The sequence below is a fragment of the Puma concolor genome, chromosome C1, assembly GCF_028749965.1.
Source record: "Puma concolor isolate L17-30 chromosome C1, mPumCon1.1.hap2, whole genome shotgun sequence".
Taxonomy (NCBI): Eukaryota; Metazoa; Chordata; class Mammalia; order Carnivora; family Felidae; genus Puma; species Puma concolor.
The window spans coordinates 108,304,312-108,376,400 of record NC_141674.1 but is presented as its reverse complement, the minus strand read 5'-3'; the positions used below and the strand labels follow the sequence as shown (position 1 = coordinate 108,376,400).

The window sequence follows — 72,089 nt, the reverse complement described above, 5'->3', positions numbered from 1 at the left end:
ACTGCCTGCTATGGCAAAGCAGTGGATGGTCCAGTGGTGCCATGTCTGCCTCACGGTGCTTGCTGAGGAGTGTTGTGTTGTACTGGAGCTCTCTTCTAGAGTAGTTTTGAACTTTCTGGAAGGAGCTTTGCAAGGAGGAATCAGAGAACAAAATGACTTTGTTTTCTCTTTGTGCTTGGCTGCCACAATTAATGTGAATTTGTTGGTTATGGTAGTGGTAGGTATGGTAGGGGTGGGGACAGTGGGAGACTGGAATCTAGGAGCTTGTCCCTTCCCTAAGCATGTAACCTTAAGACCCTAAAACTGATGGGAAAATGTGTTTTGCAGAAAAGCCGCCCAATGCTGCAGCCCTGGAGGCAGCCCAGAACCTGATCCAGTGTGCAGTGGACAAGGGGTATTTAACTCCCAACTACCTGTTGGTGGGGCACAGTGACATTGTCAATACACTGTCTCCTGGGAAAGCTTTGTACAACATCATTAAGACTTGGCCTCATTTCAAACACTGAAGGAGCCCCTGCTCCTTCTGAGATTGCTTCTCCTACTGGGCTACTAGGTCTCCCCTGTCCTCACCCTCTATCCTGACTCAACACCTGGTGTTGTCCCCTCCATGTCAGCCCCATCCTGCCCCTCCTTTCTCAGGTTAGGATGATCCTCTCCTGCTAGCACCACCCGCCAGCAGCCCCAAACCCTAGAGCTGGGCATACCCAGCCTTTGAGTGAGCCCCACCTTCCTCACTCCTCATTTTCTCCTCCCCTGGGTGCCCAGCTCCTAAGCCAGGTGGGAAGATGGGCTGATCCTTGTTTGACTTCTCATTCCCTCTCTGGCTGCCCCTCTGCCCCATGTACCTTCCCCTGCCATCTACCCAGCAGCCCCCAAGCTTCACACAGGACCCAGGTCAAGGCCCAAAGCCCCTCTCTGCTCACACACCCACTTGTCCCCATGTGGATGCAGCCCTTATCTTAGGGCTCATTGCTTACAGGTGTGGTTGTTCTCTCCACTGGATTGTGAGGCTCTCCAGGTTTATTTGCCCCCATGTCCTTGATTCCTCAGCAGTGTCTGGAGTCTTGTGTGTGCTATAGATGTTTGTTGGAGAGGTGGATGAATAAACAAATGTGTGTGTCAAGTCCCTGCTTCCCTTTCCAATCTGTTCCACCAGCCCCTCTTTTTGGAGACACCTTCTGGGACTGTCCCCCATCCTGCCATTCTCTCTCTGTTGTTGCCCCTCCCAGTCTGAGGCTCAGAGCCAGCTCTTGTCGCTTATCTATAATGGTGCCACTAGGGTCCTGTGTCCTGTCCACCCCAAGTAGCCTGAGGGCAGACAGTAGTCCTCTAGGCCCAACTGGGCTGTGTCTACACAAGCCACCTGTGCCTGCAGCCTTCCCTTGCCCACCTGTGCCCGCTGGCCTTATGTCTACAGGGCTGTAGACTTCCCCATCTCCCCCAGAACTCATCAAGGCCTCTTCAAATCAACAACACTGCATGGTCTGGATTACTGTCTCCTCCATATTATTGACTTTTATTGGTCTCACCCACACAATCTGAGTAAAAGCAGAGCACTCAGCTGTCAAATGCCTTTTTAAAGGCAAATTCTGAGGCAGCCCATTCTGTTCAGTTGGCTCTTCTGAGTCCCTGGTATAGAAAATTTCTTCCCAACTCCCCTTAATCATGTGAAGCGGGGTTCATAGTACCCCTCACCACATCAGAGGATTGTTGTGAGGATTAAGTGAATTAAAATGTGTTGATGTCTAAGACCTCATGGTTGGCATATGATAATGTTTTCATTAAAGTTTGTGGAGCTATGGTTATTCTTGTTGCTATTGCTGTGACTTTGTCCCAGGCAATAACTTGTGTAGGGGTCAAGAGCAGGCTGTCCCAAAGTGTGCCTCTTGGGCATACCGATTATTTTAACTGAAAGTCACGTCAGGGGCACCTGGGTGGCTTAGTCCATTAAGTGGCGACTTCCATTCAGGTCATGATCTCGAGGTTTCTCTAGTTTCTCTAGCAGAGTCCTCTCTGCTGTCAGCAAGGAGCCTTCTTGGGATCCTGTTCCCCTGTTTCTCTGCCCCTCCCCCACTTGCATGCTCACTCGCGCACTCTCTTTCTCTCTCAAAAATAAATAAACATTTAATAAAGTCACTTCAGAGACAGCCTGTGCAAGAAGGACACTCAGACCCTCCTCCGCCCCCCTGAGGGAAGGAATACATCTCCCATGTGAAAGGTACCCTCCCTGTAGCAGGAGCGAAAGAGAGGAGGCTGTATAACAACGCTTGTTACTTTTTACTAATTTACCACCCCGGCCCAAAATCTGTTTAGAATCCCTTACGAATTGAAGCTCCCAGTGTTAAGTTTTCTTGATCCTGTCAATACCTCACAGACTTGTCTATTTGTCTGAAAAGTGTAAAAACTGCCTGCATGGTTATTTCTTTGGTCTTAATTTCATTCCTGGACCTCTGTGCACACTTAATAAAACTTTGGGTTTTTTCCTACTGTTAATCTGTGTCCTGTAAATTTAATTGTTAGTCCAGCAAAGACCTTGAGGGTAGAGAAGAACTTTCTCTTTCCTTCAGTATCTACTAGTCCTATTTGCAGCAGGAAGGATGTGCCTTTGCAGGCACCAGCTGAGGCAGCCCCCAGGAGTCTGGCACTCCCTAGGAGAGCAGGCTGGCCTGAAGCTTGGGGCGCACAGGCCTTGGCAGGTCTGACAGAGTCCATGGTGAAGGAGGGACACCTTTTTCACAGTGTCTGGCTGTCAGGTTGTGAGGGGCTCTAAAGGTCATCTTGACAGTTGTTTTCAACAACTGTAAGCTGGGGGGGGGGGAAAGCCAAATGAAGTTTTATTTGATTCCAGAATAAAATACTACTCTGGCTAATGCCCCACATTTTATTAAAAACTGAACCCAAAAGGGCCAGACGACCTGTTCAAGTTCATTCAGTGAGTTAAAGAAAAGAAGGAGCATGGCACCATTTCCTTCATACTTCTGGTCAAAATCATTTTATGGTCCCTCCTTTCTGACAGGGTAACGTAAAAAACTCAGCATGGCAACCAGGGCTTTCTACAATCTCACTCCAGGTTACCTTTTCCCATAGAATGAGCCCAAGTGGTCAAGGTATGGGCTCACTTCTTGGGCTTGCCCATCTTGGAGCCTTTGCCCATGCTGTCCCTGCCCTGCTCTTGACTACTGCAATTCCACCAGCTTTTAAGACACTTATCCAGGCTAGTTCTTCCAGAAGGCTTCTTGCTTCTTCAGACCAGAAGTCACATTTTCCTCCCCCAAGTGCCCATGAACTTTACCTGGGGCTTGTGGTTGCTCATCACTGCTCACCCCCTTCTCCCTCCCAACCCTGACTCTCCAGGCTGTGCCTCACCTGTCAGGGCTCAGGATCTCCAAGAGCACACTGAGGACACCTTTGTGTCTGAGCAAGAAGGGAAGGGCAGGAGCTACACCCGGGCAGGGCTGAGTGAACACAGGCAGCATTCCCAGTCTGGGAGGGCGGCTGCTTTTCCCTCAGCTGGGCCTGAGATATTTGTCAGACTGGAAAATCCCCATGTCTTCACACTGACTGAAACTACCCACTGTTGCAGCCCATTAGATTTCTCACAGGTTCCTTCCATCTTCATTCCAGGCCATTCATTGCTCCCACCTTCCAGTGCCCCATCCCCATCAGTGAGAGTTGGGGAAAAACATTCTTCACCACCAAAGTTCCCTTACTACTCTTGGAGGCTTCTGTGCCCTTCTCACTGTGGAGGGCACAGCCAGGGGTGGGGGTGGCCACTCCCCTGCCTAGCCCCCACCTGTGCTCCCTGGCTCTTCCTCTGTCTCTTTGGCTTCTTTCTTCCCCACTTTGACTGTGTTTTTCTCTCTCTTTTGTATCTGTCTTCCTCCCACCTGTGCCTGTCTCTTTTTCTTCTTCTCTCATGCTGCCTCCCCTTCTCTCCTCAGTGCTTCTCATTTTCTTTCTTTGTCTGCCCTTCTACTTCTGTGTCCGCCCTGCTTTTGCCCTTTTCTCTTTTGCTTTCTCCAGCATGCAGAATATGGCAGCATGAAAGCAACAGCCAAAAGGGGTCTGAGACTGTAGACCCCTGCCACTTCACCCCACCCTGCCCCAGGGCTGCCAGGTGGCTCTGGGGAATGCACACATTTTCCAGAGCTTAGAGCCACACAGAAGCAGAGGCGGGACAGGTGTTTCTGGCTCAGCAGGTTCTGCCTGGCAGGGCTGACTAAGGGCAAGGCCTTAATTAGAAATGCTGGCTGGGAGAGAAGGGAAGGTGTTATTATCTGGGAAGAGTGGTAGGTGGGGGTGGGAGGTCCTGTGAGGTGTGGCAGGGACTTCTGAGGGACTTTCTGCAGAGGCTAGAGTAAGAAGTGCCTCCCCATGGTAGGGAGCTGGTAGTTCCTTCCTCAAGGTGTCTGGGAGCCCTTTGGTACCCAAGAGTGATGCAGCTGTCTGTATGTGCGGCGAGCTGGGAAATTTCTTAACTCATCCTCCAGGCTCAGCTTGTTGAGTTCCTTCTGCTCAGAATCCATCTCTTGAGTCCCCCAAATTAGGATTCTCCTATTCGGTTCTTCTTTGGCACTCTGTTCATTGGCAATTATTTTTTACATAATTATAAATCTGTGTGTGTACCCATGTGCATATATGTTTGATATGGTCTGACTGACCCACTAAATTATGAGTTATGAGAGTGGGGACCATGTTTCCCCCATTCATGTCTGTATCTCTTCCTAGTGCATAGTAAGTGCTTGGTAAACATTTTAGACATGCAGAATTCCAAGGGGGAACAAGTGCTGTGATTGTTTAATGACTTGTCTTGGAGCAAGTGGCAAGTGTTTGGTCTGTCCTGGATGGGGTCCCTTCCACTGGCTCATCACACGGAGGGTGGGAGAGGGGGAAGGAGCCAGGGTGTGAAGATGGGGGGATCAGAAGGAAACTGACCTGGGGTCAAACCAGATCACAACAAAGCCACAGAGTGGACACCCACACATGGATAATTGAGATAGCTGAGTGCCTACTAGTATTCAGTGGTCTTTTCTTTATGCAGTTGGGCACATGATATACATGATTTCATTTAATCTTCAAGACAGCTCTGTAGGGCTCTTTGACAGCTGAGGAAACTGAGGCTGGGCTTGGAGAGATTATGTCACCTTCCTGTTTTTAATTTTTTTGATTTTTGATTTTTTTAATTTTATTTTTTAAATTTACATCCAAATTAGCATATAGTGCCACAATGATTTCAGGAGTAGATTCCTCAATGTCCCTTACCCACTTAGCCCATCCCCCCTCCCAGTAACCCTCTGTTTGTTCTCCATATTTAAGAGTCTCTTATGTTATCCCCCTCCCTGTTTTTATATTATTTTTGCTTCCCTTCCCTTATGTTCATCTGTTTTCTCTCTTAAAGTCCTCATATGAGTGAAGTCATATGATATTTGTCTTTGACTGACCAATTTCGCTTAGCATAATACCCTCTAGTTCCATCCATGAGTTGTAAATGGCAAGATTTTATTCCTTTTGATTCCCAAGTAATACTCTATTGTATATATATACCACATCTTCTTTATCCATTCATCCATCGATGGACATTTGGGCTCTTTCCATACTTTGGCTATTGTTGGTAGTGCTGCTATAAACATTTGGGTGCATGTGTCCCTTTGAAACAGCACACCTGTGTCCCATGGATAAATGCCTAGTAGTGCAATTGTTGGGTCATAGGGTAGTTCTATTTTTAGTTTTTTGAGGAACCTCCATACTGTTTTCCAGAGTGGCTGCACCAGCTTGCATTCCCACCAGCAATGCAAAAGAGATCTATGCCACCTTCGTAAAGTCACATAGCTAGTGCATGCCAGCACTGAGGTGAGTTTCTGTTCCCCAGGTTGTTCTCTAGGTTGCTCACATTCCTTTTACAATGGGTAGAAAAAATACCCAAGGATCCCTTACTCAAAGTTCACTGGACCAATTACTTCCCTTGATCCAACAATATTCTTTAATTTATAAGGTGATACCTGCAAAATCCTGTGTAAATGGTGTAGTTCTGAATCCATGTTGTAATAGTGACAGCATCGGCAAAGAAACAAACAAACAGACTCATATACAGAGAACAAACTGGTAGTTGCCAGAGGGGAGGTTGGTGGGGGGGATGGGTGAAATAGATAAAGGGGATTAAAAGGTACAAACTTCCTGTTATAAATAAATAAGTCACGGAGATGAGAATACAGCATAAGGAATATAGTCAGTAATATTGTAATAACATGTGGTGACAGATGTTGACTACACTTACTGTGGAGAGCACTGAGTAATGTACAGATTGTTGAATCACTGTCTTGTACACCCAAAACTCATATAGCATTGCATGTCAATTATACTTCTATAAAAATAATATTAGCAATGCATTCCAAGGCTGCCTTTTGGTTACACTGTCTGTCCCACTGGCCCAGTGGATCCTTCTATCACAACTGCCTCTAACCTACTTCTTGCCCTCACCAGGCCCATTTTTCAACCTAAGTGTGGGACTCCAGTTTGTCCTGATTTAGTGTTAAAGAAGTATTTCCTCATAGTTAAAATCTGTTGAAATCTTTTGGATTTTTATTTCATCATTGTCTATGAGTCATAGCTCCTTCTTCTTCAGCATTTTATTCAAATCCTTCATGGTCACCTCCCAGACATCCACAGGCGTTGGACAACCAGATCCAGGCACTCCTACATACATTGCCCCATTTGACCTCTGCAAAAAGGTGCAAGGAGGGCACTGTGCTCCCATTTCCCAGATGAATAACTGAGGAGATGTGGTCAAGGACCTAGATTAAGGTCCCTCTCCCTGCACCACCATTGCCTTGTATAGAAATCTACCTTGAGGATGCTAATCATCTGCTAGTCACAAATCTCTGCTATTTGTTGCAGAAACTACAAATATGATAGCAAGTGCTATTGATCATTTACTCCCTATAATTCTGCAAGTGCTAAAGGGAGACACAAATTGTGGCTAAAGTGTATGTGTGTGTGAGGTGTGCTGTGTGTGGTTTGTGGGGTGTGTGGGGGGTGGGTGTGTGGATGTGGATGTGTGTGATATGTGTGTGGTGCATATGTGTGTGTGGTGTCTGTGGTATATATGTGTGTGTGGTGTGTGTGTGTGTGGTATATATGTGTGTATGGTGTGTGTAGTGTATGTGTAGTGTGTGTATGTGTTGTGTATATGTGTGTGTGGTATGTGTGTGGTACATATGTGTGGTGTGTGTGTGGTGTGTATATGTGTGGTGTATATGTGTGTGTGTTGTATGTGTGGTGGTGTGTGTATGATATATATGTGTTGTGTGTGTTGTATCTGTGTGGTGTGTGGTATGTGTGTGTGGAGTATGTGTGGTGTATATGTGGGTGTGTGTGGGTATGTGTGGTGTGTGTGTGTGTGTGTTGTGTGACAATGCCATTTTTCATTCCTATCAATTAGTCCATTTCATTATGGAGCACCCATAGACATTTCACTTTATATCAGTATTCTTATGAACTCCAGATATGGAATTTTTATTCTTGTTTTTTACTAAATTTAACTCCATTCTTAACTATTCTCCCTTCTTCTCTCATGTCATGAGATTCATGTATGCATCTTCTGGTATGTATTAGGTGTACATCTTCTGGTCTGGTGGCCATGGATCTGGATGTGGCCCCTTAACTCTTCAAGTTGTCTTTGGGCATTCCAGCCTGTTACTGACGCAGGCACACAGGGAATAGTGTATGTATATATAGTGAGCCAGATATGACAGGTCCAAGGACTTTTCTGAGTGATGTGTTGCTTGTGGAGGGTGGATAGAGCTTCATGATCTGTAGACTTCTGGTGTTTGAGGAAATTAAAGGTACATGGCTACTTAAAATCAGAGAATCTTGGTTTGGATTCTAGCCCAGTGAAGCCAAGGATACTTGTTGAACTCTTTTGCTTTGTTATTCTGTCAAATTTAGGTAATGAAATTCTCTGGGTTGGTATTTAAAAGGGAAAAGAGGAAGAACTTGCAATGTTACAACTAAGCGGAAGTATAAAATACCACATAATCTCACGCTTGAGTAACCTAACTTATGGAAGTTTTCATCTGGAGATAGGAGGAGGGGGGATACACTAAGGAAGTGACATGAGTTGAGATAGGGTCCTACTGGTCATGGGCTGTGGTTCTCAGGGCCTTCTCTGTCTGGAATGTTCTCCCACACCCCCCTCCATTTTTTTTGCCTGGCCAATTTCTATACATTCTTTAGTTCCTGGTCTAAACATCATGTCTTCAGAGAGGAAATCTCCCCCTACCATCCTAACCACATACTCTTTCAGAACTTGCTACTTTCCAACACTGCTTGATTTGGAACTATATCTTTTTTTTTAATTTTTTTAATGTTTATTTATTTTTGAGAAAGAGTGAGTGAGTGAGTGCCAGTGGGGGAGGGGCAGATAGAGGGAAAGAGAGAGAGAGAGAGAGAGAAGGAGACACAGAATCCGAAGCAGGCTCCAGGCTCTTCTGAGCTGTCAGCAGAGAGCCCGACACAGGGCTCGAATCCACGAGCTGTGAGATCATGATCTGAGCCAAAGTTGGACGCTCAACCAACAGACCCACTCAGGCGCCCCAGGAACTGTATCTTTAATTCTGCGGTTTTCATTTCATAACTGTTTTTCTTACTAGACATTAGATTTATGAGGCCAGGGACCTCCCCAGTGTATCCCTAGCTCCTGAGATGGTATCAGGTACAGTAGCACATAATGGCAGCCCAACACATATTTGTGGAACCAATGAATATCCTTGGTCTCTTCTCTGCAGCAGTGGGGTTGAATTAGGTAACCCGGGTATTTTCCAGTTATAGGGGTCCCAGTGTGTGCTCTGATTCCCTTAGAGGTTAGGGTAGAAGGTGGGTGAAGAAACAAAGCAGAAGGGAGCTGGAATCCTGCCCCATAGTGACCAGGAGAGGGTGCAGGCGGGCTGGCTTCCTGGCCGGGCCTGTGGGGGGAGGGGGTGGGGAGTGCATGCAAGCCCTGGTGGGTGTGGAGTTGGAGCATCTGAGGCCAGCACATGGGTCCTGGCAGGCACAGGCACAGGGAGGAAGGGAGAATGGTAGGAGACGCGTGCAGACCTGTTGGGGCACTTGCTGCAAGGGCGTATCACGGTGTATCGCGTATCAGCATCTTGTGTGGCCACAAAACTTCTTGGCACATCAGATGACCAGTGGCAAGGTGGCCTGTCCTGAGATGGAGGTCACAGAGGAGCCCTGCCCGCCATCCTGATAGGTTCCCAGCACTGCCCTGGGGCAAATCTGCTTGCTTTAGTTGGCTTCTGCTTCCTGGGCCCTCACAAACAGCCCCACATTCCACTTCCTTCTCCAGGCTTCCCTCCCCACCCTCTTACTCTCACCTTCCTGCAACCTTGCAAATATTCCTGCAACCCCATTCCCAACGTTCTCTTCACATCAGTCTCTGGGGGGAGAGACTTCCGTTAAGGTCCAACTTCCGTTAAGGTCCAACTTCCGTTAAGGTCCAACTTTCTACACCTTCCCTTGATTTCCTGCTGCACTCCTTTGGGATCTGCCTTTTTAACTTATCATTTTACCTCCCAAATTTACATTTATAGCCAAAACATCTATTTTGAGCAAAAGTTCCAATTCTAAATCTGTGCTTTTTTCCATTTGGGTATCTAATGGCATCATAAACATTCATGCCTGAAACTGAGCTCCTGATAGAACTTCTAAAACAGCTCCTTCCAGTCTTCCCCAGCTCAGTAAAGGGAAATACCATGCTTCTAGTTGCTCAGGCCAAAGCTCTTGGGCAACCCCTTCCTTTCTCTCATTTTCTTCATCTGTCTGATTCTACCTTCAAAGTGCATTCAGCATTCAGCCACTTGTCAGCACCTCCTTTACTGCCACTCTGGTTCAGGTCACCACCATCTGTCACTTGAAATGATGCGCTGGTCTCCTAATTGATCTGCTAAATATGCTGTCCTCAGCCCTGGAACCTATTCTCAATACATAAGCCAGAGAGATCTATTGAAATCCAAGTCAGATCACAATTCTCCTCTACTCAGAACCCTCTGATGGTTTCCCATTTCGCTCAGAGTAAGAGCCCAAGTTCTTATAGGTCTCAAAGATCTTACACAAACTGGCTCCTTGTTTTGCTTCCAGCTACCTCTGCTACTACCTCTCCTCTCTTTCACTTCACTCCAGCCTTACTGGCCTCCTCCACCGCACACACACACACACACACAGACACGCATGCACACACACACACACACACACACACTCAGTGATGCTGTTTCATCCATTTGTAATATAGTTAGATTTAAAAATTACATTATGCATTCTATTTTGGAATTTTTCTTTCCTCCTAAATTTTTTTTTTTTTAATTGCATACACTTAGGATCATTCTTGCTAACATAAAGTTCAAAGGGTTTTGACAAAGCACAAGTGCAGTATCGCACAGAATAGTTTCACTTCTCTCCAAATCCTCTCTGGTTCACCTACTCAACCCTCTCCTCAGACCCTGAACCCCTGACAACCACTGATCTTTTTACTATCTCTATAGTTTTGCCTTTTTCAAAATGCCATGTAATTAGAATCATACAGTAGACAGCCCTTTCAGACTAGCTTTTTCCCCTTATCAGTATGCATTTAAGAGCCACCCAAGTCCATTTCTTTTTAACTGATGAGTAACTGACGTACCACAGGTGATGTAGCCACCTATCAAAGGGCATCTTGGTTGCTTTTGGTTTTTAGAGATTATGGATAAAACTGCTATAAGTTTTTGTCTGTACATAAGTTTTCAAATCAGTTGGATAGGTCCCTAGAAGCATGACTGCTAGTTAATATGTATTTAACTGTATTTAACTTTGTGAGATTATTATCTTCCAAAAGAGTTATACTATTTTGTGTTTCCAAAGCATTCAGCAATGAATGAAAGTGTCTGTTGCTCCTCATCCTCTCCAGCTCAGTTTTTTTTTTTTCAGATTCTAGGCATCCCAATAGATATGTAGTAGTATCTCATCACTGTTTTAGTTTGCAATTCCTTAATGATAGATGGTGATCCCTTTCTGAGCTCCAGATCCATTTGTGCAATGGACTGAGCAATGACCGTCCTAGCTCTTACGTGTCCAGCAGTGAATGTACCTCGTTTCCCCCAAAGCCTTTCCAAGGTGGAAAACTCCATGGCTCTCTTTCCTCCTCCTCTTCATCCACACCAAGTGTGGAAGGCAGTACTGATACTGGCTCAGGACTTATAGTTTGGAGCTGGACTGACACTGAAGCCACATCTAAGCCCCAAGGTTATTATGAGGACTGCACAAGATAATGCAGATGAAGTGCTTACAAGCAATTAGCTGTAGTCTTCTGGTTATGAGCTAAGAAATGTCTCCTGACTCTAATCTCTCCTTTCCTTTCCCATGCCTCAGTTAATTCCATCATTTCTCAGCCAAGTACTTCATTAGTCCCATTATTGCCTCTTCATTTTTCACAGTGCTTATGATGCAACCTTTCTTAAAACAAAGAAAGCAGTCAAACAAACAAACAAACAAACAAACAAACAAAAAAGCCTGATCTGTCAGGCTCTTGTTGGGGTCTTGTTACTCATAGTATGATATGAAAACTTCTTATCTTGGGATACCGGGCATTTCATTCTCTGCACTCAGACCTCCCTCCCTTCCTTCCTCATTCCCTTGATTCTCTCTTGTCTGAGCCAACACACCTCTTCCCTGAATATACCAGACCCATTCTCAGGTCTGCCTTTGAACATGTTGTTCCATCTCCTTGGGTGTTCCTTCCCTTGCTCCTCTGCCTGATAACCTGATGGCACTTAAAAACCCAGCACAAACATCACATCTTCTATTTATCCTTCCTCCATCCTCTAAGACAGAGATCCTTGATTTGAGACCCTGGAAACTCTTGCTTTTCATTCTGTGTTAGGATTTTGCCTTATTTCCTAATATCACCTGTGAAGTTGTGGGCTTTGAGGAGGGTGACATTCTGTATTATTTTGAGATGATCCTCCAGCCTATAAGGATCAATAAACATCTGTGGCATGATTCATAAACTAATGGTATTGTTATCTATTTGCTTTCCCACTAGAAGTTGAGTTCCAGAAGGGCTAGGACCTGTGTCCATCTACCTTTGTGTCTTCACGGTCGAACCCATTCCTGAATGTGGTAGTTGCTTAATAGCTTGTGTGAGTGAGCAGGAAAGTGAGAAAATGAGCTCATGAATAAGGGCAAAAGGATGCCCTCAGGTTACAGTTGCATGGATGATCCTAGAGTGTGAGGGGCTCAGGCTGAGTTAGATCCCAGCAAAAGATCTGGGAGTCTGCTGGAGGTTCCTTGAAGCAGAATTGCCTTAGTCTGTGGGAATGTCTTCCTGGTTTTTCCCTCCAAACCCTGTCCCCCATCCATTCCTCCTCTACCATGATGGGGTTTTGCTTGATCCTAAGGTGATGTTAAAATAGACAACAAAAATAATAGAAATAAAAATAAGCTTGGTGTCTTAGATTAATCTCTTGGAACCTCAGTTTCTTCATCTGCATCTATAAGATAGTTGCTGTGGGAAATTCATTCTGTTTACAACAGTGATGGAATGACAATCCTTTTAGTAGTATGAAAATGTTTGTTGGTCTTAATTGACACATTTTGTTTCTCTTAATATTTTGGTATTTTCTTTAAAATGCAAGTGGCTTCAGAAAGCTGATGACCAAGTGGGTCTCAATAAATGCCAATGAGGAGTCCAAGATGGCCCAGCTACTAAGGGAACAGGCAAACAGCCCATCTGACTTCAAAGCCAGTGTACTTTTTTCTAGTCTGATGTCCAATAGAGATACAGGGGTACTCTACCACTCTCTTGCGGAACCTATGACAAAGACCAACGAGCCCTTGTCAGAAAATACCACAAGGGTACTTGTAAAGTGTTGAATGTAGGAAAACACTTGCAGGTCTAGGAAGAAAACCTCCAAACTTTGGCTCCAAATGACATAGAGAGAAGATGCAGGGCTGCTGCTTACTAGTAGGAGGCAGGAGAGTCTGTGCTCACCAGTGTGGGAGGCAGGAAGCAGGAGCACTGAGTCAGGGACTCTCAAGTAGGTTGATATCATAAAGCAGTAACAATGACTTCCATCTTGATAGGGATTTATAGCTAAGAGTGCCATGGCAGTCATGTGAGATGGACTTTATTGACCCTATTTTATAGAGACGCAGATAGGTTGAGTGGTCTAAGGCCAAACAGGCTTACAAACCTTGTGTCCCCACATCCAATTATTTTACTGCACATCTTGGGCTGTTTCTGGCACATTGCACTGGTAGGTCAAACAATTTTAAACACACACACACACACACACACACACACGAATATTGTGAGACTTCCCAGCAACAGGGAAATCCCCAGCTTGAAATGCTTTCTTCAGGAGCAGATAGAGTAAATTTTTTCAAAAACAATGATTTATTTCATTATATTTTAGGGGTTTTTGGCTTAAATTTTTCAGTTTTTAAATTTATTTAAATTTTGCTTAGCACACAGTGCAGTATTGGTTTCAGGAGTAGAATTCAGTGATTCATCCCTAACATACAACACCCAGTGTTCATCACAAGTGCCCTCCTTAATACCCATCATCCATCTAGCCTATCTCCCACCTACATACCTCCATCAACCCTTAGTTTGTTTTCTATTGTTAGGAGTCTCTTGTGGTTTATTTCCTCCTCTTCTCTTTTTCCGCCTTCCCTTATGTTCATCTGTTTTGTTTCTTAAATTCCATACATGAGTGAAATCATATATTTGTCTTTCTATGATTCACTTATTTCACTTAATACATTCTAGCTCCATCCACATAGTTGCAAATGGCAAGATTTCATTCTTTTTGATGGCTGAGTAATATTCCATTATATATATATATATATATATATATATATATTCCATTATATGGTAAGTTTGAAAGAAACTGTCCAGGTGCTGCTGCTTCTTCTGGGTCTGGCTGCAGAATTTAGAGAAAGTTTTTGTTTATTCATTTATCAAATAAGTGCTAGTTATCTACTGAGTAGTCAAAAACTCTATGTCTTGGTCATCTTGGGCTAAATACCATAGACTGTGTGGCTTAAACAACAGGTAATTATTTTCTCATAGTTCTGGAGTCTGGCCATCCTGGATCAGGATGCCAGCAGCATTGGGTTCTACTGAGAGCCTCTTCCTGGTTTTCAGGCAGCTGCCTTCTTGCTGTGTCCTCACATAGCAAGGAGAAAGAGAACACATCTCTTCTTATAAGGGCACTAATCACATCATGAGGGTCCATTCTCATGACCTCATCTAAATCATTTGAATTTTCACTGAGATTTGGGTCTCCCAGATCACCTCACCCAGGGCTCTGGATCTGATTCTGGCCCTGAGCAGTGACCTTAGCTAAATGAGTTTAACTATTCTGGGCCTCAGTTTCTTCATTGATAAGATGGCATAATTTCCACTCTACTTCACAGGAGTAAAAAGTCAAATAGGATGCAGCCATGGAAGGTGCTTTGTAAATTGTCATTGTTGTTATTACATTGTTGTGTATCTGAAATGAGAGCTCTGGACACAGGGCAAGAGACCAAGAGAAGAGTAGCCAAAAAAGGTAAAAGCATTCCAAATGAATAGACACAGTGAAGAAAAGAAAATGACCAGAAGAGCTGAACCTGAGCTGTGTGAATGTATGTGTATATGTGTGTATATGTTCATCCTCTTTTATCCATAGTCAATGAAAATAGATTTTGCTTTCAGCAGAAAATGGAGGCAAAACAAATGGAGTCAGGGGCTGTGGCTTTAGAATTGATGTGTGGGGTAGAATTAGCACAATTCAGGAAAGACTTCTAAGTTAGCTTCTCCCATAAATTGAAAAACTCCAGTAGCCATGTTGCCTAAGAACCAAATTCTTGCAAAAGTTTTCCTAAAAGTCTTTAGTTCTGATTCCAACAGTCAAGGTAGTGAGAGAGCTCAGATGTTTTTTAAAGAGGAAACTCCCTGGTTCAAAAAATGAAGCTATTTTAACCAAATAACAGGAAGATTTCTAAATGAGAATTGTCATTGCCTTGAAAGATCAGAAGAATAAAATCTTCTGAATAATGACTGTACATATTCTTCTCCAATAACCTTTCACACCCTCTCAAAATAATACAGGATCCTCTTGGGCCCTCATGTCATTCAGTAAACAAGCATTAAATAGTATCAGGCATGGTCTCTATATTTCAACTCTTCAGTAATAAAGATATTGAGGATAGGTGACAGAACTAGATTTGGAACCCGTCTCCTCCAACCACAAATCTAGGACTCCTACCTTCTTTCTACTCATCCTGATAGAAGTTGTAGGGGCCAAGGGCAGGCTGTCCCAAGATGGGCCACTTAGGCATGACGACTATTTTGAGCTGAAGGCAATCAAGACCCTGTGGGCTCAAGAGAAACTTTTGCCCCCCCCTTTAAGAGGAGAATCTAAATTGAGGGTCTTTTCCAGAATAATGGGCATTACCAGAGGTAAGTTTTATCTGAGTGCCCCACCTGTATGGCAGGGCAAACATCTAATTATTAAATATCTTCTCTTCTTTTTGTTGTCCTGTGTATTACATTCCTTCCCTTTGAAGATAAAAGTTCCCACCCCCTACCCCCTTCTGCTTAGATTACATGTATACCTTAATTTGCTTGACTGTCTTTGGAATTTCCATGTCAGTATGGGATTCCCTGTACATATGCTACTAAATCTGATTTTCTTCTATGAATCTGCCTCATGTCAATTTGTTTTTTTAGTCCAGCTAGAGAGACTTTGAAGGGTGCAAGAATTCTTCCTCCCTGACAAAGTCATCTCATAATTTTTTGGTATTTTTAATTACTAAACCACAGGAAATATGCTTAGTCGTTCTGGGTGTGAATTTAGGCATGTTATTCTTTTAAGTCTCATATTCCCTGTAAATGGAGATAATAGCTGCATCCAATAAACTTCTTTATATCTGTCAGTATGTCAGATTATATACTCTGGATGACCCTTTGAATTGAGCCAACTAAAATGCTTGCAACAGTTAAAAGGAAAACTTATCAAAGTGTCGTCCTGAACTGGTACAAAACCAAGAAACCCGCAGAATATTAAAAATCAAGAGAAAGCAGGAAATGGGAGAAATTTGAGTGCCAAAGCTAGCTTTTGCCCTAAAGGTTTCTGCTCAACCACAGAGGTACTGAGCATCTGCTTTGACAATAGCATAAATGTATCAGGGTTCTCCAGAGAAAGATAACAAGTAGGTGAGAAAGGTGGGTGAGGGGAGAAGGAGGGATATTTATCTTAAGGAATTAGCTCATGTGATTGTCAGGGCTGGCAAGTGTGAAATCTATATGACAGAAAATTCAGGCAGGATTGCTGTATGACAATCTTAAGGCAGAATCCCATCTTTCCCAAGAAATTTCAGTTTTTGCTCCATTAACTCATTGAATGAGCTCTAGGGGCCTAGGGCAGCTTGCCCCAAGAAAGGCCACAATGGCATATTGATTATTTTGAGTTAAAGTTACCTAAGAAACAGCCAGTGCAGGAAGAACATTATGACCCTCCTTTGTCTCCAGAAAGCAGGAAATAGATCTCCCATGTGAAAAGTACCCTTTCTGTACCAGGAGGTAAAGAGACATCCTTATCATCAGAAATAGGTAATACAGGGCCAAGAAAGCTGTCTAAATAACCTTTGTACTTTTACTAATTTACTACCCCGGGCCCAAATCCTGTTTAGGATTTCTTACTATTTGAAGCTCCCAAATATAAGTTTTATTTGTACTGTCAATTCCTCAGAGATTTATGTCTTTTTGTCTAAAATGTATAAATGCTACATGAGTTGGTCATTTCTTTGGGTCTCAAGTTTATTGTTTGGTTTCCATATGCATGTAATTACACTTTGTGTGTGTTTTTTCTCTTGCTAGTTATTAAGGTAACTAATTTAATTCTTGGACTAGCTGGAAGAATCTTTAAGTATAAAGAAAAAATTTTCCTTCCCAAGAAGGCTTACCCACATTATGGAGGGTTATCTCTTGTTTTTAAAGTCAATTGATTATAGATAATGGCTATATCTACAAAATACCTTTCCAGCAACACATAGATGAGTGCTTTATGAAATGAGTATTATAGCATGGCCAAGTAAATACTTCAAACTAACCATCATAGATCCCAAAGGACTACTCCTTCAGTATAAAGGTAAATGAGAAATAAACCGATCCTGCAGAAGAGAACAAAATATTTTATTGAAAATTGGTAGTATCAAGAAAAAAAATCCTTTCAGAACTTGTAAGTACCAGCTAGAATTCACGTGAGTTTGTGATATGAATGCATGCTATAAATGTGATTGAAAAATTGAAAGCGATTACATGTTAGGAGTCCCCCCAGGGGATTGGAAGAACTGGTATACATTCTTTCCAGGGGAGCTGTGTCGCAGACTATGAGTCTAGAGTTCTCTCTTGTCCACCAAGAGAGCAGACACAGAATTGAATACGAGACAGGCTAATGTCTACTGGGGAGACAAGAGCCCTGAGTAAGGGTCCTTTCTCCAAACTTATTAGGATCTTGAAAGTTTACATACATGATAGAAGTGCAGAAAGAAACAATAAAATAGTAATCATTAACTCATATGTGAGAGATAGAGTCTGGAAGGCGAAGGCATGTGGTGTTAGAGGTTAGGGTCAAGAAAAAACAACATCTCAGGACCAAGCAGAAGGCCATTGCCTGCAGGTACTTCATCTGGTTGTCTGACTTTTCTAAGGACTAAGATAAATGGAGCATGCTACCCTGAAAACAATAAGTTACCCAAGATTCCATTACTACATGTATATCAGCTGTTCTCTGAAGCTTTCATCCTGTTAAGACAGCTTTCTGCTTCTAGCCATTCTGGGATGCTTTGGTCATGTGGAAGCAGTTTTTCACTCTATGCTTTGTTCTACTTAGTGACTAGCCTTGGGCACTTTCTCCCTGAGGTGGCTTTCCACCCTAAGCCTTGTTAACCCATTGGTGTAAGGGTAGAGAATTCTTTTTGTTTTATTTTAAAAAATGTTGTAACATTTATTTTTGACAGAGAGAGAGAGAGACAGAGCATGAGCGGGGGAGGGGCGGAGAGAGAGAGAGAGGGAGACACAGAATCTGAAGCAGACTCCAGGCTCCAGGTTCTGAGCTGTCAGTACAGAGCCTCATGCAGGGTTCGAACTCACAGACCGTGAGATCATGAACTTAGCCGAAGTTGGACGCTCAACCGACTGAACCACCCAGGCACCCCTACGGATAGAGAATTCTTAAACCTATTTCCCATAGAGCTGAGCTTCAGCCTCAGTCTCAAAATATTCCTACATATTAAAGCTCCTACTAAATTGAGCATGACACAGTCAAAAAAAATCACAAGACGTAGAAAGAGACAAGATACAATGAGTAAGAATTCTTACAAAAAGTAAGAATCAGCAGAAACTAGAGACAGAAGAATTAGCTCCATAAATGGATCATATATTAAAATTGTCAGACATGGAATAAGAAATGACAATGGTTATTTATATTAAAAATAGGTTTAAAAACTCTGAAAAATCAATAGGAAAAACTCTACAATTCAATAATAGAATGAGCAAAAGATAAGAATAGACAAATCACAAAAGAGGATACCTACATATCTAATAAATATATGAAAATACCCTTAACTTTATTTTTCATCAGAGAAATGTAAATTAAAACTATAGTGAAATATTGTACACAAGTTGCATTTACTGCTTTGAATTGTAGAGAACATACACTTTTATAGTAATAGAGGGTTTCCATAAAAACTTATGTCAAATGAAATAAGCCAAATATTTAGAAAGATGCAGAATATTACTTGCCCTTCTCTAGAGTTATGGAATGCATTTGTGCTTTACATTTGGGAAAAATGGTTCAGATGCTACAAGAATTGCCAAGTGGTCTGCTCTTTTACAAGTTGAATAATAAGCAGAATATTAATGCCCTTTTTTTTCCCCAAAAACATGGTTTAAAAACAAAACAAAACAAAACATGGTTTCCATGGAAAATGTTCTAAGAAAACTACAATATAATATTCAAAATAGAATTAAGAAGAATAGAACATATTCTCTTCAGCTGAAGAATCAGGGAACTTGAAGAAAAAGAAATGGAAATTAGTCAAACTGAAATAGAAGAGGAAAATAGAATAAACAAAACAGAATAGTATTTAAGACATGTGGGGCAAAATCAAATTAGCTAACAAGTGTATAGAATGCCAGGAAAAAAAAAAAAAAAAGAACAGAAGCAGGGAAAATGGGGAAGAATAAATCTTTGAGGAGATAATATTTTAATTCATTAAAATAATGAATCACATCAAACCACAGATAAAAGAAATTCAGAGAATGCCAATCAGGGCAAATAAAGAGGAGACCATACCTCAGTCTATTTTAGTCAAACTACTGAAAACCAAAGATGAAGAGAAAAAAAAATTAAGAAGTCTTCAATGAAAAGGAACACATTACCATCAGGGGAACAATCATAGACAAAGAATCTCAGACTGGATTAAAAAAGATGGCCTTACTATATGTTATTTATAAGAGAAACATCTTAAATATAAAGATACAGAGAGGTTGAAAGTAATAATATGAGAAAAGAGATTCCATGTGAAGAGTAAGTATAATGAAAATGGAGTGACTATATTGCTATCACATAAAGCTGGATTCAAAACAAGAGATTATGATAGGTAAGGGGAAACATTTCATAATGTTTCACCTGGAAGATGTAACAATTCTAAACGCATTTGTACCTAAAAACAATCACAGTTGGTGACTTTAACACCCTCTCTCTCAGGAATTGATAGAACTAGTAGACAAAAATCAGTCAAGATTTAGGAACACTGAACAATGTTATTTACCAATAACCAACTTGACTTAAACATCCAAGAGTTAAAATTCTTTAAAAAGTTTTTTTTAATGCACATGAAACATTCTTCAAGATTGATCATGTGTTGGGCCATAAGACATCTCTATATATTTTAAAGAACTGAAATCACACAGAATATATTTTCTTACCACAATGAAATTAAATTAGAAATGAGTAACATTAAGATATCTAGAGAGGAGTTAAGATGGTGGAGCAGTATGGGGACCCAAATAAATACAATCAAGAAAGAAAGAGGAGAGATCAGAACCAACACCCCAAAAATACAAATAATAATAACAAAATATTATGAGCAATTATATGCCAACAAATAGGGCAATCTGGAAGAAATGGACAAATTCCTAGAAACATATAAACTACCAAAATGGAAACAGGAAGAAATAGAAAATTTGAACAGACCAATTACCAGTAAAGAAATTGAATCAGTAATCAAAAATCTCCCAATAGAGTCCAGGGCTGGATGGCTTTCCAAGGGAATTCTATCAAACATTTAATGGAGAGTTAACAGGTATTCTTCTGAAGTTGTTCCAAAAACAGAAATGGAAGGGAAACTTCCAAACTCATTTTATGAGGCCAACATTACCTTGATTCCAAAACCAAAGACCCCAGTAAAAAGGAGACCAATTTCCCTGATGAACACGGACGCAAAAATTCTCAACAAGATACTAACCAACCGGATTAAAAAATACAAAGAATTATTCACCATGATCCAGTGGTATTTATTCCAGAGATGCAGGGCTGGTTCAACTAATGAATTGGAAATCAATTAACGTGATACATCACATTAATAAAAGAAAGGATAAGAACCACATGATCCTTTCAATTGATGCAGAGGAAGCATTTGACAAAATACAGCATCTTTTCTTGATAAAAACCCTCATGAAAGTAGGGATAGAAGAAACATACCTCAAGATCATAAATGTCATAATATGAAAAGACCGACATCATTCTTAATGGGGAAAAACTAGAACTTTCTCCCTAAGGTCAGGAACATGACAGAGATGCCCACTCTTATCACTGTTATTCAACATAGTGTTGGAAGTCCTAGCTTCAGCAATCAGACAACACAAAGAAATAAAAAGCATCCAATTGGCAAGGAGGAAGTCAAACTTTTTCACTCTTCACAGACGACATGATACTTTATGTGGAAAACCCAAAAGACTCCACTAAAAAATAAAACTGCTAGCACTGGTACATGAATTCAGCAAAGTCATAGGATATAAAATCAATGTACAGAAATCGGTTGCATTTCTGCACACCAATAATGAAGCAGCAGAAAGAAAAATCAAGGAATCAATCCCATTTGCACCAAAAACCATAAAATACCTAGAAATAAACCTAACCAAAGAAGTGAAAAATCCATACACTAAAAACTGGAGAAAGCTTATGAAATAAATTGAAGAAGACACAAAGAAATGGAAAAATATTCCATGCTCATGGATTGGAAGAACAAATATTGTTAAAATTTTCATACTACCCAAAGCAATCTACATATTCAATGCAATCTCTATCAAAGTAACACCAGAATTCTTCACAGAGCTACAACAAACAATTCTAAAATTTGTATGGAACTAGAAAAGACCCTGAATAGCCAAAGTAATATTGAAAAAGAAAACCAAACCTGGAGGCATCACAATTCCAGACTTCAAGCTGTATTACAAATCTCTAATCATCATGACCGTACAGTACTGGCATAAAAACAGACACACAGATCAATGGAACAGAACAGAGAACCGAGAAATGGACCCACAAACATATGGCCAGCTAATCTTTGACAAAGCAGGAAAGAATATCCAATGGAAAAAGACAATCTATTTAGCAAATAGTGTTGGGAAAACTGGACAGTGACATGCAGAAGAATGAACCCGGACCACTTACACCATACACAAAAATAAACTCAAAATGGATAAAAGACCTAAATTTAAGACAGGAAGCCATCAAAATCCTAGAAAACAGGTGGCAACTTCTTTGACCTTGGCCGCATCAACTTCTCATTTGACATGTCTCCAGAGGCAAGGGAAACAAAAGCAAAAATGAACTACTGGGACCTAATCAAGATAAAAAGCTTCTGCACAGCAAAGGAAACAGTCAGCAAAACTAAAAGGCAACCGACAGAATGGAAGAAGATATTTGCAAATGACATTTCAGATAAAGGGTTAGTATCCAAAATCATAAAGAACTTATCAAACTTAACACCTAAAAAACAAATAATCCAGTGAAGAAATGGGCAGAAGAGATGAATAGACACTTTTACAAAGAAGACATCCAGATGGCTAAGAGACACATGAAAAGATGCTCAGCATCATCATCATGGAATTCATCATCATGGAAATACAAATCAAAACCACAATGAGATACCACCTCACACTAGTCAGAGTGGCTAACATTAACAACTCAGGCAACAGTGGATGTTGGTGAGGATGTGGAGAAAGGGGAACATTTTTGCAGTGTTAGTGGGAATGCAAACTGGTGCAGCCACTCTGAAAACAGCATGGAGGTTCCTCAAAACATTAAAAATAGAACTACCCAGGGGTGCCTGGGTTGCTCAGTTGGTTGAGCATCCGACTCTTGATTTCAGCTCAGTTCATGATCTCATGGATTGTGGGTTCAAGTCCCACATCAGGCTCTGCACTAACAGTGCAGGGCCTGCTTGATATTCTCTGTCTCTCTCTCTCCACCCCCACCCCCACTTGCAGTCTCTCTCTCTCAAAATAAATGAATAAACTTTTAAAAAAAGATTGTTATTAAAAAAAAAAATAGAACTACCCTACTACCCAGCAATTGCACTACTAGGTATTTATCCAAAGGGTAGAGTGGTGATTCTAAGGGACACATGCATCCCAATGTTTATAGCAGCACTACGGACAATAGCCAAAGTATGAAAGGAGCCCAAATGTCCATTGACTGATAAATGGATAAAGAAGATGTGGTGTATACATACAATGGGATATTACTTGACAACCAAAAAGAATGAAATCTTGCTATATACAACAATGTGCACTGCAATGCTATTTACAAACTAGAGTGTATTCTGCTAAGCAAAATAAGTCAGTCAGGGAAATAATATATGATTTCACTCATATGTGGAATTTAAGAAACAAAACAGGTGGACATAGGGGAAGGGAAGCAAAAATAAGATAAAAACAGCGAGGGGGTGCCTGGGTGGCTCAATCGGTTGAGCTTCTGACTTGGGCTCAGCATGATCTCACGGTTTGTGGGTTCAAGTCCTGCATCGCGCTCTGTGCTGACAGCTAAGAGCCTGGAGCCTGCTTCAGATTCTGTGTCTCCCTCTCTCTCTCCCCCTCCCCTGCTCACACTCTGTCTCTCTCTCTCTCTCAAAAATAATAAACATTAAAAAGAAAACAGAGAGGGAGGTAAACCATAAGAGACTCTTAAATGCAGAGAACAAACTGAAGCTTGCTGGTGGGATGTCAGGTGGGGGGGATGGGCTAAATGGGCGAAGGGCATTAAGAAGGACACTTGGGATGAGCACTGGGTGTTATATGTAAATAATGAATCACTACATTCTATTCTTGAAATCATTATTACAATGTATGTTAACTAACTTGGATTTAAATTTTTAAAAAAATTTTTTTTTTCAACGTTTATTTATTTTTGGGACAGAGAGAGACAGAGCATGAACGGGGGAGGAGCAGAGAGAGAGGGAGACACAGAATCGGAAACAGGCTCCAGGCTCCGAGCCACCAGCCCAGAGCCCGATGCGGGGCTCGAACCCACGGACCGCGAGATCGTGACCTGGCTGAAGTCGGACGCCCAACCGACTGCGCCACCCAGGCGCCCCCAAATTTAAAAAAAAAAAATATCTAGAAAATCCCTTGAGATTTAGAAATTAGGTAAAGCACTCCTAATAACTCATGGGCTAAGGAAAAAAACATCACAGAAGATATAAAATATTTTGAAATAAGTGGTAATGAAAACACAGAATATTAAGATTTGATTTGTAAAAATATAATAAAAAAAGATTTGATTTGTGGAAAACTAATCACTGACTTGAGTGTCTCAAAGCTATAACAAAAAGAAACAAAACAATTTCTAATGACAATAGAAAATACAAACTACGATATATTTACACACTGGTAAACCAAATGGTAATGAAAAATAAGAAGCTAACTGCTCAAAGCAAGCACATTTCCCAGAGATAATATTGAGCAAAAAAAGCCAGACACAAAAAATGCATACCACAGGACTATATTTAATATAACCTTCAAGAATAAGCAAAATTAACCTAAAATATTAGAAGTCAGAACAATGATACATCTGACATATTTAATGACTAAGACAGGGATAAGGTTTAGTTATTGGGGTGCGTTCACTTGGTAAAAATTATTTTGTCATTTCTATTTGTGCATTTGTACACAGATGTTCTCAACTTATAGCAGGGTTGAAACAGTCAGGAACCTTGGGAGCAAGGCCCTGTGCACCTGGAAAGCCTCCTGCTGCCTGGTCTTGCAGAGCAAACTACCAGCTAAGGAGCAAGCCAAGACCAGTCCAAACCAGTCTGCACCAAGATGGTGCTGAACTTTCACCAACTTTCTCCTCATTATAATACTAAAAGTCACGCTCAGGTGTGGAGATTTAACATGTTAATTTGACATGCAACTCATGAAGAAGCATGGTGTTTAAGTGCACAGGTGCTAATAAATCCCCACTTCTACATGCTTAGATGGCACACTTTTCCCACCTAAGTTTCTTTAAAAAATCCTCCCTGACCTCTCCTCAGTGAGTCAGCCTAAAGATTCTTTCCTTTGTACTCCAGCATAAGCCCCAATAAAGTTTTGCCTGTGCTTTTAAATTTTGGGTCCAGCCTCATTTCTACCTTTGCTAGGACCAGGGACCCAAGTCTGTTAACAGCATTATATCCCAGTAAACACACTGTGAATTGAAAATATCTTAAGTTGAAATGCATTTACTACATCTTGACCTACCAAACAATATGGCTTTACCTGGTCTACCTTAAATGTGCTCAGAACAGTTACTTTTGTCTACAGTTGGGCAAAATAATCTAATGCAAAACCTATTTTATAATAAAGGTTTGCATATCTCATGTAATGTATTCAGTACTGTACTGAAAGTGGGAAATGGAAAGGTTGTATGGGTACAGAAAGGTTGTAAGTGTATTATTTGTTTACTTTCATGACTGTGTGGCTGACCGGGAGCTGCCCAGGAAAATAACAAAATTCAAAATTTGAAGTATGATTTCTCCTGAGTGAGTATTGCTTTCACACCATTGTAAAATCAAAAAATTTTAAGTCAAACCATTGTAAGTTAGAGACCATCTGAAAATGTATGCTATACTACCATAAAATTTTACCTTTCTTTTTTTTTTTAGAATTTGATTTTGATTTACCTATGATGATATTTTTGACTGTATCTCTTTGTATAGTTTTTTATTTTAGTGGCTACTGTGGATATTACATTATGTATACAACATAACTTATCACAGACTATTGTTATTGACATTTTGAAAGGTAGACCTTATCTCCATTTTGGTCCTTTACTTAAATTCCCCAATTATATTATCTTAAATATTTCTTCTACATACATTGAGAACTACATCAATGTTTTGGTTATTGGTACAACTTTCAATATTATTTTTAAAAACTCAAGAGAAGAAAGACACTGTCCTAAATTTACTCATAATTTTATACTTTGCATTGTTCTTCATTCCTGGTATTTTAAGGTGCCTTCTTTGATCATTTCCTTTTTGTTAGAAGAACTTCTATTAGCCATTCTTTGAGAGTAAGTCTGCTGGAAACAATCTTTGGTTTGTTTTGTTTTGTTTCATCTGCGACTATATCTCACCTTCATTCCTGAAGAATATTTTCACTGCATATAGAATTTGGTGTTGCCAATTTTTTCTTTCAGCACTTGAAAAATGTGCCACTTCTTTCTGGCCTTCATGGTTTCTTCCTTCCTTCCTTCCTTTCTTCCTTCTTTTCTCCCTTCCTTCCTTCCTTCCTTCTCTCCTTCCTTCTCTCCTTCCTTCTTTCCTTCCTTCCTTCCTTCCTGGTTTCTGATGAATAATCTACTGTCATTTGTTTTTTTTTTTAATTTTTTTTTCAACGTTTTTTATTTATTTTTGGGACAGAGAGAGACAGAGCATGAACGGGGGAGGGGCAGAGAGAGAGGGAGACACAGAATCGGAAACAGGCTCCAGGCTCCGAGCCATCAGCCCAGAGCCTGACGTGGGGCTCGAACTCACGGACCGCGAGATCGTGACCTGGCTGAAGTCGGATGCTTAACCGCCCCTCTACTGTCATTTAAACCATAGTTTCCCTGTAGATGATGTGTCATTTTTCTCTACCTGCTTTCAAGATTTTTTTCTTTGTCATTAGTTTTCAGAAGTTTGGTTATAATGTTTTTGGTGTGGGTTTCATTTCTTTGTCTCTCTCTTTTGCTTTTATGTGTACAACTCTTATAAGCATCTTTATTATATGTTTTACCAGCTTTATTGAGATATAATTGACATATAACATTGTGTAAGTTATATAACATGTTGATTTGATACATTAAAAATTGCAAAATGATTACCACTATAATATTAGCTACTACCTCCATCTTGTCACATAGTTACGTATTCTTTTTTCTGATGAAAATATTTGAGATCTATTCTCTTAGAAACCTGCAAGTATATGTTACAAGATTATTAGCTATAATCACATACTTACATTAGACCACCAAACTTGTTAATTTTATGACTGGAAGTTGTACTCTTTGACCAATATCTCCTCATTTTTTCCACCCCCCCCAACTCCTGATAAACATGAGGATGCTCTCTATTTCTCTGAGTTTGTCTTTTTTAGCTTCCACATATAAGTGATATTATACAGCATTTGTCTTTCTCTATCTGACTTATTTCACTTATCATAATGCCCTCAAGGTCCATCCAAGTTGTTGCAAATGGCAGGAATTCCTTCTTTCTTTTGGCTGAATAATATTCACATATACATGGTCTTCTTTATCCATTCATCTATTGATGGACATTTAGGTATTGGGAGTAATGCTGCAGTGAACATTGTGTATACAGATATCTCTGAAAGATCCTGATTTCAGTTTGGATATATACCCAGAAATGGGATTTCTAGATTAAATGGTAATCCTATTTTTAACTTTCTGAGGAACCTCCATACTGTTTTCCATAGCAGCTGTACCAATTTGTATTCCCACCAAGAGTGCACTAGGTTTTGTTTGTTTGTTTGTTTTTTCCCCCTCTACATCCTTGCCAATACTTGTTATCTCTTATCTTCTTGAGTATAGCCATTCTGACTGGTGTGAGGTGATATGTCATTGTGATGTTGGCTTGCATTTCCCTGATGGTTAGTTATGTTGAGTACCTTTTCATGTACCAGTTGGCTATTGGTGTGTCTGGATAATGGTATATTCAGCTTCTCTGCCAGTGTTTAAGTTGTTAATTTTTTTTTTGCTGTTGAGTTGTAAGTTATTTTTCTAAATTTTAGATTATAACCCCTTGTCAGTTATATGATTTGCAAGTATTTTCTCCCATACTGTAGGCCACCTTTTCATTTTGTTGGTTTTTCATTTGCTGTGAGAAGCACTTTAGTTTGATGTAGTCCCATTTATTTATCTTTTTGCATTTGTTGCTTATGCTTTGTTGTCATATCCAGAAAATTGCTGCTGAGACCATTATCAAGGAACTTTATCCCTATGCTTTCTCCTAGGAGTTTCATAGTTTCAGGTCTTAACTTTTAGTCTTTCATTCATTTTAAATTCACTTTTATAGAGTGATGTATTGGTGTGGCTTTCTTTGGGTTTATCCTGTTTGAAGTTGACTTACCTTCTTAAATCTGTAGATTTATGTCTTTCACCAAATTTACATAATTTTGATCTATTATTTCTTCTAAATTTTTTAGCCCCATATTCTCTTCTCCTTTTGGGACTCTGATTACATGAATGCTAGCTCTTGTGTTATCCCACAGGCTTTTGAAGCTCTCTTCTTCTTCTTCTTCTTCTTTTCTTTCAGCCTATTTTCTCTCTGTCATTGAGATTGGATAATTTCTATTGACCTATTTTCGAGTTCACTGATTCTTTACACTGTGATTTCCATTCTGCTACTGAACACATCCAGTGAATTTTATATTTTTCAATTCTAAAATTTAATTCTACAGTTGTTTATTATAAATTTTCACTTAATTCTTCTTTATAGTTTCCATTTCTTTGCCAAGACTTTCTATTTTTTTCAAGTGTGTTTGTAAATTCTTGTGGAAGCATTTTTATAATATCTTTAAAGTCCCAAATCTGGGGCGCCTGGGTGGCGCAGTCGGTTAAGCGTCCGACTTCAGCCAGGTCACGATCTCGCGGTCCGGGAGTTCGAGCCCAGCGTCGGGCTCTGGGCTGATGGCTCAGAGCCTGGAGCCTGTTTCCAATTCTGTGTCTCCCTCTCTCTCTGCCCCTCCCCCGTTCATGCTCTGTCTCTCTCTCTCTCGCAAAAATAAATAAAACGTTGAAAAAAAAAATTTTAAAGTCCCAAATCTGTTTCATTTCAGTGTTGGTACTGATTGTGTCTTTTCTCATTCAAGTTGAGATTTTCCTGGTTCTTGGTATGGTAAGTAATTTTTTTATTGTGTGCTAGACATTCCAGGCATTATGTTTTGAGACCCTGGATCTTATTCAAATCTTATATTACAGCAGGTCTCTGCTAATACTACACCAGTGAAGGAAGTGTGTGCATAGGGGGTGTTATCTCCTTACCACTGGAAAGGAGAAGTCCAATCTTCTCGTTCTTTTTTTCCAGGGTGGTTAGTTATAGTAGGGTGGATATTATCATAAAAGATTTCTGCCTCTCTAGGTCATGTTTCTTGGACCTTTGGGTATGGTGGGAGGTATTTGTTTGTCTGCACCTGTTGGCATTTCTTGGTTGCAGACTTTGCAGTGCCCAATCTAAGATAATAGGAAGCGAAAAGGAAACCCAGGGAACTTACCACAGACAGTGTCAGTCCTCAAGTTCTGAGGACCCTAGCTACTCTGCCTTCTTCTCTCCACCTTTTAGACTGTCCTTATGTTTTTTTAAATATATTATGCCCAGATATTTTAGTTACATTTAGCTGGAGCAATAAGGAGAAGTGCATCTACTCCATCCGATACAGAACTAAATGTCTTACTTTTATTTAAAAAATATACATATGTATATGTATATATAATATGCAGTGGTTGGACTATTGGGTCTTTAAAGCTGCTACCTGTTTTGACTCTCTAAATGGAAGAACTGGGGAGGGATAATTTGTCTTTTTGTCTCCAGCAATGACTAGGTAAGGAGAGTACTTTGGATTTTTGGTGTAGCAGGTGTTTTGCTTCAGGTAAATCAATAAGTTAACATTTACCTAGAGGTAGTAGAATCAAGATATGAAATGGGGCCTGGAGAATTCCTGGCCAGACTGATACTCTATGTCTCTTTTGAGACCTACGCAATTAACAGAGCAATTAGAGCTTTTTCCTTGCTAATTGGTATGTTTCCTGTGTTTCCCCATGACCTCTCTGGTACTGGTATGTTTTTTGCATACACTTACACTGTATGTTCCTAAGTTAGGTGCAGCGTCTTTAAGAGATCAGGAAACAGCTCCTGTACTTCCTCCTCTCCCTACAGGTACCTAGTAAACATCTCACACGCTGTAGAGAGTCACATATATACAATTATTCTTTCTCCTGTGAGTCTGGGTAGCATACGCTAGTGCTCCTCATGTGAAGCCACCCTGCCTTCAGACCTTGCAGAGCAAGTTCTGGACTATGAGAGACAGCATCTCCCCAGGGCAGACCTGTCTTTAAAAAGCATTGAGCTCAAGAAGAAGACCCAGAGTGGCAATCCAACCCACTATGGGGTTGTTCATGGAAATCTGTCCGCAGAATCTTTGTGTTTGAGGATCACTTCACCATCTTAAGCCATAAAACAGAGAGCTCACATCTTTGCTTCTGGTTGCCAGTCATTCCTCTCTCCTCTGCTGACCCCCTTCCCCCAACAAAATAAGTGTATTTGTTGACTGAATGTATATATGGACGGATGAGTGAACGGAGGAAAGGAAATGAATGAAATGTGACTTGGAAGATACAAAGGTGACTAAAACCCAGAAATTCTCATGAATTGCAAATTTATTGACTGAGGAGGCACTGGGGTTGGGAGGTAGTTGTACAGAAACCAAAGAGGAAAACCTGTAGAACAAGAAGCAGCCCCAGAACTCTAAAGCTTCGTCTGGGTGTAACACACGAAGCATTTGGGAACCTCGGCAATATCAAGAGAGCGCTGAGCCCATAGGCGCCCACGGAAAACGGCTCCAGCTCCTCAGTCTCCGCGGCGTCCAACTGGCCTTATTTGCTTGGCCAAGTAGGTGCCTGCTTCTGCTGGGTCTGGTGGCAGATCGGGACGCCCTTGCCACCTCCGGAGCCCCCACCGGAGCTGCCGCCTCCACCACAGGACGACCCCCCACCACTGGAGAAGCAGCCGCCGCCGCCCCCGGAGGAGCCGCCGCCCCCACCGCAGGACGACCCCCCACCACTGGAGAAGCAGCTGCCGCCGCCTCCAGAGGAGCCGCCGCCCCCAGCGCAGGAAGACCCCCCTCCGTAGCTCTGCTGCGGCATGCAGGAGGTCTGGGTGGTCTGCTGCGAGGAGAAGTAGCCAGCTCCCTCGCAGCCGGAGGAGCCCCCGCCGCCCCCGCAGGCGGAGGAGCCCCCGCCGCTCCCGCAGCCGGAGGAGTCCCCGCCGCAGCCGCCGCTAGAGATGCTTCCATAACTCTGGCACTGAACCTGCTGCCCGGAGCCTCCGCCGCCCCCGGGGTAGCCCCCGCAGCTGGAGCCTCCCCCGCCCCCGGAGTAACCCCCGCAGCTGGAGCCTCCACCTCCGCAGCTGGAGCCTCCACCGCCCCCGGAGTAGCCTCCGCAGCTGGAGCCTCCGCCGCCTCCGCAGCTGGAGCCTCCGCCGCCCCCGCAGCTGCCACCACCCCCGGAGTACTTCACACTCCCGCTGGAGCCGCCGCCGCCGCCGCCGCCGCCTGAGTAGCCTCCGCAGCTGGAGCCTCCGCCGCCGCCGGAGTAGCCTCCGCAGCTGGAGCCTCCGCCGCCTCCGCAGCTGGAGCCTCCGCCGCCCCCGCAGCTGCCACCATCCCCAGAGTACTTCACACTCCCGCTGGAACCGCCGCCGCCGCCGCCGCCGCCGGAGTAGCCTCCGCAGCTGGAGCCTCCGCCGCCTCCTGAGTAGCCTCCGCAACCGGAGCCTCCGCCGCCTCCAGAGTAGCCTCCGCAACCGGAGCCTCCGCCGCCTCCGCCGCCCCCGCCGCCCCCACCGGAGGTCTTCCCGCAGCCCACTGGGGGCATGGGGGTGGGCTGCTTTTTCTGGTGAGACATCTTGTTTAAGGAGAGAGAGAAGCCTAGAAAGAACAGGGAGCATCACTGGACCAACCGCAAGCGCATGGAAGAGGCAGGGACAGCCGTGCAAACGCCCATCATCCTCCAGGGCAGCACGGCCAGGCTGGGCTTGATGCCCTCTGTTTAGACCGGGAAGAACTCTCATATGGGACTCCTGGGATTAGTCGTTTCCCCCTCAGAAAGTCTTTACCAAGCAGTAAATAGCCCAGGTACTGCTCGCATTTCTCTCTCCCAGCTCTGCCTTTGGCATCTGAGTGATTTGGGAGCAAATGACCCACAGTCCCACCTCTATCCTCACTTCCTGAAAAATGAGACAGTTCGAGCACTTCATCACTCATGCCTCCTCCAATCCCAACACGGATTCTCTGAATGCAAATAGAAATTTCCACAAACCTCCACCTAGGGTGGAGGATTTTACCTATCCCTGACAAAACAGAGGGAGGTTTGTCCGAATGTCAGAGGGCTGTTGCCCGCCCCCCCCCCCCCTTCTCTGCAAAAGCTCTTAGTTCAAACTCTTGGTCTGTCCCACTGAGCCTAGCCATGATCCAGAAGCTAGTTATCAGAAAAAGCAGTCTCCCCCTGGTCTGGTCTTGTCTGTACACAGGGGAAAGGACCCAGTGGTCCTTTGGATCAGAATCTCTGACCAGAAGATGTAGGCTTTGCTTACAGCCAAGCTTGGTTGAGGGGGGGCCATTAATAGTAGGAAGTTGTGCCATGGCATCTCATGCCATTTCTCTCTCAGAACATCTCTGAAAAACTGGCACTGGGTTCCTGAGGTTCCCCAAATATCCACCATCTGCAGCATTGTCTGCATTACTCTCCTTGTTCTCCCTTACTCTCTGGAACTAAGACTCAGCCTATTCTCCTGACCAGTGCATAAGGTCCATCCTGCCCACTCATAGGAGCAGTCTGCAGAATGTCCCTCTGTGCCCATTACTGGCCTGCTCCTAGAAGGGTGCCGTAGAGATAGATGGAACTCTGTGCCCATCACTTGCCTGCTCCTAGAGGGGTGCCATAGAGATAGAAGGTAGTCTTGTCTTTGTGGAGTTCCTATTCTGGCCAGAAGATCAGAGACACAAATCCACACAGCAACAGCTCAGCCCCCACTGCCTTCCTGCCTGAATTCCCTCTAAACATGAATGCAGTTGGAAAGTCAGAGGTCCTATAGTTTCCAAAGGGGTCAGAGGTCTTGCCAATCTGTCCCCTAGTCCACCTAGCCTGCACAGGCCTGGGGAAGACTAGCTGGGAAGATGAGAGTCAGGAGAACTCACACTTACTTGAAGCACCAGGAGCTGAGTGAGGAGAGGAGATGCTGGCTTATGTTAGGAGCACTGGAGCTCCCAAGATTTTATACTCTGAGCCCTGACTCATCTATTGATCTGGGCCAGCCTCTCATGTTTGGCCTCAGTTATGTGACCCATGGCTGTCACCCCACCTGTCTGTTGATTACAGGCACAGGGTGGCCCATTCATGAAGATTTTGGCATTCTTGAGATAGTGTGTGACTGGCCCCTTCTCTGATGCAACTGTGTGGCAGCAGGGATGGCTGGCTAGAGTGGATGGCAGTCATTGTTTCCACAACCTATGACAAAGGGTTCATGCTGTGAACAGAGGTCCGTGCTTGAGGACTAGGTCTCAGACTCTTAGTTGGCCCAAGAGTCTACACCATAGACAGGGCTATAACTGGCCCAAGAGTTGGCCCAAGAGTCTACACCATAGACAGGGCTATTACTAATGGAACATGGGTATCTACATTTATTTATTTCTGCAGATTTATTCCTCTGATCGTTGATACTCACTTTCCTTGCAGAGGAGCAAGGAAGGACCATGTGGTCCTTCCCACCATGGCCTTTGGCCCTGACATCCTGAGGTCTTATGTGGCAACAGTGACCTCAGCCTATGAGGCAGCCGTGGAATGGAGGGGACTTGAGGTTAAGTGACTGGGTTTGGGTGCTCCCTATGGTACTTGTCAGCTGTGTCACCTTGGACAAAGTCACAGCACCTTACCCAGTGTCTGACATAGGAGGCACTTAGTAGTTATTTGTTGACTATTGAATAAGTAGGCTTCTGATGCTCAGTGACCTTGTCTATCAAATAAGAATAATACCTGTTTCATAGACTCAGGAAGCAGGAATAGTTATATAAAGTGCAGAAGGTGATGCTTTTGTTTTTATTGTTTTCTCCTATTACATCACAGTCTTACCTCCAACGTGGCCTACCCTTGGACACCAAGGCCAGAAAGGAGTCCATGGGTAACTTGAGGCAAGTTCTTAGTGGGAAAATAACTCAAAAATTCCCCATTGACCCTGGATCAGTAGCATCACCTCTATGTATGAATGGCATGCTCCCCCCCCTTCTTTCATCACTGGAACTCAATTGTTACTGTCTAAATTATGGCATTTGAACTTTGTTCCACCCATCTGTGTGTTGAAATGACAGCTCCAATAATAAATTGACTGTTAATTATGGTGGAGTTTTAATGATCAAGTGGTCCTGATTAGACTGTGGCCTTCAGAAACCTGTGGCTCTAGTTTTAGTTTGAAAGGCATGAACCCAGGCAAACCCAGATGCTCTCCTCCTGAGAGACTAGCCAGAAGGGAGAAGCCAGGACCTATTGGAGAAAGCATGTTTCTCAACTTGAAGCTGAGGCACCAGTGAGATTTTGAAGGGAAATAAGCCCCAACTAGATGACTACCATGGGTATAACAAAGGTTGGTTTTATTTAGTTGGGAAGCACTGGAGAAAGAGAAAGGGTGTAGACCATGTACAATTCCAGCACTGATCTGTGGGCCCATGTTGGCCCATTACTGTGTGTTCTCTAGTCTGGAGGAAAATGTAAGTAAAAGGATATCAGCAGTGTACTCTTTTTTTTTTTTTCTTTCCATGTTTATTTACTTTTGAGACAGCATGAGTGGGGGAAGAGCAGAGAGAGAGGGAGACACAGAATCCGAAGCAGGCACTGGGCTCTGAGCTGTCAGCACAGAGCCCAACGTGGGGCTCGAACACACGAACTGTGAGAGCATGACCTGAGTCGAAGCTGGACACTTAACTGACTGAGCCACCCAGGTGCCCCTCAGTAGTGTATTCTTGAGAAGAAAAGTCTTTTATTTTGAAATCATGGCCTTCCTACATTTGTGTGTGTTAAAAATATCATTTTGTTTAAAAGTGATGGAAACTCCAGGAGGTTGTAGTTTGTTTCAAGTCCTTACTTGTCAAACTATAAAAATTGGCTATCACAGAAGAGAGGGAAATGTTACTATATGAAATTCTCAAGTTTGGAAGCCTCAAGTGCAGGTAATCCCATAAAGCTAATAATCTTCAAATTGCCCATGTCAGTTGGAGTATGTAAAGATATGATATTTTCTTTCTTTCTATATATAAGATTTGAGATTCTAGAGCTTTATGCATTAATCCAGCCAACACAGTGTACTGGGTACTACACTGAACATTAATAGAGTCAGAAACCTTGTCAAAGCTGTGCACGGATCTCCTTGGTGGATTTTGGAGAGGGATATTCCATGCCTGCCTTTGCTATTCTAGGTAGCATTTAATAAGAAAACCTTTCTAACTAGTACATTCTACTTTGCTAACATGTAGAAGAGGCTGATGCAACATGGTATTGACAGCAATGCTAGATCTTGTAGGCTCTAAGTTAACCTTGCCTGAGGTGAACATATGAGCTTGCTTCTCCATTTTATCCCTCTAGACCAGAAGTAATGAGATACTGTGTGGACAGCAATTGATGATCACATTTCATCAAATCAGTGAGGAAATGATGGAAGTTTGTAGAATTATTACACTTGGGTATTTGAAGTTTTTTGACTTCATATGTCATATTTTTAAGATTTATAACCCTTATATACTTACCTTGAATGTGTGCTAGCACACCTGAGTTCTGCAGCCTCACAGATCACATCTTTGTTCTTGCCTTTACCTGTATCCTTAGAGGGGATGGACCAGAATGCAAATGCTTCAGTGCTCAGTGTGGTGCTAGGAATTAATAGCTGCTCACTGAATCCTGGTGGAAATGAAAGGAATTCTTTTATTTTTAATTTAAAAAAATTTTTAAAGATTTATTTATTTTTGAGAGACAGAACGTGAGTGTGGGAGGGGCAGAGAGAGTAGGAGACACAGAATCAGAAGCAGGCTCCAGGCTCTGAGCTGTTAGCATAGGGACCGATGCAGGGCTCAAACTTACCAACTGTGAGATCATGACATGAGCTGAAGTCAGAAGCTTAACCGACTGAGCCACCCAGGTGCCCCTGAAAGGAATTCTTAATGCCTGTTGACTAACAGCTCTGGGGGGGGGGGGGGAGCATGGTCCCTATCCCAGGCAATCCTCAGTCTGAAGGGAGATCACAGCTCTTGAATATGGGGACCCCCCCAGCCTGATAGGAGCCTACTCATTACAGTCTTTATGTGTCTAAAGCTACACACATGCATCCTCATGATTGAGTGCTGACAACCTACCTAACTGAGGGTTAAAGGGCAACAGGTGGTTTGTAAAGAATAAAAAAAGACACAGAGCAAGGGCTCAGGAGCATTGGCAGGGCAGGCATAGAGCTTGGAAGCCCTAAACGTAACATTGTTTACATTCACTGTGAAAGTTTCTTCTTCTAGTCCTGCCCAGGAAGTGCCTCAGAGCTTCAAAACAGCAGACCCCCCCCCCCCCCCCCCCCCCCCCCACCGCTCCAGGGTACATATTCATCCTCTCTCCAACGTTCCTGGGTCAGCAGTTTGAAGAGGTGGTTGTCTTTGTTAGAGAACTGGGAGAAGGACAGCTCTCTAGTGGTTCATGGCTGCTAGAATTCCTTCTCCAGGAAGCTTCCCTAGGTCCATCCACCCACTGGTTCCATTTTCTTTGCCACTTTCCCTTTCCAATCCCTTAAGGAACTACTGTACCAGTTACAGCCTGCTAATGACACATCCAGTAGCCTTGTCTCCTTTTTTCAACTTATAACTGTCCTTGACAGCTGGGTCACCATTAGTTCCTTATTTTGCATCCTAAGATTCAAAGAGAGTTTATAGCATCCTGGAGCTTTATTTGGACGTGTTGACTTTTGAATGACTCTCTTTTGGGTGCTTCTGGAGCTCATCCCTGCATGGAGAAGGAGGCCCACAGCAGAGTTTTTCCAGCATTCCTGAATAGCTTGTAGATGCATGCAAGATGAGCAGTGTGCCCAGGGACTGCACTTGCTTGGCTTAGACACTTCTGGTGTGGACAGGCTCTGGTGTTTATGGACTGCTGCTGCATATGGGTCTTGTCTATTCCTCACAAGGGTCCTGTGTGCTCAGTGATGTCATCCTCATTTCCCAGATAAAGCAATCAGCCCATAGAGGCTAATGGAACTGCTTACATTTCCCCAACCTTTAAGTGGCAAAGCCAGGATTCAGACTCAGTTGTTTTGATTCCAAATTTTGCATTCTTTCCAAGTACTACTGCCTCTTCTTTTTGAATCAATATGGGCAGAATGAGGGGATGACATCCCAGGCAGGCTCAGGTTCACACCCTCTAGGAGGCAGGGAACAGATCTCACTCTTGTGGTTGCTCCCAGGTGCTCAAGGATGGTTCTGTTAATTAGTGGACTGTAGGAGCCAAGAGGAGGTAGAGGTCATCTGATAGACCTTTACCATTGTTGGAAGTAGATGAACAACCCAAGGCCCAGAGAAGCCAAACTATTTCCCAAGGCCACACAACAGGCCCGAGACTAGAGCCTGGGTCTCCGGCCTTCCCATTCTAAGCTTTTCCCACTGCAGACTCCGCAGAGGCTTTGTGATTTCTCCTGACAAGATTATCTCCAGGTGTTGGCAGTGAGACCAGGAAGTAGTTACAAAGACAGTAAAAGTATTGAGCTGACATGTTCAGGTAAACTCCTGGGTCTGAGTGCTCTAGCCTCTGGGCCTGGAAGGAAATTGTTGATGCTGAGTTCCTTCAACAGGTGGGCAGCTGCTGCATAGCCTGAGGGCTCACATATAAACTTTACAAGCAGGGAGGAGCAGTGAACAGCAGTTATGGGCCCTGTCCTGCTCCGAGATAGGCTGTGTCAGAGGAGGCCTCTCAGGACTTTTGCGCCTGGTGGTAGTTGGTGGCCCAAGAATGTTGGTTCAGCCCGTCCACTGTTAATCCACTGATTATCCATGGGCAGATAATGCATCGTTGCTTTAACTGACTCCCAAGTCAAATAAAATCTGGAAATCAAAACGATATGAAGGAAAAAGCACAAACATTTCAGACCCACAGCCTTCTAGGCTCTTTGGCCTAAAGCTTTAACCCAAATTCTTTCAGGAGCATGCTGCTTTAGATGACCAGCACCAATATACCTCTCCTTTACTGGGAGTCATTGAAAATCAAGGTAAGGTAAGTGCTCTTTCCATTTTGGTCTCAAATCTAATTTTAACTCTACATGGGTCTCTCAGGAATTCCCTGGGGCTACAGCAGGCTTTGGATGTGACCTCTCTGACTCAAAGACAGCTAATGGGATTTACTACTGAAGACCAGAATCTGGATCCAGCCTGTGTTTTGACCAGGAAAGCTCTTTCATCACATTTGCTGGTTATCCTTAATTTTTGTTCATTCTTCAAACTATACCTTATTTCAATAGTTGAAGCTGTTGAAATTGGGTGGATGATTTATGGCAAACCTTTTGATTGCTTAGAAATGTAAGAATAATCACAATTTGGTTTGTGTGCCTCTACTGACTTTTCCATTGGGTCCCTTCATATGCTCAGAGAGTTCCAAGGTGAAGGGCTATGGAACCATTTTTCACATCTGGTGTGGATTCCTAGGGCCTTCTCTCCTGGACTAGGAGCAGCATCTAGGCAAGATTGGATGCTCCTAATTTTCCATTTCTCCATTTAACTCAGAGTATTTGATATGTACTTGTTCATCAGTGAAGGAGATGATGAGAATTTTAGCCTCATATCCCAGGGAAAATACAATCTGATTTAGTTTTCCATGGAAATTACTTTTAAAGTAATTTTGGTTGGTCATGGCAAGCTGCTTTCCCCTGCCACCCCCCATCTTTCATTCAAGGTGCCTGATTCCCCTATCATCTCCCTTTCTTATTTTTCAGAATATCCCTTGGATCATGCTTTCCTAGAGATACTAATCACCCATGGTCCAGTGGTCAGCTTTCTGGAGGGGCCTGAAGCAGCACCCCGGGGGCACTTCTGAGGTTTGCCAGTCTCTGGTCTGTTCTGAAGGTTAACGATTAGAATCTTTTCTCTTCTGAGGTATTGGGGTTTTCGGAGTTCTTGTGCTCTAAACCTGTGATCTTGGGCTCACATTTCCCACCCCCCTCCCCCAACTTCAATTTCTCCATGCATACAGTCAGTCTGACTTCTGTCCAGTTTCCTTTTGGTCCCTCCTTCCCAGGGCCTCACTCTGGACAGAGAGGAAGGAGAAATGAGGATCAGAGGTAGTAATAGGGAAGAAACTAGGTGGGATGACAAGAATCAAGGGCCCCTGGGAAAAGAGGTTAGAAACTCTCATACCTCCCTGTGTGCTAACCTTGTTCCAGTGAGAGGCATTTTGGGTACTCTTCTTCCCCAAGAGCATTTCCCCCCACCAAGCTTGCTGTGGAGGAGGAGGGAGGGATTTAGCAGAAGGGTTGGGTGAGGAAAGTTGGCCTGTGCTATGAGTAACCTTTGCAGAGTATCATTACCCAGGGTGGATATAATTGCTGGGGATTAATAGAAACATGTGGGCAGGCTACTATTGCCTTAGATCCTTCTATGATTAGCAAAGATCACTTTGGGTCTCAGAGGAAGGATTATTTTATCTCCTGAATGTTCCCTGGAAGTGAATCCCCTTGTGGTGGAACTGGCCCCTTACTTTCTAGTAAATCATTCTGTTGTAAAATACAAAGAAAAACAAAACAAAAACAAAAACCAAGTAGCTTCACCATAACTTGAAAAGTAAAGCAGAGAAAACAAGTTACATTTAATTCCAGTATTTAAATACAATTAATGTTAAGTCTTGGTTAGTACTTTCATCTCTTTTTTCCTTCTTACTTATACCTTCCTTTCATATAAACTCTCTGTTTTGGGTGCTGATTTTCCACGTGACATTTTCATCAAGCACATATCCCCGTGGCCCTCCATTAGTTTTAGTGGCTGTGCTCCTTTTCCCGCTCCTTATCTTCCACCTGCCCTGTAACCTCTTTACCCTTAAGACCTCATTGTTGAATTTCAGTGGGTATTTGTTGTCTCCCTGACAGATTGCTAATTATCTTTATCTTTCTTTATGTGCACAGAGTGGCTTCATAGTAGGTGAGGAGAAAGGTTAGTTGCATGAGAACCAATCCCCAATCCTTTAGTTCTCATCTCCGATGACTCTTTGTGCAGAACCTAGTGCCTCAGTTCCCCTTGACTCTAACTCCACAGAGCCATTATTTTCCATCAAATGTTTTCATTTTGTCTCCATCTATTCCTCACAGGGCCAGGATTCCCTTGGGAATGTGCAGTCAGAAACAATACCTTCTAAAAAATTTTTAATTCCAGTATAGTCTACAGTGAAATATTAGTTTTAGGTCTGCCACACAGTGATTGCTTCCACCCGGTGCTCATCACAGACGCACTCCTTAGTCCCCATCACTTATTTTGCCCATCCCCTCTCAGAACCATCTCTTTGTTCTCTATAGTTAAGAGTGTTTCTTAACTATAGTTTTCTTGTTTGCCTCTCTCTCTCTCTCTCTCTCTCTTTTTTCTCTTTGCTCATCTGTTTTATTTCTTAAATTCCATCTATGAGTATTCCATCATATGGTATTTGTTTTTCTCTGACTGACTTATTTCACTTAGCATTATACTCTCTAGCTCCATTCATGTTGTTGCAAACCTTTTAGTGTATGTGTGGGAGAGTAGGAGTAAGGGACAGAGGAAGAGTCAGCAGTTTAATGGGGCATTTGAAAAACAAGTCACTTAGGGCAATAGTAGCCAAGTGCCCATGGGATAAGGGGATGCAGAGAAAAGGAGTCACTGGATAAGCCTTCTTGGAAGAGGTGTTTTGAGTTGGGATTGGAAAATAGTGAAAACTGTAGATAGGTTTCTCCAGATTTGAGCTTTGGTTCTTATATTTCCTTTCATGTGTATGTGGCTAGGTGTGCATGTGTGATGTGTGTACACACGTGTGATGTGTATGTGTCCATGTGTGATGCGTGTGTGAATGAATGATGTGTATGGACATGTATAATGTGTGTACCTGTCTGTGTATATATGTGCACACATGTTTGTGTGTACATATTATATGCTTATACACGTGTGTAGGCATGTGTGATATGTGTATGTGTCTTTGAGTCTGTGTGGGGTGTGTGTCCATATGTCCATGTGTCCATGTTTATGTGTACACATATATGTGTGTGATGTGTGTATATATATCTGTGTATATGTGTTTCTGTCTCCTTTCCACAGACTTCAGTATCTTTCCTCACATCAGACTCTTCTTCATAGAACCTGTTCCCTCTCTCCTGGGAATGTTGGCCCTGGAATTGCTGTCAGCCAGCCCTCAGTGTCCACAGTAACTGTATTACGTGTCAAACTGGCCCACATCATTTTCCATTGTTTCTCTAGCCATGGTAGTAGATTTGCCCAATAAGGTCATGCTTCAGCTAAAAGTCTTCAGTGTCTCCACATGAGGATGAAGCCCTGATTTCTTAGTCCAAAGGGCTTTTTGTGGTTCAGTACTGCCCATGTTTGACTATTCCCTTGTAGAAGCATTTTGCTGCAAACTCAATGACCCTCTCTGCCACTGATCTAGGCTGTGTTTAATAACTTTGTATTTTTCCTGTGCTTTTGCTACATCTGTTAATGCCCCCTTTCCTTGATTTGTCTAACTTCTATTTTCCTTTCAATATTCCATCAGACATCATTCTTCCAAAAAACCTTGCCCAACACCCCATCTGATTGAGGGAGCACCTCATCTGCAGCACAGTAATCCTGCCCCCACCACACTGGGGGCTCCTTGCATCCCAAGCATCCAGCACATGCCTGGCACAACATGCAGTGGATGCTGGTAGAATGCAGCTCACGTCTAGAATTGTCAGTGGCCTGGACATTGTGTTTTAGCCTGGGTGGGGAACATATTAGGTCTCTGTCCTATTTTCACTTCCCAGACAAGATTGCTCCTGGAGGGCAGGGGTGGCATTGCAGCTCTCAGTAAACTTGGAGCCTATGGATACACCAGGCACTGAGTCAGTGTTTATTGAAGGGAAAGAAAAAAAGAAAGAATGAAGTGGAGAACAGAAGGAAGGAAGAGAGTAAGAGAGAAAAAGAAGGTAGGAAGGGCAGGAGAATTGTTGCAAGCTTTATGGTTTGAGTCTGAACAGAATATTGACTTTCTCTCCCTTCCCAAATTTGGGTTCTCTGGTCTAATTCTGGCAACTCCATGAAGTTATAAGACCCATTTGCCCCCAAAGAAGGAAATAATCAGACATTATATCATTTCAGAAGTTTTCTGAAGGTTTTAGTTTTGTGGCTTTTTGCTGTGATTTCATTTCAAATAGATTGATATTAATATCTGATTAAATTATTCATGGTATTTAATTGCTCTCCATGATTAATGAAGACATTTTACTCCTCATAATCACTGCTAGATCCTATGTGGATTACAAAGGAGTTACATAATGTGAGGTGTGCTTTCCACTGGTGAATCACAAGCATTTCTTATTGTAATAGCTGTGTACTACTTTCCTCCCTCCCATATGAAAATATTAAGGTTTGCGCTGGACCATGTATTCGATTTCTGAGTTATTTCCTTAAACAGTTTTGGACTTTGGGGCAGTCACTCGACCTTACCTTAAAGTAAAAAATATTAAAAAAATCAACCTTACAATTATTGGGTTAGTATATGAAAGTTTCAACACTGGATCACGGAATGAATATTTCTAATTGAGGTGGAAAGATTAGGAAACAATCTGGGAATATAATCACTTATGTGTATTTGAGAATGAATAGAAAAAAAATATTCCTCCCTATCTCTCCCTTTAAAAAATGAAAATGACTTCTTCACATTTGAGATTGTGGATGAAGGTAGAAAACCTTTATTACACACATGTAAATATGTAAGTGGATGATAATTTTCAAAAGGAATAGATAAGCTGTTATTAAAATGTTACTTTAGGGGCACCTCACTGGCTCAGTCCATGGAGCATGATTCTTGATCTCAAGGTTGTGAGTTACTTTTTAAAAAGGTGGGGGGAATCTTTGGGAGTGCCCATCTTGCTCAGTGAATAAAGCATGTGACTCTAGATATCAGAGTTGTGAGTTTAAGCCCCACATCAGGGGTAGAGTTTACTTAAAAAAAAAAAAAGGCAAACAAATGTTACTTTTGACCTTCAAAAAGATCCTAATGGTTTTAATATTTTCATTCATTTGCTAACTTTGATAAACTGTCAAAATACTTTACTCATCTCTTCATGCCATGAATAGACTACAAAGGCTATAGTTTTATAATATTTGAAATATTTTCTCGGGGCACCTGCCTCAGTCGGTTAAGTGTCTGACTTTGGCTCAGATCATGATCTCATAGCTCATGAGTTTGAGCCCCACATTTGGCTCTCTGCTGTCAGCTCAGAGCCTGGAGCCTTCTTCTGTGTCTCCTTCTCCCCCTGCCCCTCCCTGCCTCACACTCTCTCTTTCAAAAACAAACAAAAAATATTAAATAAATAAATAAATAAATAAATAAAATAAAATTTGAAATATTTCTAGAAATATTTATCTATACTTTTGCACTATTTTTATTTTTATTTTTTTTTTTATTTATTTTTTTTTTCCAAACGTTTTTTATTTATTTTTGGGACAGAGAGAGACAGAGCATGAACGGGGGAGGGGCAGAGAGAGAGGGAGACACAGAATCGGAAACAGGCTCCAGGCTCTGAGCCATCAGCCCAGAGCCCGACGCGGGGCTCGAACTCACGGACCGCGAGATCGTGACCTGGCTGAAGTCGGACGCTTAACCGACTGCGCCACCCAGGCGCCCCCTTTTGCACTATTTTTAATGTGTACTAGAACAAGCACTTCAGATTTATAATTTTAATGGATATTATTGTGTAGGATGAAGTAAAATAAAGTAATACCATGGTAATATACCTTTGAAATAAATTTGGCTAAGTAAAACAGTGAGTTGATCTAGAGAAAAGTATTAATAGTACAGGGATGACATGGATATGGGGAAAACTGTGAAGGAAATATGTGAATTTCCTGAGAGTTTGGACACCCTAAGTTACAACACGGGCCCTGCTGTTTTCCTCTGGAGGGTTCCAAACATCTTCCTGGGAAATATAGACTGGTGTAGAAGTTGGACCTCAGGTTCAGCTGTGGGTGGGGAAGCTCCAACCATGAGAGCAGGCCCATCTCTGTCCTACTGAAACACCATGGACCTGGGGAACACTAAGACTCAGGAGCTGACCCAGAACTCTGCCTTCAGGGGCAGGCCAGAGTCACCCTGAAGCAGGCAGTGTGTCCTCTGAGTTGTACTCTTTCCTTTGGAGCCCCCAGACTCTTCCATTCTATACCCAGATCATCCTCAGAAATGTCTCTGCATTGTGGCAAGACTTTGGTGACAGAACAGATGTCAGAGACATGGGGCAGAGTCCTGGTTTCACCACTCACTGGTTGTGGGGCCGCATATACATTACTTAACCTTCTTAGGGCTACATCTCTAGGTATAAAAGGCTTTATCTGCCTATGTATTGAGGGTGTTGTGAAGATTAAACAAGATCTATTATTTGGAAATACTATTGGAAAATAATAGGTGTTTGATTAAATGTCAAACTCAAGGAAAGATTGTACAATTCATTTAAAACATAGTGTACACATCTGATATTAGTTCAAAGAGGTTTTCCATCTGGGGGCACCCGATTTGTGAGGGTCAGAATTATATTTGGAAGAATGTTGCTCTTATGGTAAAATGTCAGGTGTCATTGGGGAGCTGAGGGTGGAGATGTGATCAGGGGAAATCTTTCCAGGGCAGATTTTCTCCAGTGGTGTTGCCTTCCCTAAGGCTAACATTGGGCTTGGGCTCTGGCTGGCCTTGTCCCTTTTGTCCAGTTTTCTCCCATGTTTCTCTCTGAGTCACTCATTCAGTACTTAATACTATTATTACCAATGTTGACAATGACCATTTGTTGAGCACATACTATGGGAAAAGCACTATGTTCACTATTTTAGTGTTTCTTCATTTGAACCTTACCACGTACTGTGAGACTATTACCCATATTTTATTTTTAAATGTTTATTCATTTTTGAGAGAGAGCATGAGCAAGGGAGGGGCAGAGACAGAGGGGGACAGAGGATCCAAAGCAAGCTCTGCACTGACAGCAGTGAGCCCAATGCAGGGCTCAAAGTCACGAACTGTGAGATCATGACCTGAGCTGAAGTTTGACACTCAACTGACTAAGCTGCCCAGGTACTCCTATTACCCACATTTTGCAGATGACAAAGTGTGGTCTGAGGAATATAAAGAACTTGTCCAAGGTCACATGCTGAAAAGTAACTGAGCCAGAATTATAGGTAGGTCTGTTTGACTCTAGAACCCATGCTCTTCAGACTATGCTATCCTATGGGATACAAGTCAACATCAACATCAGCATCAGCAAGTGTTTTCTGAGAGGTGTGTAGTTGTCACCCATCGCTCTAGGCACGGGCAAAACATACACACACAAATCCTCCTCTGGGATGAGACCTCTGAGGAACCCAGAAAATTCAGGACCTTTAGAAGCTGGAATTAAAGCCGACTTACTTAGCTTCTGTAATGGAATGGGGGACATTATTGTGGCTCTCTTCAACAGGGGATGTCTAGGGTTTGGGACCCCTAAGTTGACCTTGCTTTGGACTGAATGGAAAGGAGGTTCTCAGCCAAGCCAGATATTATGCAATCCAAGAGGCCTCTTCCAACACTAGGTTATGTGCCCCCTTTCTGAACCCCTAAAATGGCCTGAGTTATGTATCTATCTATCTATCTATCTATCCATCCATCCTAGAGACAGGGAGAAAGAAAGAGAATCTCAAACAGGCTCAACACTCAGCACAGAGCCTGGCACATGTTATCATGACCCTGGGATCATGACCTGAACTAAAATCAAGAGTTAGATGCTCAACCAACTGAGCCACTCAGGCACCCCTATTATTATATTTTTAAAAACCACCTACCATATTGTGTTTACATTGTGTGTTAATGTCTATCTTCCTTGCCCAGCTAAGAAATTGAGGGTAGAACTGAAACTTACTGAGCATCCAATTTTTAGTACTCAGTGCAGTGTCTGTTATGAAGTGGTGTCTTATAGATGTGGAGAAATGTCATAACCAAGGTGATTGTACCCACGAGGGAGCAGGTAACCAGACCTTTAAGAGAAGGGGAAGAAGAGGAAAGAGTAAGATTTTAAGGATGATTGGCATTTGGGGCTCTAGAAGGATGCTATTTCATTGGAAGATGAGCTTGTCATGGTGAGTGGGTCACCAGTCCTTGTTTGGAGCCTTCACTGATGCTACTACCACCACCATCATTATCATCACTACTTAAGACTTGGCTACAGACAGGATATATGGATGCCACACTTAACCCTGAGCCTTGCTCAGTAAGTGTCAGATCTTGGCAAGCCAGTAATTTCAGGGGAAAGCACAAAAAGAGATGAGAACAAGGTGATGGTAATTGCTGCCTAGTGTGCCTAATCCTTCAGGAAATCAAATTTGAGATAATAGAGGTGCTTCAGCCAAACTTTTGGATGATGGGGATGGAATTAAATTGGTTTGAGTCCAACTTACATGTTGCCTTTGCTGAAATGAGTCTCAGAAATGCCACTGAATTCCAGAGATGCCATGGCTGTTGTGGTTACTCTGCACAAGATGTTATAGGCACAGCATTTTTTTCCCTTTAAATTGTGTTCTGATTCCTGAGATTAATTGCTCACCTTTCCATTTGTGGCAGAACAGGCCAAGTGTCCCTCAGCGGGGCTCCATCTCTGTGCGGGTGTTGAGCCAGGTGTGGCTGGTGGGGCCTTGCCAACACCACTGGAATGTGACCTCACACTTCTGCCTGTTGACCTCTCCCCACAGGAAATGACAACTAGTAGGGCCAGGCTCTGACAGGTCTGGCCAAGTCTAGCCCATGGTAGAAACACCTGAAAAGCCTCCCTTGGTGGGCTTACCTTACTCTGTATTCCCATTTTTCTTTCTCTCAAATGCACACAGAAATTGCCATCCTGGACAAACCCTAAATGAAGTGGATGTGGAGGCTGAGATGCAGAAAAAACTGCTATGGCTGGGAAGGAGAAAGTGCTATCCTACAGCCCACCCCTCCTGGGAAGTGTCATCCCCTTTGCTGCTCTAACTTCAGTCCATGTGCTTCCCCTCTGCTTGTCCTGCCAAATGGCAGCAATAAAGCAGGAGGGACTTGGGTCTAAGCAGTCAGGTAACCGGCCTTATATATAGAGGTGCTTTTTGCTTTGTGCCTAGTTTGAATTCAACATATCTATTTCCATCATCTTCAATGCCATTGCCACCATGGCTATATTGCATTGTTTCAATACTAGTGCTAGTAGTTTCAATATTAAAGTGCTTCAATAGCATCATCATTACCACCTTCCCCACTCCTGCTGATTCTGCTCATTATCATCACTGCTGCTATCACCTCCACCAGCTCCACTGCCTCTACTAACTTTGTCATCCCCAATGTCACCACTTCCACCATTCCCACTGCCATCACCACTATCACATCTACTCCCTTTAGCAGGACTACCACTGTCATCAGCATCATCACTTCAACCATCTTCTTTACTACTGACACCACAGTCATTGCCACCACCACCACCATCAGTTACCATCTTCACTATGTCCACTGTTACCCCTGCTACTGCCACTGTGATTCATTCTCACCATTACCACCCTTACCACCACCACCATCACCATCACCATCACTACTTATTTTCACCACCACTATTACAACTAGCATGGGGAAGAGAAGACTTAGGAGTTAATGAATAGTCATCTTTGAATGATTAAAAGTCTGTGGAATAGTTAAAGTTACTTAGGGTGGGTAAAGAAGTTAGAAAAATGGACAGAAATTAAAAGGAATTAGAATTTAATTTTGGTGAATATAAGCAAGGTGTTTCATGGAGCTAGGGCAGACAAGAAGGGTGAGAAGTTTGATGATAAAAGATAATGAGTAATTTGGAGCATGTTAAGTTTATTTGCCTAAGATGTCAACCACCTGGATTGGGCCAGTAGGTGGCCTTGCATCCCACTCACTCACTGATGCTTGGGTCCTCTCTAAAGAATTCCTTAAAAGTGGCAATCTAAGCTGTAGATGACCAATTCTTTTAGGATTAGGGAACTCATTTAACTTGAAGTATCTGGTTCCTTCTAGCCATTTTTATATTAAGTTTCTAATCATTCTACAATACTGAAATACATTGTCTTCTCAAAAGCTAAGATTAGGGTAAAATTAGATTAGGGTAAAATTTAGATTAGGGTAAAATTTCTCCTAGACACCATTTTCAATCCTTGTTCATAAGTCTTGTTGCCTTGCACAGGCAGCCAATGTTATAATTTGCTATGATTTTTTTAGTAAGTCATTCTCTTGAATTTATGTACATATTTAGGAACAATGTAGTATTGCATTGTGTGTACATTTGTGTGTTCACATACTTTTTGTGTCTGACCCTTGCTTTTTTTTTTTTTTTTTTCCACTCAACAGATTAGTAGAATGGGGAAGAGGATGCACTCTGGAGCCAGACTGCATGGATTCAGATCACAGCTCTGTCACCTGTTATTTGCATGACCTAAATTATTGACCCTCCTTTAGCTTCAGTCTCCTCCTTTGTTAAGGGATTACAGTGGGCCTATACCCATTAAGTTCATGTGTGGATTAAATGAATTAATTTATGTAAGCACTTAGATCAGTGCCCTGCACATACTGTAGAGAGGCATAAAGTCACATTGTTGCTTGTCACTATTCCTTAGTAATGTTTTGGTTCTGCCACAGTCTATTTAGCCATTTCTAAATTGATGGCCATATAGATTGCTTTGATTTTCCACTCTTGCAAATAAGGCTTCCACGCGTTTTTTTATATATGCTTCCTTTTACACATGAAGAATAGTTTCTCAAAGATAGAGAAGATGTAAAATTGCTGCATTTATAATTTTAAAGGCTTTACTAGAAAATTATGAGTCTGCTTTCTCTTTCTTCTACCTGTTGGTTTTAGTTATTCCCTTGGGCAGCCTGAGCCATATTAGCAGCTCCGAAGTAATAGACCCTACTGGTTAAGACTGATAACTTCAGGTTCAGATGAATTTTGAGGGTAAGAGGGTCATGTTTTGAGGAAGCTTACTAATATATACAGTAATTTATTTAATTACTATGAGGTAGTGATGACTGCATGACTATCCCCACTCTACTCATTAGGAAATGGGAGGCAAAAAGAAGCAATATAATTACTCAGGGTCACACAACCGTAAGTGGTGGATCCTTTGTACAGGTGTGAACATTGAATCAGTACATGTAAAATTTCTTAGTATTCTGCTCAACATACAGAAAACATGCAATCGATGTTAGCATCATTCTAGGATTAATTGGTGATAATTAAGGCTGTAGAATTATTATTACCATCACTACTTTACTACTCTCAGAATGTGATAAAGCTTATCTCTGGGGAGTTCACTTCATTTGTCTTAACAAAATGATATGGAATTGTGGTTTCAAGCCTTGTTTGGCCAATCTAGTTTATTCTGTTCCATAGCCACAAACTACATGCTTAAACTTTGAGAAAGTTGCCCTAATTAGCACCCTGGTGTTTACCCACAGATAAGATACATACACATATAGTTAAATATAAAGTGTGGATGCACATAAATTCTCATTTGTGATGGGGCAGAAGCCAGTGGGTGGGGAGCAGAGTTGCACTGGATGCCCACGAGAGAGTAATGGAGGCCTATACTTGGCCCTTGAGGAGGACAGGTCAGCTGGCTTGGGATGCTGGAACACTGGAAGCAGACTATGAAATCAATTCCCTTCTGGAGGGAATGGCATATATTAATGCACTAAACACTACTATGGGGTAGAAGATGTGGTTACTAAGATGAAGAAAACACAGCCCTTGACCTCCAGAGGACAGAATTGTTGATGCATGTTTGCACCACGGGTGACACACAGGAACATACTTTAGAGGTGCATACAAAGTGTGGTGGGGTCTAGAATCTTCCAGAATATGTCATAGGAACAGAAGTGTGGGCAGGAATTTGAGGCAGAGGGAGAGGCATGTGAGAAGACATGGGTGTAACACAGCAGGGTGTGTGCAGGGCACTGCAGGGCCAGGAAGGATGACTGTGTGGTGTAGTGCACGTGAAGAGGGAGGGGTGAGGCATCATGAAGGAGGCTGAAAGCCATGTCAAGGAGTTTTGACTTTTATCTTAAAGGATATGGGCAGCCACCAAAGGTTTTTTGTCTTTTTTTGTTTGTTTGGTTTTTGTTTTTAGAAAGAAAAAGCTTGATTAAATCTTAATTGCACAAGGTGTTTCTTAAAATACTGGCACCCTGAGGAAAAGCTGGGCTGCCTTGAGGTGGGAGCAGACTTGTGGGAGAGAGAGCACAACAGGAATGGGGTCCAGGAAGGGGCTGGCAGCAGCCTGGGAAAATGTTAGAAGGTGGATCTTGTAACCATGACCAAGTTTGACTGACTACATTGGCTGGTCTGATAGTCTCACATGGAACAAACAAATAAATCAGAGAATACCTTTACCCTGATCAGTAGTTACAGAATTGTTTCATTTAATCGTTAAAATAACTCGTGATTTTGGCATCATTGTTACTCCCACCCTGCAGCTGAGTAAATGAAGGCTCACAGAAGTCAAGAAAGTGGCTTCAGAACCCATAGTGTGTGAGTGCCAGTATTCATTTGGCACAATTCAGCACTCCTTTGCTGCCAGGAGTGTCCCCAAAGGCCAGGGAAGTGACTACAGAGTTTATTATGCTGAGTTCCTGAATGGGGCATCACTCTGTGTGGCTGCAGAAAGCTTCAGTGCCCAGAGTTGATGCCTTCTGTGATAAAGTGGCCCTGCAGGGCCCCATGTGGTATGTGAGGTGATGGCCAGATATCCCTCTGAGGAGGAGGTGTGTGAGGGACCTGAAGAGCTAAATGTTCTCCCGACAGTTCCCTCTTCCCAAGGTGGAGGCAGCAGGTGAGACCTCCAAGGGCTGGCAAGGACAAGTGGCCTGTGACTCTCATCACAAGGGAATGATTGGACCAACACAAATCCATCATCACTTCTGGAAAAACTGCTCCCAGGACATGACTGACTGGCAACAGAGCTTAGCAGGGCATCTTGGCCCCCCAGGTGCTCCCTTTCTTCTGCAATGTTTCAGTGACAAGAAAAAGGGATTTCTTAAGTGCTCAGCTGTAAGAATGAGTGGGTTGATGGTGCTATGGTGCAACCCTACCCCACCCTGATGCCTCCTGCTGCATCAGGACCCTGGGTCTTGGCATTTCTGTAGGCAGCCACACCTCTGAGTTAAGGAAAGTAGGATGCCTTTCACACTTTCTTTGGTTCTTCAGACACAGGCACACCTCGTTTTATTGCACTTTGCTTTACTATGCTTTGCAGATATTGTATTTTTTATAAATTGAAAGTTTGTGGAAACCCTGCATGGAAAAAAACCTATTGGTACCACTGTTTCCCAATAGCATTTGTTCAATTCATGTCTCTGTGTCACATTTTGGTTAATTCTCACAATAGTTTAAACTTTTTCATTATTATTATATTTGTTATGGTGATCTGTGATCAGTGATTTTAATGTTACTATTATAATTGTTTTGGGGAACCACAAACCACATCCATATAAAAATTGCAAACAATCATAAATATGTGTTCTGACTTGTGTGTGTGCTCCACTGACCAGCCATTCCACTGCCTCTGTCTCTCTCCTTGGACCTCACTATTCCCTGAGACACAAAAATATTAAAATTAAGCCAGTTAAAAATCCTACAATGGCCCCTAAGTGTTCAAGTGAAAGGAAGAGTCACGAATCAAAAGCTAGAAAATGACTAAACTTAGTAAGGCATGTTGAAAGCCAAGATAGGCCAAAAGCTAAGTCTCTAGTGCCAAACAGCCAAGTGGTGAGTGCAGAGGAAAAGTTCTTGAAGGAAATTAAAAGTGCTACTCCAGTGAACACACAAATGATAAGAAAGTGAAACAGCCTATTTGCTGATATGGAGAAAATTTTAGTGGTCTGGATAGAAGATCAAACCAGTCACAACACTCCCTTTAATCCAAAACCAGATTCAGAGCAAAGCCCTAATTCCTTTCATTCTTGTGAAGGCTGAGGGAGGTGAAGAATTTGCAGAAAAGTTTAAAGCTAACAGAGGTTGGTTCATGAGGTTTAAGGAAAGAAGCCACCTCCATAACATAAAAGTGCAAGACCAAGAGGCAAGTGCCGATGTCAAAGCTGCAAAGTTATCCAGATGATCTAGCTAAGATCACTAATAAAGGTGGCTACAAAAAACAACAGGGTTTCAATGTAGATAAAATAGCCTTGTATAGGAAGAAGATGCCATCTAGAATTTTCATAACTAGAAAGCATAAGTCAATGCCTGGCTTCTAAGCTTCAAAGGACAAGCAGACTCTCTCGTTAGAGGCTAATGCAGTGGTGACTTTAAGTGGAAGTCAGTGCTCATTGACCATTCCACAAACCCCAGGGCCCTTAAGAATTATGTTAAATCTACTCTGCCTGTGCTCTAGAAATAGCACAATAGAGCTTGGGTGACAGCACATCTGTTTCCAATATAGTTTACAAAACATTTTTAAGCCCACTGTTGAGACATAATGCTCAGAAAAAAAAAGGCTCCTTTGAAAATGTTACCATTCATTGACAACGCTCCTGGTCAACTGGGAGCTCTGATGGTGATATACAATAACATTAATCTTGTTTTCATGATGCTAAAAACATCCATTCTGTGGCTCCTGGACCAAGGAGTAATTTTAAGTTTTAAAGTTAAAAAACTTTCAAGCCATATTATTTAAAAAATACATTTCCTGGGGCGCCTGGGTGGCGCAGTCGGTTAAGCGTCCGACTTCAGCCAGGTCACGATCTCGCGGTCCGGGAGTTCGAGCCCCGCGTCGGGCTCTGGGCTGATGGCTCAGAGCCTGGAGCCTGTTTCCGATTCTGTGTCTCCCTCTCTCTCTGCCCCTCCCCCGTTCATGCTCTGTCTCTCTCTGTCCCCAAAATAAATAAACGTTGGGAAAAAAAAATTAAAAAAAAAAATAAAAAATACATTTCCTAAGGCTATAGCTGCCATAGTGATTTCTCTGATGGAGCTGGGCAAAGTAAATGGAAAACCTTCTGGAAAGGATTCACCATCCTAATACCATTAAGATCATACATGATTCATGGTAAGAGGTCAAAAGGTAACAGGAGTTTGGAAGAAGGTGATTCCAACCCTCATGGATGACTTTGAGTGGTTCCAGACTTCAGTGGCGACAGTAACTGCAGATGTGGTAGAAATAGGAAGAGAATGCCAAAGTGGAGCCTGAAGATGGGACTGAATTGCTGCCTTCTCATGATCAAACTTGAATGGAGAAGGAGCGGGTTCTAATGGATGAGCGAAGACAGTGGTTTCCCAAGATGGAATCTACTCCTGGTGAAGATGCTGTGAAGATTGTTGAAATGACAACTAAGATTCAGAATATTACATACACTTAGTAAAACAGCAGCAGGGTTTGATAGGATTGACTTTGATTCTGAAAGTTCTACTGTGGGTAAAATGCTATCAAATAGCATCCTATGCTACAGAGAAATCATTCCTGAAAGGAAGTCAGTTGATAGAGCAGTTCCATTGTTCCCTTATTTTAAGAACTTAATTTAGCCACTCCCACCTCCCTCAACCTCCACCCTGTTAGCCAGCGTTTTCCTGCCTGGTGAATGTGGATATTAACAGTACTTCCTTTATTGAGTTGCCATGACTCAATTAGGCAAGTGGCCTAATACATAGTAAGTCCTTAGATCCTGGCCTGGCCCACAGTAAGCACAAAATTCTTGGCTATCATCATTATCATTATTGTTTTTATGGGTGCCAACCTATCATTCTGAGAGAGTGTCTCAATTTTAACTCCCACAAGTATTGTATGAAAGCATTCATTTCTACACACCTTTGTCAACATGGGGTATTATCATTCCTCTTATTTATTTCATTGTTTGCCAACCTGATAAGCAAACATGTTGCTTTAATTTTACTTCTTTGGTCACTAGTGATAAACATTCTTTTTGATGTCTTTGTTGGTATTTGTTTATTTGTTAGTGAATTTTCTATTCATGATTTTTTTTTTTTTTGGTTCGGGATAAATTGTTCATCTTTTTCTTTATGAATTTCTTTAATTTATTAATAATGTATATTAACCTTTTGCTGGTCATATGTTATAAATATATTGTTTTCAGTTTTTCTTGTGCTATTTAATTTTGTTTTTTTTTTTTTAAATGTTTAACTTTGAGAGAGAGAGAAACAGAGCATGAATGGGGGTGTGGGGGGAGGAGGAGAGAGAGACACACAGAATCCAAAGCAGGTGCCAGGCTCTGAGCTGTCAGCACAGAGCCCGATGTGGGCCTCAAACTCATGAGCTGTGAGATCATGACTGAGCTGAAGTTGGACGCTTGACTGAACCACCCAGGTTCGCCAATTATTTTGTTTCTACTTATAGACACAGAAATTGTATTTTATTTGCTGTTCTTGCCTATTATGCTTGCATACTGAAAAGAGTACCATGAGATAAGTTGCCTGTATTTTTCCAGTTTTTCTTTTTTTATAATTTTTACTTTTACTTTTTGAATTCAAATGAAATTAATTTGGAATTTTAATAGTTAATTTCCCCACATTTTTGTTTAATTATCAATTATTATAGACTAAACTATATCTTTTGGTTTGTTTCTTGGCTGTCTATTCTTTTCCCATGTTTGTATTTTAAATTTTTTGTAGCTTTATAAAATACTTTAATATTTGTTGACACAAGTCCACTCTTCACTAATTTTTAAAGAAATGTTTTCTTGGCTATTATCATCTGATTATTTTCATAAATAAACTCTGGAATAATTTGTCACTTCTAAGGACACTACTGATTTTGATTAGCATTGTATTCATTTTATAAATTAATTTAGGGAGAATTGATATTTTTGCTGTTTGCATTTACCTACCTAGAAACATGGAGGTTATCTTTTATTTGTTTATTTACCTACCTAGAAACATGGAGATAACCTCTTATCTTTATAACTTATTTAATCAGGTTTTTTAAAATAAATTGCTTCAGATTTATAGAAAAGTTGCAAAGATAACACAGCATTCCTGTTTACCCTGCACAGTTTTCCCTATTGTTAACATCTTACATTATTGTAATACATTTGCCACAATTAGCGAACAAATATCAATATGTGTTATTATCAACTAATGTCCATACTCAATTTGTCCACCTATTTGTTTCCACCTGTCTTTTTTCTGCCCCAGCATCAGGATACCACATTAGTCACCATGTCTTTAGACTGTGGTATTTTCTCAGACTTTCCTTGTTTTATATGACCTCAACCGTTGTGAAGAGTGCTGGTCAGATATCTTGCAGAATGTTCCTCATTTTGGGTTTGTCTGATTTTTTTTTTTCATGATTATACTAAACATTGTGTTTTAGGTCATGGTAGCTAGAGCAAAAAGGAAAACAGAATAAATTATGGAAGTCTTGTTTTCCTCAAAGGAAACTTTTCATTAAAAAAGAAATATCAGTGGGACCTTACAGAAGAGGCATTGGGTGACCCAGTGCACCCAGTCTCCAGTAAGAGTGTGGTAACATACATAGTTTCCCATAGCCCCCTTTTGTTAAAACCTGCATAAAATCCTAGGTCAGCAAATGACATTTTGGTCCAAGGAAGGTCACTTTTTGAGCATCTAAGTTAATGCATTTGACTTTTGAGTCTTAACTTGTCTAACTTGTCTCCTACATAGAATTTAGAGGACAAGAGTGGTTAGATAGCAGCTTCCTTTGACTCTCTTTTCAGTGTTAGAAGTAAAGGCTGACAAACTGCCCAGGTTCAAGTCCTGGCTCCACCTCCTCACTAGTTTTCTGACTTTGACATCTTTAAAGTTCAGAGTCCCAGTCTCAGATGAAAGAAGCATAGGCCCTACTGGAGAGGGCTGTGGTGTGGATGATATCCATATCATACACGGACAACAATGTTGCCTATGGTCACCCTACTCTTGGTTGAGCCTTCTAGTAGATTCTGGAGCACTGAATGAGAAGGTACCATTTCAGATAAATGCCTGAAGTGCTTGTGCACTGTGCAAATACAGGATTTGGAAACAGGGGAGTAGGAAGCAGGCTTCATGATCTGTTATGAAAACTGAGAAGTCAAACCACTGCTCAAACCTACATGGTAGGTGGCCTGTGTTTGTACAGAGCCAGGCTTTGGGGCCACCTGCTGGTAAGGCTGAGTTTTCTCTGGGAAGAATTTAGGCTCAGCTCTAACCCTTATAGAGGTCCTTGACTGAGGCCCCAGTCTTCTCTCCCACAGCACAGGCAGAATTAATTTGTTCTGAAAACAAAAAGTTTTATTACAGAATACCTTAGCAAGATTCCCCTGATCCTGAGCCAAGAGGCTTCTCTCAGGACCCCGTGGTTTTGAATTAGCTGCAAAATGGTTTCCTACCATTTTTGGCAGAATGTACAAGTTTGCTTCATGGAATTACTGAGTCAACTGAATTTTAGAGAAAATTTGCCAAAGACAGCTATTTTCAGTAATGATCAATTACTACTGATCCATATGCTCTGGAGGTAATTATAGTCTAGACCTGGTCCCTTGAGACCTTACCTGAACCATGATATAGAACTGTATCACTCACCTTCCAATTCTACATGGCTTGAAGGCATAAATTTATTATATCCCAAAGTGTTGTTGCATTATTAGATAGGCATTAAGGGGATGCTAAAACATTGCCATATTCACCAATGTTTGAAGATGTATGACACCTATGATATTGCAGTTAGATTGAGGTTTGAATGTTGCCAAACATTAAGGACTGAGCGTTTGCCTGAAACTTATTTAGGGCCTGAGCTCATGGTTGACATCGGCCTGTAGAGACTGAATCGTACTTATGTTTTGGGTCCTTGCCTGCACTTGGAGTCACTGTATTGGTTCTTTGATGTTCAGTACTTTATGAACTAGATAAGAGCATTGTGGGCATACCCTCATCTTATAAACCTGTCCTTTTATGACACTGAGGACACAGGTGACTTCCACATAGCTTATAAGTACCAAGAATTCGAGGTCAAGCTAAAGGGGTCCCAGGTCCATTTTTTTTAAGTTATAGCTCAATTATCTCTGCTTTTATGAAATAACTTTCTTATCCACCTGCTCATTCTGGCCACCTTTTAAGCTAGACACTTTTCTAGCATTGTATTTCTTTCATCATATTGTATTTGTTTCTTTGTTCATATGTTTGCCTCTTTCAGTAGACTTCGAGCCCCTTGAGGGCAGCAACTTTGTCTTATTTTCTGAATTCCTAGGGCATTGAGCCAGGCACAGAAGGTTCCCACTAGATGTGTATTGAATGAATGCACAGACCAATGAACACACCATGCCAGTTTCATGAGCAATCTTTGCATTCATACTTAGCTGTCAAACACTCGTTATGCCAGGGATTTGCCACTATTCTGCAGTGTGGAGCTGGAGACCAGCCTTCCTCTCCTGGGACCTTATACTAAGGTGCTCTGGGTAGGTCCCCCATTGTTTCATATACTTCATATATGTATGGGTGATTTCCCACTCCAGCATTCTTGACTCCTGCTTAGAGCACTGGATGTGGCTAGAGGGCATCTAGTACAATCTCTTCTTTTCACAGGTAAGGGGCTCAACATTATTTATATCCTTGGCTCTTACCCACCCCAGAGATAGAAAAGAGGGCAGCAAATGGATCTGATGATTTGATCCCAGATGAAGCTGAAACAGAGTAATCCTTTTATGCTATGTGAGTCCATGGATGGAATAGCCAATAAGACTCACCCATTTCTGGCTTTCACAACATCTGGGTCTATGGGCACCAAGGTGGATTTGTCACCTGGTTATTCCAGTAGAAGCAGTGATAATTATCAGCTGGTTCTTCTTCTTGCTGCCACACATCTGGCCCTCCTCACAGTCTGTCAAAACATGTTGCATAACTGTCCTCTTCTTTCAAATGTGCATGAGGCAACTCATTCTGAGTCAGAAATAGTAAGCTTTGTCATCAGTCAAGTGGATCTGGTCTTGGGAATGTCACCTGGGATTTGGAGAGCAATTTAAATTCTTGAGTTTAAAATTGGGTCAAGGTAAATGTGGGTGATGGTGTTGGTAGTAGTGTATTAAGCTGCAATTATATATAGACTGGGAATGTCAGAATCAGTGTTCTGACCCTAGCCTGGGTTGGACCTCAGCTGAGTACTCAACATATAGATGGAAAAATGCTTGCCAGATTTTACACAGTTCTTTAAACATGAATAATTTAGTAAGTTTCTCTTTGTGTGTTTCATTTGTTTTTTATACCATGTTTTTGTCTTTTTTTCTTCAAATTTGTATTTAAATTCTAGTTAGCATATGGTATAATATTGGTTTCAGGAGTAGAATTTAGTGATTCATCACTTACATATAACCCTCAGTGCTCATCCCAACAAGTGGCCTCGTTAGTACCCATCACCCCTATAGCCCATTCCCCCATCCAACACCCTTCCAGCAACCTTCAGTTTGTTCTTTATAGTTAAGAGCCTCTTATGGTTTGCCTCCCTTTTTTATCACTTCCCATATGTTCATCTGTTTTGTTTCTTAAATTCCACTTATGAATGGGATCATATATTTGTTTTTCTCTGACTGAATTATTTCCCTTAGCATAATATACGCTATCTCCATCCACATCATTGCAAATGGCAAGATTTCATTCTTTTTTTTTTTTTTGGCTGAATAATATTTTTTTTAGTGTTTTATTTATTTTTGAGAGAGAGAGGGAGAGAGAGAGAGAGCACGAGTTGGGGAGGGGCAGAGGGAGAGGGAGACACAGAATCTGAAGCAGGCTCCAGGCTCTGAGCTGTCAGCATAGAGCCTGATGCAGGGCTTGAACCCATGAACTGAACATGAGCCATGAACTGAAGTCAGATGCTTAACCAACTGAGCCACCCAGGTGCCTGCATGGCTGAGTAATATTCTATTGTGCATATATGCCACATCTTCTTTACCCATTTATCAGTCAATAGACACTTGAGCTCTTTCATAATTTGGCTATTGTTTTTTTTTATTTTTAAAAACATTTATTTATTATTGAAGGACAGAGAGAGACAGAGCATGAGCATGGGAGGGGCAGAGAGAGGGGGAGACACAGAATCTGAAGCAGGCTCCAGGCTCACAGCTGTCAGCACAGAGACTGACACAGTGCTCAAACCCATAAACTGCAAGATCATGACCTGAGTTGAAGTCGGACGCTCACTGACTGAGCCACCCAGGTGCCCCTTTAGTTTGGCTATTGTTGATAATGCTGCTTATAGTCTTTTTTTTTTAATACTTTTATTTTTATATTTTTTTAAAGCTCTATGCCCTTGGTGTGGCTCAAACTTATGACCCTGAGATCAAGAGTCATATGCTCTACTGGCTGAGCTAGCCAGGTGCCCCTATAGAATGTCTTCTGAAAGAAAAAGTTGGGGGCACTTGGGGTGGCTCAGTCGGTTAAGCATCCAACTTTGGCTCAGTTCGAGCTCTGCATTGGGCTTTGTGCTGACAGTACAGAGCCTGCTTCCTATCCTCTGAATCCCCCCCCCCCACCTCAAAAATAAATAAACATTAAAAAAAATAAAAGTTTGGAAAACGTGAGGTGGAGGTGTGTGAAATGAGTACTCTCAAACTTTGTACAGTCACTAGCATGTGGGGGGCTTCTGAGGCCAGGGGCTTTTCCTTGCCCTTCAAACTGGGTGTGTCTCTCTGGAGGCTCCAGAGGGTAGGGTTGGGGTCTCTCTGAGGCTAGCTGTGTTCTGTCTTTAAACTGGGGGTCTCTGGTGGTAATGGCTGGATCATCAGATGGAATGATTCCTCCAATGCTGGATGGAATCTGTAGACACTCAGACCTTCAACTGAGGACGCTGAGATGGACAAAAATGATAGAGGTACATTACCAAATGATAGAACCATAATTTTCCTTCTGCCTCTGTGGCCACGTGGCTTGTGCTTCAGGCTCAAGCAGTAGGCAAAGGGCAAGGGGGCAGGCATGGTGCCAGCATCCAGAGTTACCTGCACTGGCTCTGGAGGAGAGCCAGCTGTGTGTATGTATGTATGTATGTGTGTATTTTATACACATGTGTATGCCTATGTGTTATGTTTATGTATGTGAGTAAACATGTGTTATGTATGTGGGTGCATGTGTATTATGTTCATGTGTGTGTTGTGTAGTGTGTGCCCATGGAGGATGTGTGTGTGTGTGTGTGTGTGTGTGTTTGTTTACATGTGTCATGGCATTTGGTGTGATGGGTACAGTGTGTTAACCTCATGTATGCATGAGGCTCTAAAGGGTAGAGAGGAAGTGGTGCTCCCTCTTCTAGGACATGGTGGGGGCTGAGAGGCAGGGATGGATAGGGTGAACTTCATGGTACAGCTCCATGTGGAATCTGACTATGGCTTGAAGCACACTCACCATTTGTACCTGATTTAGACTCTATGGTGTTAAAGGCTCAGGTGGGGCTGCATTTATAACTGGGGCACAGTGTTCATGCAAGTTCCAGGTCCACCCTGAAAGCCCTATAAATGGAGCCCAGGCTTCAGGGTTGGCTTCTCCCCTGGTTTTGGGAAGCAGGCTGCTCAGCCATGATCCTGCCCATTAGCTTGTCCACACCTGGACACATCTTTCATTAAGGCCTCTTATGTCCCAAGGTAGCTCTAGTCTGCAATTTTCTTTGAACAGCAAACAAATCCAACTAAATCCAGAGAAACTGTATTTAACATCACTGTGTGGCAGTCCCCATGCAGAACTTTGGGATGAAGGGAAGAAAATGATAGGCTTGGCTTTCTGGGGGCCTGCAGGCAGGTCGGGGAGACTACCATGCCTACAAACCATTACATCCAGTGGGACCACCACCAAGGGATGACTTTTATGTGAATAGGTACAAATGGGGACACAAAATAGGTGAGCAAAGCTCAGGCTGTCAGGAGAAGGATCTCTGCTGGAGAGCCCCACAGATGATGTGACACTTCGGCTAAATCTTGGAGGTGTTTGCCTGGCGACAAGTGGGGAAAAGGCCATTCCCAGGAGAGGGAAGAACATATGTAAAGTCGAATATGTTTTGAGAACTTCCATGATTTGGAACAGTTATGGCTGTCAAGTACTGCCTACTGGATAAGTCCTTTATACTTTCTATCTCCTATACTCCCTTGCTTCTACTCCCAGCCCATGACTGTAGACCTCAACGTGGGCTTCATTGAGAAAACAGAAGCCTTCAGCTGGGAACTGCCTTGTCTCCTCACCACCAAGTCAAACAGCCTAGCTGCCTTTTCTACATCCTCCCTCCTGTTACCACTGAGCCAGTGTTCCTCCCCTCTCTCCACATGAACCCTTCAATTCACACATACTTATTGATACTTGCTGTGTAGCTTACTGTTCTGATGGTATGAATACAGTCATGAAGAAGACTGACAAATCCATGTCCTCTTAGAGTTAATATTCAAATGGGAAAAATCAGAATAAACATCCAAACAAAGAATTATTATCTAGCCAGCAGATACATGAAAAGATGCTCAATATCATTAATCACCATTGTCTAAATGACAATGAGATATTATCTCACACCCGTCAGAATGGCTAGAGCCAAAAATATAAGAAATAACAAGTGTTGGTGAGGATGTGGGGTGGGGGTGGGGGGCAAGGAATCTAATTTGTGGGAACACAAATTAGTGCAGCCATTATGGAGAACAGTATTAAAAAATTAAAAATAGAACTATTGTACAATCCAGTAATTCCACTACTAGGTATTTATCAAAGAAAACAAAAACACCAATTCAAAAGACATAGGCACCACTATGGTTATTGTAGCATTATTTATAATAACCAAGATATGGCAGCAACCTAAGTGTCCATCAATAGATGAATGGATAAAGAAGATGTGGTGTGTATATGCAATGGAATATTACTCAGTCATAAAAAAGAGTGAGATCTTGCCATTTGCAAGGACATGAATGGAGCCAGAAAGTATAATGATAAATGAAATAGGTCAGTCAGAGGAAGACAAATACATATGATTTCACTCATATGCAGAATTTAAGAAACAAAACAAATGAACAACAACAACAAAAAAGGAGACAAACAAACAAAAAACCCAGACTCTTAAATACTGAGAACAAACTGGTGGTTGCCAGAGGGGAGGTGGATGAGGGGATAGGAAAGTTTTTTTACCTATATTATTATTGTGTTACGTAAGTGCTAAGAAGAATATAAACTCAACACATAGAAAACAGAATGATGATGATGGTAATAATGGTGATGGTGACAGCCATGTGTGTGCGTGTGTGTGTGTGTACAGCTAGGAGGCATGTAAGAATTTCTCAAGAATTAGCATGAGCTGGGACCTAAACAGTGAGGCTGCCAGGTATCTATTTTAAGTACCTCAGTCCTCAGTTTCTCCTCCCTCTCTATCCTCAATCTTCCCCCTCTCCTGGATCATTTCTTAGTGTCACTTACCCTAAGAAAAACCAAACAGTTCAAGTGTCCTTGACTCCTATTTTCCATCTCGCTATCACCCACTTTCTCTGTTCATGTTCATAGCCAAGAACCTTGAAAGAACAGTCCACACAGATCATCTTCACCTTGGCATCTCCCTTTTGTCCCTTAGACCTCAGCACCACGTTCTATCCTGGCTTCTCTGCTGTCACTCAGACCAGTCTTGTCAAAGGTGTCAGAGACCTCTGTGATGTTTGAATCAACTGACTGATTCTCCTTGATTTCTTCCACTCCTCTATTCTCCTGTCTTCTGAGACTTCACTTGCCTTCACTGCGTGCTCCTTATTAGCTGGCTGGCCGAACAGGCTTCTCCACTGTTCAAACTTGAGACCTGCAGGGTCCCCTGTTCTTCTCCTTGGGTGATTTCAGCGACTCTGAAATTTATATTTCTGCCCTAAACATCTCTGAGCTTGAGAATTATATATCCAGATATCTCCTAGTCTTCACCTCTCTGTAAATGCCCTACCATCTACTCAAGATAAAAACCTGGGAGTACTTCTGTGTTTTTCCCTCTTCTGTGCCACATAGTGAATCCACCTGTTAATGCTGTTAATTTCTCTTGCAAAACACTTCTCAGGTCCATCCTCTTTGTCTCTGCTGCTGCCATCCATTGTCTTTACTCATAACTACATGTCCTTTTAGGCATGCTCTATCATCCTTCCTTTATCCATTTTGCAGATTGAGTCATGTTTTGAGGTCTTGAGTCAAATCAAATGTCACTTCTCTGCTTAAAATCTTTCAGGGTCTTACTGTCACCTGCTAGACTTCAAGACCTGACACTGTCAAACTGCTAGGACTCACTAACCATTGTCTTACATTTTTCCTTAAGGTCTTCTTTCCAGCTTAAGTTTACCTCTTAGTTCATGCAAATGAAATGTGAAAACACCCCTCAGGTGATAGTGACTGCCCTGACAAATCCTCCTGCTGACCCAGACCACTCATACATTTTGAGCTGAACCCCTGACTCATGCCTGCACAGACGGACCATGGAGTGACCTCTGGAATGACCTAACATTACCTTTACTTCATTATAATACTAAAAGCTCTGCCCCAGGAAGAAACCCAGCCTCATTTACATAACATACTATATATATATATATACATATATATATATATATATATGCATGTTTCCTTAAGGCACATATGTGACCTTATACCTGCCTCTACATACAATGACAAGGCTTCCCTTTTTAAATATTCATCCAAACTTGAAGCAAAAGGAACCCTTTCACCTTTGGGGAGCCACAGCTTTGGGAACTATTTCCCTGATCTCCTTATTTGCTGCAAATAAAGTTTTCTTTGTGCAACAGCTCACTGGTGCAGTTGCTGTGACTCATGAAGAAGCCAACTCATGTTAGTTCAGTTATATTCCCACTGCACTTTGGATAAAATCTAACACCATATACACGTTGTTTGAGGTGTAGTGGGACACACAGGTAGGTGCATGCTTATTCATGTAAACAAGTATTCACATATGCATGTACATATTCATCCCGGCCATCATATCCACACACCAAAGTAACCTTGGGTGTCAGGGATGGGTCAGAGACCCATCAGAGTTTGACACACCCAATTCAAAGTTGGGTGCCTGGTATGTAATTGGTGTCTACAAATATTTTTTGAATAATAGATTAATGAAGGAAGTTTATTTTATATCAGACTAAGCTTTATTGAATGAGAAGAGATTACAAATGTTAGCATCAGCTTTAGAAGATAATATGGAAGACATCTTTTTTAAGTATGATACAGACTCCAGAATGAGGCAACCTGGATTTGAAGCTCAGATTTCTCAGTTATTATCTGTGAGACCCTAATTAAGTTAATTAACTTCTCTGAGCCTTAGTTTCTTACCTATAAAATAGTGATAATAAGATGACCTATTTTTTTGGTTGTTATAAGGGTTATAATAGATTTATTTATTTATAATAGATTTATTTATATACATTAAGTGCTTCGAAAATATCTGCTACATAGTATTTTCCAGTATTACAATTTTCTTTCTTCCTATTTCTATCTATTGATCTATCTATCTATCATCTATCTATCTAATCTATCTCTACTCTCTACTTGGTACAGCAATGATTGTAGGGCACCTGGGTGGCTCAGTTGGTTAAGCAACTGACTCTTGATTTTGGCTCAGGTCATGATCTTATGGTTCTTGAGATCGAGCCCCACATTGGGCTTTGTGCTGACACTGTGAAGCCCCTTGGGCTTCTCTCTCTGTGTCCCTTCCTTGCTTGCACTCTCTCTCTCTCAACATAAATAAATAAACTTAAAAAAAAAAAAAAGAAATGATTGCAACATTCCTGGCAGGTAGTTTTGCCAATGCTAGTGATGGGGAAAGCTCTTCCTGAAATCTTGAGCTACTTCTAACTGAATTCACAACGATTTGTTGTAAGATTGCTTCTTTATTAGCATGTAACACTATGCTAATAGTGACTCTGCTAATGCTAACTCCATGCTGTTTCTGGATCCCAGTTCCAACGTGGTCCAGGTTCTCTCACACTAACAAGCAATTCTCAGACACAAAATGGATGTCCTGACAATTTAACTCAATTCTGACACCATCAACCTGGAGGTGATAGCATCAGATTCCACTGGTTAAGGGCTCAGTCCCCCAGGACTGTACCCCTCCCCACCTCCCCAGAAGCCAGTAGCTAGTCCAGATTGTTCCCTGTACTTCTGACCCACCAGCCATAAGTCAGAAGTTCCCACAACCGCTTCCTTGGGTTTGATTAATTTGGGAGAGTGATTTACAGAGTGAGATAAACACTGTACTTACTAGATTACTGGCTTATTATAAAAGGCTGTAACTCAAGAACAGCCAGATGGAAGGGGTGCATAGTTCTGAGGTAGCTTGGGGCAGGCTGAGGACAAACTGCAAGCTAGCAACAACCCCCACCCCCACTCCCCAGGTGGGATGTGTGTGATATTCCTCAGGCACTCCTGGCTCAAGGACAAAGGAAAGGAAAGAAAACAAATGGCTGATAGTGTTCACAGTCATGCAGGACATGAGTCTCCATCAGTTTGCAAATATCTTAGTAAATTACAAGAAAAAGGCAATCTCCAGAAACCTATAGACTCAGTTTCCTGGAACCCCAACATCACCCCTCAGTGATGATATGGGGAACAAAGGCATTCTTAGATGTGGTCCAAAAGTCACAGGTTATTAACACAACAAAAGATATCCTTAGGATCTTTCTTACTCAGAAACCGACAAGGAGTAAGAGCTCTGTGTAAGAGACAACGAAGACCAAATATGTATTTTTTATTATAAATCACAATATCACAGTAATAATCAATGATATCTCACATTTTACCATTTACAGTGTGATTTCATAAATATCTCATTTGATCCTGAGGATAGCCATGTAGGAGAAAGGTGGAGAGGTGATCAATGTTTCAATTTTACCAATGCAGAAACTGAAACTAGGAGATTTGCTCCTTGTCATGCAGTTGCTAGGTAACCCAGGACTCCACTACAAAAAATCTCCAGCAGGGGCTGCTTGTCCCCTGAAGAGGCATAAAACCATCCACTGGGGCCAGAACAAAATATTTGAATGTTTTTCTGTGTTTATCTTTTTCTCATCCTTTAAAATTATCTATGTTTTGTGTTTGCTTATAACATAAAATATTAGGATGATTGTACAAATCTATTACTTATAAATTATATATATGTATTATATGATGAAATTAAAATTCAAACTTTTTATTAAAGTATACATTCAGAAAAGTATAAATATCTTAAGTTCACAACTCAACAAAATTTTCAGTGATAACACAACCAGGTAAGCAGCCCATCCCCCCACCAAGTAAGAAACAGAATATTAGCATGACACAGACCTCCCTCCTGCTCCCTTTCAGTTACTACCATCCTGTCCTCAGTTCAAGTATAACCGCTGTCCTGACCTCTATGGTATAGGTTTGCTTTGTCAGTTTCTGTAGGTTATATAAATTGATGAGGGAGCATAAGGCAAGCTGACACCCTGCAACCCCCCCCCCCCCCAGGTGGGATGTGTGTGACATTCCTCAGGCACTCCTGGCTATCCAAGAAAAAAGGAAAGGAAAGAAATGGCTAACTGATAGAGATCACAGTCATACAGGACATGAGTCTCCATCAGTTTGCAAATATCTTAGTAAATTACAAGAAAAAGGCAATCTTATCAATAGACTTATCTCCAGAAACCTATAGATTCAATTTCCTGGAGCCCCTAATGTCACCCTCCCCTCCACAATGATGTGGGGAACAAAGCCAAGAAGGAAATGGTAGGTAAAATTAAATTCCTTTATAATCTGCAGCCTATTGGCAAATACTTGAGGCAAATACAGATAGTAACATTTTTCTTACATCTTAATGTTAATGTTAATAGCTTATTAGAGAGAAAACAACCTTAACTTGAAAATAGCAAGGCCTTTTAGGAATCCTCTTTGATATATGCAAGTCCGGGAGGCCTCCCTTTGCCTTTACCTCCCCCAACTCCATAGTTACTCCTCATAACCCCAATATAGCTCTTCCTGCCCATGGGTCCTATCGACATGCTTTACTAAAATAACCTTTTTGCACCAACGGTGCCTTGGCCATAAGCTCCAAATCCCCACCACTCTGAAACCCCACCATAAATGATACAAATGGAACCTTACAGTATGTTTTATGTTGAACCATGAAGTTGTCAATATTCTAGTTGTTGACCTCCATAAAGGCAACTTCATAGAGTTCACTCTAATGTTTTTGCATGTCTATTTGCTCTCCTCCACTTAATTTATATTTAAGAGAGTCATCCATACTGCTGTGTGCAGCTGTATATCATTCACACACATTGTAACCAAACCAACCTGAGTTCCTTAGTGAGTCAGAAACTGCACCAGTTTGAGTTGTCACACAAAGAAAACTTTTATTTGCAGCAAATAAGAAGATCAGGGGAATGGCTTCCAAAGCAATGACTCCCCAAGAGAGGGTGAATGGGCTCCTTTTGTTTAGACTTAGGATAAATATTTAAAAAGGGAAGCCTTGTCATTGTATATATAGGTGGGCATAAGGTCACACATGTGCCTTAAGGAACTGTGCCTATACATATATTTTATGCTATGTAAATGTGTAGCAGTGACTCACACACAGAGAGTTGGGACACCAAGGCTTTTTCTTCCAGGAAGCAGCTTTTTTTTTTTTTTTTTTTTTTTTGCCAGCACGGGTTTAGTGGGCTTAGACGCAAAAGGCTGAACCCTGAGCGAACCGGATGGGGGGGGGTTGCCTTTTGTACAATTTTTGCTCCTTTATCTCCTATATATGGTAACAAATAGTCTGAATGGGCTGTCTATGTTACAGAATTGTGAGGAATCTCATGCACGTGCACATAGCCAAGTTGCCTTCTCTTGTCTTGAGCAGTTCACCACATGCCTTAGGGAGGGGCTTTACTACATTCCCCCCTTTGATGCACAGACCTCCTATTTTGGGTCAAAGAGCATCATCTTGGTTTAGAGGTTTATATTTCATATATATTATATATCATATATTTCATATATTTTATATGTCACATGCGTGACCATTTTCCTTTCTACCATTACCTCAATGAGGCTGGAGATGATGTTATAACCAGGGGAGCTAGGCAAGGTAGGATTAAGCAAACTCCCAAAATCAAGAGGGTAATACCTATGAGGGTTTTGAATCTCCCATTGGCAGTTAGAATAGGTGGTCTTATTGTGTCTGCAGGGCCCCAGGACTTTTCTTTGGCATGAGAAGTGGGTATGGTATGGTAAGGTCCAAGTGACTCCCTGGCCTAACCTGGTTTATGCAAACACATGAGTCACATGATGAGGAATTTAGGTCTACAGAAGGGGTCCAGATTAGAAGCAGCCAATACCAATGAAGCATCCTATCCACAAAAGGAAGGTGAGCACTAACAGAAACCTCTCAACACACTCCCAGCCAGCTGGGGCAGCCTCTGCCAATCCTATGGCGAAGAGTAGAGGAAGAATCACAATAACAGCAAGGGACAAAGGGTGACAGTGTATCACAGTAAGGAAACAGATTTACAAAATAAGGACAGTCTTTTGTTTCATCGGATGGTTGATTCCTCAAGCTTCTGCTGTGCGTAGATTAGTCAGCTTCCAGAGTGACTAAAGCAGGGATGCAGTCTCCCAGAACCTCTGGAGTTGTAGATTGCTTCTTCTGGTTTGGTCAGTTTGCACAGAGTTGATGGATCAGTAACACACTCCCAGTCTCAAGATGCTGGCTTCATACTGCTGTGGTGAATCTGGTGATCACCTCGGCCACCTTGACTGCAGTAGGGGTGGATAAAATGACACTGAACGGGCCCCTCCTGAAGGGTTTTAGGGTTTGGACATTCCACTTCTTTACCCATACAGCATCTCCTGTATAATAAAGGAGTGTCTGTGGTCAGACTCACAGGTAGTCCCTCCCTAACCCAATGGTGTAAGGTGGTTAGGGTAGAGCCAAGGGTCTGCATCTGTTGTCTTAGGGTTAGATTGCCTATCTCATTTAGACCCGCCCCTTATACCCTTGCTAATGGGGGGAAGGTGCCCATACAGGATTTAATCAGGGGAGAACCTGTCTGCTTAGTGTGGCTACACCTGATTCTTGACAAGGCGATTGGCAACACCTGGTCCCGGTGTAGGTGGGCCTCCTGACATAGTTTACTGAATTACAGCTTCAGGGTTCGGTTCATTCATTCCACCTTTCTGGAGCTCTGGGGAGCTCTGGGGAGCTCTGGGGTCAATATGCTATCTGTAATTTCCAGATGATCTTAAACCCCTTTGCCACCAGCTGCACCACCTCAGCCACGAACATTGGCCTGTTATCTGATCCTATAGTTATAGGGATCCCAAATCAAGAAATGAGTTCAGGCCCCTTCATGTGCCTTTCCTGTGCAAGTAGGGAAGGCTTCCACCCGGCCTGAGAAATTACACACAAAGACCAACAGATATTTACAGCCTCGGACCCAGGGAAGCTCAGTGAAGTCCACTATCATATTTTCAAATGGGGCTCCTCTGACACTCTGCACCCCAGGGGCGACCATGGGTCCCTGACGTGGGTTATTCCAGGCACACATTTCACATTGGTGGCATACTGCTTGAGCTATGCTGGAGTCGAGGGATGTAGAAATATCGGCTCAATGTAGTCTCAAGAGTTGTCCAGTCAATATGGGTTTCCTAATGAAACTGCTTGACAAAAGCTGGAGCCAGGGCCTCAGGAATCGCTACTGGGCCATCTCCAAATTTCCATCATCCACCTGAGAAGTAGCTCCGTTTTCAGTCTTAAACTAGGTACTCTCATGTTGTAAGTAATTAGGGTCCCATTCTGCCAGTGGACTAGGGAACAGTGCAGCAGAAGCCACTGATTCTGCTGTTCCCCTGGAGGCCACAAGCTTTGCCTCTTGGTCTGCCTTATGGGTTCCCTGTGCAGCTGAGGTGTCTCCCCTTTGATGTCCCCAACAATACATGACTGCCACCCTTTTAGAGGCCCACACAGCATATAAGAGTTCGAGGATTTCTTTACCATACTTTATGTCTTTTCCTCCTGAGTTTATTAAACACTTCTCTTTATATAAAGTCCCATGCATGTAGAGGTGGTGAAGACATACTTAGAGTCTGTGTATATATTAACACGTATCCCTGCTGCCAGTGGGAGGGCTCGAATTAGTGTGATGAGCTCTGCCTTCTGCGCCAAAATCCCCTTTGACATGGCTTTGGCCTCAATGATAGAATTCAGGGTCACCACAGAGTATCCTGCAAGGTGTTCCACCTCTTTCACAAAACTGCCACTGTCTGTGAAATACTCAGTGTCACAGTCCTTGAAGAGCTGGTCCCTCAAATCTGGTTGGCTGGAGAATACCTCATCCATGACTTCAATGCAGTCATGATCTGTTTGACCTGGCCCAAAAGAGAGTAGGGTTGCAGGGTTCAGGGTCAGCACTATTTCTAGGTGAATGTGCAGGTTCTCACATAGCATTTTTTGATATCTGATCATCTGGGCGTTAGTTAGCCAGTATTGTCCCTTGTTAATTAATTAATTATTATGTTAATACTGAATTATTAATGTTAATACTGAATGTGGCACTCGGACTGTCAATTCTTGTCCCATAGTTAATTTCTCAGCCTCAGTCTCTAAGAGAGCCATGGCTGCAAGTGCCCATAGGCAGGATAGCCAGCCTTGGGCAACAGAGTCAAGCTACTTGAAGAGATGCCATGACCCCAATGGGGGATGCCATTACCCCAACGTCTGGGTTAGGACTCCCACTGTGATGCCAGTACTTTCATGAAGGTACAAGATGGGCTTGGACATGTCTGGGGGCCCCAGACCAGGTGAGGGCCTGTTTGTTCTCTTTACAGGCCCTTTGCTGTACTTACTCCCATAACAGAGGTTCCCACTCTCCCCCCCTTTGTGTGTGGGGGGAGACAAAACCTCATAAAGGGGTTTTGTCAAGACCAAGAAGTTAGGTATCCATATTCTACAGAAAACTGTGGCCCGAGAAACTCCCAAGCCTGACGTCACATTGATGAGACTGGGATAGAACAAACGGCCTGTTTTCCCTCTGGGCCAGGTTGGCGCTGCCCCTGGGAGAGGTGAAAGCCAAGGTACTTGACTTTCTTTTGACAGATTTGGGCCTTTTTCCTTGAGAACTTATAGCCAGTTTCCCATAGGAGGGTAAGGAGCTGCCGAGTTCCTCCCATGCAGTCCTCCTGAGACCTTCCAGCTACAGTAAGTCATCTACATACTGAAGCAGGACACAGCCATGTTGATCTGCTGGGAAAGCTCTTAGGTCTGAGGCTAATGCAGTGCCAAAAATGGGGAGTTTTTAAAACCTTGAGTTTTTAAATCTGGTCCAAGTCAACTGGCCCTCATCACCATTTTCAGGATCTTCCCACTGGAAGGCAAAGATTGGTTGACTCTGGGGGGGCCAGGTAGATGCAGAAGGTGTAGATTCTAGGCATGTGAAGAAGGCAGCTTCCACAGGGGTGAGACCCAAGAGAGTGTATGGGTTCAGGACAACCAGTGCAGGGTGACAGCAGCCTGATTTGCTGCACGCAGATCTTGGACTGGCCAATAGTCATTGGTGCCCAGCTTGTGGACTGGTAGGAGAGGCGTGTTCCAAGATGAGGGACAGGGTTGGAGGATCCCATATTTTAGAAGTCTCTCCAGGTACTACTGTATCGCCATCTGTGCCTTACAAGGGATGAAATATTGTTTTTGGTGGATGGGCTCTGCCCATGGCTTTAGTTCTACAATTATTGGACATAGGTTCCAGGCCAGTCCTGGTGGGTTGTCCTCAGCCCATACCCCCAGTACTCTGAAGGGCAGCTCAGGTCCCTGTTTTGGCTCCTCCCTGAGACTGTAGAGGCTCCATTCTTCCCCTTGGGGAATCGTGAGAGTCATAATCTTTGTTTCCAGCTTCTGTAGGGTCAGACCAGCTTGTCTTCAGGAGATGAAAGTAATCTGAACCTCCAGCTCCTCAACAGGTCCCAACCCATTAAACCCGGGGCAGTCGGGGAGGTACAGGAAATCTTGGATGACTTCATGGCAGCCTAAATTGCATTGCTACAGCAGCAGGAAGGGATGGTGTGTCCTATTGCCTGTGGTCCCCACATGTTTATCTGTGTGAGAGGGGGCCCACAGGTTGGTTCACCACCAAGTGTTTTGCCCCAGTATCTACCATGAAGTTGAACGTGGCTCCCCACATTCATTCAAACCATAGGCTCTTGGGGGCCTAACAAAATAAACCTGGTCTGTCCTAGTCCTCCTCATGGTCCTCCATGGCAGCTAGCCCCACAAAATCATCTTCGGTGGCCCCATGACGCCATGATGATGGTTGGTACTGGCCCTGGACCACACAGGTCCTTCTGCTTGGGGCCCTGCTGAGAATTAGCCAGCTGCAGGGGACACTCATTTTTCCATTGACTGTCCTGATGACAGTGAGCACACTGGTTCTGTCGTAACTTTGGTCCTATGTGAGATGATCCTCCTTGCCATTCCCTTCTTTGCCCCGACCTCATCTCTGTGAGGCATCTTTCTGGGAGCATTTCAACTGCTCCAGCAAGGCAGCAGCTAACATGTCTGCCTTTTTCTGCATCTT

At 42.4% G+C, this 72,089-nt stretch overlaps 2 protein-coding genes and 1 long non-coding RNA gene across 11 annotated transcripts in view; 2 read left to right on the top strand and 1 right to left on the bottom strand.

Annotated features, from left to right (window-relative positions):
- The window catches only part of PGLYRP3 (peptidoglycan recognition protein 3), a 25,032-nt gene extending 22,539 nt beyond the window's left edge, over positions 1-2,493 (top strand). For all 7 annotated transcript variants that reach the window (XM_086718274.1, XM_086718273.1, XM_086718278.1 and 4 more), the window contains one exon: positions 328-2,493. In XM_086718274.1, coding sequence (XP_086574400.1) covers positions 328-506 — 179 coding nt within the window. In that variant the 3' untranslated portion in view covers positions 507-2,493. The remainder of the gene's footprint in view (positions 1-327) is intronic.
- Positions 2,494-24,927: 22,434 nt separating this feature from the next.
- On the top strand, positions 24,928-51,012 carry LOC147578376 (uncharacterized). The gene is made up of 3 exons (XR_015254250.1): positions 24,928-25,104; positions 46,451-46,670; positions 47,955-51,012. It is a non-coding gene; the product is annotated as an uncharacterized LOC147578376 (long non-coding RNA).
- On the bottom strand, positions 29,982-32,675 carry LORICRIN (loricrin cornified envelope precursor protein). Of its 3 annotated transcripts, XM_086718272.1 has the most exons (3): positions 32,546-32,675; positions 31,148-31,270; positions 29,982-31,066 (listed from the first exon to the last, which is right to left on the bottom strand). In XM_086718272.1, the coding sequence occupies exons 2-3, from the start codon at positions 31,245-31,247 to the stop codon at positions 30,216-30,218; spliced, it is 951 nt and encodes a 316-aa protein (XP_086574398.1). In that variant the 5' UTR covers positions 31,248-31,270; positions 32,546-32,675; the 3' UTR covers positions 29,982-30,215. The 3 variants fall into 3 exon arrangements, with proteins under 3 accessions (XP_086574398.1, XP_086574396.1, XP_086574397.1); XM_086718270.1 differs by having other exon boundaries at positions 29,982-31,270; XM_086718271.1 differs by having other exon boundaries at positions 29,982-31,270; positions 32,540-32,650.
- Positions 51,013-72,089: the final 21,077 nt, after the last annotated feature.

What these genes read in the sequence shown, in the direction of transcription:
- LORICRIN (XM_086718270.1), bottom strand. Translation starts at nt 31,247, where the DNA reads ATGTCTCACCAGAAAAAGCAGCCCACCCCCATGCCCCCAGTGGGCTGC.